Genomic DNA, 72,089 nt, shown 5'->3' on the forward strand with positions numbered 1-72,089 from the left:
AAAATTCATAGAAATTTTCTAAATAAACTAGGTACACCCTAGATCCTACCCAAGCTATTTCATACCATTTTCATTACCCCAATTTCTAGAGTTAATTCCCAAGTCTATATTCCATATACCTTTTCATATTAAAGCTTGAATAAATCATATCTTTTTCATCCTAGCTCCAAATCACTTGATTCCACCACCAAGATTCTTCTAAATTCAAGCTCCATCTATTCATACTCCTTTTCATGTTATTTGGTGCGCATTTAAATTCTAGTTTGATTGCTCCCTCTTTCCTATATTAAAATTAAATACTAACCATAGTGATAACCCATCACTGTAGTAGTAGTTAACCCTATATATTCGTGTAGGTGCATGTACCATGCCACATACCCGACTATATCCATACCCAATCACCTAAAATAGGATACCTATACATACATGGTTACGCTCGATACCCGGCTATACGCCTATGTATGGCTAACTTTATCTTTCGCCCTTTCTCTAACCTGACTAACCCAAGGCACATACATATGCATGTGCGTATGTGCCACTTACCCGGTGGACCTGTAGGAGGCAGACAAGTTATATATGATGACTTGGTCAGGCTTTCTCTTTCAGGTTCACATAATAGTGAAGCCTAATAATAATGTAGTCTGGTTTTCCATCAAACCAACCACCCACCTTAACCTAACCTGTAGAAGCCCTACCTTTTGGATGGAATACCTCTATCCAAACCTTACTTCAGATTGACGTAATAGTGATAACCTAGATAACAACCCATCACCCAATAGGACCAACACATCCAAGATCGTTTCCATCACTTTAATTGCTTATGCTTGCTTTATATGCCTTGCTTGTTATTTCCTTGGTTATGTTTTCTTGCATGTTGACGCTAGACCGCGTAGGATAGAAGACGTGGAGATAACCCGATGGAGTCCAGAAGACAAGAGCAGGAGACATAGGAACCAGAGTCTCAGAATAAGGATATGATCATCAGCGAATGGAGGCAAGTCCTAACACCCACCTATTCCTTCCCTCTACATTACATGCCATCCTTTAACCACCTCCCTTCCACAACCATTACATTTTGCTAGCCTCCACAATAAACCCTCCACTATCCATCTCCACTAACCTATATTACTTGGAACCCCTTATGAATTAATAATTATGAGCTTGATTATGATAATGTGATTAATGATAAGGTAATGGTTAACTACCGTCAACATGCATCTTGGGCATAGACTAGTTAGGTAACGTGGTTTTTCTTTCTTCCTTGTTTCTGTCATGCTTTGGTGGTGGCTTCTTAGTCTTGGAAGACCTAGGCTTGAAAGTATCTTTCTTGGAAGCAAACACATTCTCAAAGTGGGGCTACTCATCATCAAATATGATAGACTCAGAAGCATGATCCTCAAACTAGTCCTCATGATCAAATTGTCTCATTATGAGTTGAGCTACAACTGCACCATTAGCCTTGACTTGCTGTGCTATCAGATGTTGTTCAACTGAATAGGCATCCATTGCTGCTCCCCTGATGTCCATTTGTTGTTTCATTTGTTGCTGTACTTCCCCAATGTCATTGACTCTGGTAAACAAGAGATCAAAATGTTCCATCACTTGATCCATGAACTGCTTCTCATCCATGCTCTTGGACATGTTGTCCAACAGGATTTGAGTCTGCTTGGATGGTTTGACTGGAGCCATGATGACCACTGTATGGTAAGACAACTAAAAAGGTGGATCAAACAGCTGGTTTGGACGACTCCTCCCCGATTGCTGCTTGTCACCAACACCGCCGCCCGAGTGAGGCAGAACCTTGGAATTTTACACGAGAACAAATGTCTCGCAACCCGAGTTCACAGACACTCTCCCGCCAATGCCACTGCACCAAATTGAGTGAATCAACTATGGAATTTTATGCGAAGACAGCTGCCTCGCAACCCTCGTCGTTCACCCAAGTGTGCTAAGAGATGAAGTAAGGAGCAGAATTGGAGATTGCTCACTTTGGTTCTCACCGCTGAACCTAATTTGTCAGTGTAGTCCCCTAGTCGAACACTTGCATCGTAGATGGTGATGAAGATGGTAGGGTTTGGTGGATTTGGTGGAAGGCGCTATTGAATCTGTTTGTTGACCCGATCAACCAAAGGAGGGACCTCTGGGACCTCTGGTCGAACACCGCAAGAGCGTAGACCAAGATCAACCTGCCCACTAGAATTGCGATCGCTATCGAAGCAAGCGAGATTGATGCGGTAAGCCCGGATTTGTGGATTTGGTGAGGGATCGATGGATTGGGATGGAGGCGATGTGGAAGGAGGCTTTGGACCACTAGATCCACCGCCGATAGGTCGTCGAAAGCGTGTGGAGTGCTAGGATAGATGGCGGTGATGAAGAGGGGAGGCTGCTCATCACCCACACCAAGGATAGAATGAATCCGATACCACTTGTCACACCCATAGCCGTCGGTGATCACCGACGACGTGAGCACAAGCAAGATAGGCACGGATACGATGACGCCAGTGAGGCTAACCCCTGCGCCTTGGCGAGTTCACTAAATAGCAAATGTTTGAATGTCCAACATGATACAGGGTTAGGGCTCTTAAGCCACGATACAGATGCTGACCACTTTGGTCCACTAGACAGAAATGAAATCAAGAAACGTAAAATGACAGAATATGACAACTCCTGAATATTGCTTCACGCCCGCCATCTCCTTCTTCAGTCATGAGCGATGCCAGGCACGACATAGGGGGTAGCGATCTGGGCGAAACCGGCTTCTCCTCTCCATGATCTCATCAGGAATTATAAAACAGAAAAAATCGATACGATACGATAAAAGAGGTGGGAGGGGGAACCGGCGCGGGGAGCGCCTGCCTCGGGTCTGAGGTGGGAGCGGGGGGAACCGGTACGGGGAGCGCCCGTGGTTGGCTCGGGTCTGTGATTTGGGCTCGGTAATTTGGACTCAGGATCAGTACCCAGGGTAATACATAGAATATCTAATATAATATATAGGTATAGGTATGTGAAATTAGTTTTGTAATTAGTTTATGTTTAATACTCCAAATTAGTATCTATACATCTGATGTGACAAGGTCTAAAGTTTAGTCACGGGAACCAAACGGGAATGACTCCTGTCAAGACGCCACTAGGATTTCCAATTTCGGTTACCGAGATTCACGAAATGTCATCGCAACTAGCGCCAGGACGTCCGGACAAAAGCGTGTGTCCGGACGCCCGCGCCACCTTCGTCACACGCGCCCACGGAAAAGGCTACGCCTGCCGCTCCTTTCTCCTGGCCCCCTCCTCTCTCTCCGTGATTGCGAGTCCCTTCCCCCTTACCCCCTCCTCTATCTCTAAGCAGGCAGGACTCGAGAGCTAGCATGAGGACAAGCACGCCCCATCTGCAGGATCCTAGGTGCATTGCGCGCCCCGACCGCTGGCCCACGGCTCGCCGTGCCCCATCCCCCGGCGCCCAGGCCATGCCCCTAGGACTCTCTACCTCTGAAACATGAAACACTTGGATGCAACATACGACTGAAGCAGATGAAACATTTGGAACATACAATTGCAACATGTGTGTGAAACATATGCAACATCCAGATAAAACACTTGCAAATTGCAACATGAATACACTTATTGCAACATACGACTGAAATAGCTAAAACATTTCGAACAAACTCTTGCAACATAGGTGTGAAACATATGCAATATCCAGATCAAAAACGATTGCCACATATGTCTAAAATAGATGAAACAATTTGAACAAACGCTTGCAACGTGCCTCTGAAACACTTGCAACTTGTGCAACATCTCGATCTACTTATACAACATTTGTACGAAACACCTGCAACATACTCTGTGAAACATCTGAAATACTTGAAACATACATTTGCAACATGTGGGAGGGGAGGTCAGGGCCGGTTGATTACTGCCTCAGGGCGCGAGAACCACCAGCACGGGCCATGCTCATGGGTGCCCTTGGCTTGGCCGGGGACCGACCTGAGGCGCGCGACGGCACCACGAGCACCAGCAGAGGTGGTGCGGCGCGCCTGACAGTGTAGGAGCGAGCGGCGCGGGTGGGCGCGTGGCGGGTGGGACTGCAGGAGCCAGGAGCCAGGAGCAAGAGGCGTTGGTGGGCGCGCGCAATGGGCAGGAGCGAGAAGCGAACAACACAGGGTGGCCGCGTGCGGGGAGATGGCCACGCCGACAAATGCAGAGTGGGGCGGACGGACGGCCTCACGGCACCGTGAAGCGTGCGATGGGCGAGCAAGTGGTAAATATTTTTTGAGAGAGAGAGCGTGAGAGACGTAAAGAGAAGGAGGCAGGCTTGGTGGGCCGCGTAGGCCAGGAAGATGGCGTCCGATCGGACGGACGCCCGCCCCTTAGCATTACCGTTTAGTTTATGATGTTTTTCTAGAGCAAGTTCAGCATAACGTAAAAATAAAATGTTGTGTTCGTCACAGAGTGCAACCCAAAAATCGTCATAACATATTGTGGTGAATTTTACGACAAGTACTTATTTGTCGTAATATTTAGTATTTTTTTTAGAAAACTGTCTATCTAATCCACGTTGGCATCGGTGGCACTACACCCGTCACGTGTCATTGTTGGCTGTCTTATGTTGTAGTGTGGCTCACAAAAATAAGAGATCGCGCGGGTAGGTACTATGAGTGTATGGATTCATTCTGTTATGTTTATGTTGAACTACACATAGTTCACATTCTTGGTTTCTACATATACTGCATTTTACTCAACTGAGGCCTTACTGAGCACCTAAACAGGTAGAGGTGCAGTAAACATATAGCTATCAAGTATGAAAGATTCAGCAGCATAATACAATACCAGGCAAATAGGGAAATACAATTTTGTAGTTGACATGAGGCAAATACAGAATTTTTTTAATGAAAATATAGCAAAAGTTGCATTGAGGAACACAGAATGTTATTAGTGTTATGAAGGACAGACAGGAGTGGCAGGGAAAATTAATATTGCATATGTATTTACCAAAAGGTTTGTGAAATCAAGTCTCTAGCCTTTGCACCTAAAGAAACTGATAATTGTTATGTAGGTATGGAAAAGAAGGTATAAAAAATCACACAAAAAGTTTTAGGAATTAAGAAACAGAGTTTTGTGTTCATAAACGGTGCCGGAGATATTATGAAGAAATTGTGGGAAAAAAATGACCTTCTAGGAAAGGATTCACGTCATAGGCATGTATTATGGAATATAACAGCCCGTAGATTAAACCTGAAATAGCAAGAGTCGTGTCAGGGAATAAATTAACTGTAGCCCTGTAGGCAGATCTGTTTGAAGGAAAAACTATACAATGGGAGTACCTGCCTAGGCTGAGAACAGCGGTTTGATACATCATCAAAAGATTTGGTATACATGACATTCGAATGTTGACTTGGTTTCATACTCGTGTTAGGGGCTGTACATCATGAACAGTTTAGGCGGCAAAGGCTGTACAAAAGGTTAGCTATCAAGGATGAGTAATAATGGCTGAGGAAGAATATATAACATGGACAATTTATTTTTTTAGTAATATAAGGAAATACAATCAAAATGGACATAAAACAGGTCGAACTAATTGAACAACCACATGCAAATGCTGAAAAGGTAAAAGAAAAAGCAAACAGTTGGTGCCAAGTAGCAGCAAGAAAGAGGGAGCATAAGCTACATCTGTATTTCTTGGGCATAAAAATCATCATACATAGGGTTAAGATATGGAAGCATAACAATGAAGAAGAACATCCAGGTGCTAACATAAGAATCACCGCTATAAGCACTCACCAAACTTTTTTGGTGTGGGTAGAAGTTTAGAACCGTAGAAGGGAGATAGGAGTGATGTAGGTTCCCTTTTTGCAGGAGTTTTAGCTCTAGTTTTCTGGGCGAAGTCCTGCTAGTGCTAAACGCTAACTCATGTAACGACTCTACGAATGTAGTGAGAAAAACTGTTATTTATTAAATTAAAATTAAAAGGATATAAAGACACCTAAACGTGGCTTCTCTGATTTCTCTAACTTCTCAAGTGATTAAAGAACCATAATCAAACTACTCCCTCCGTTCTAAATTAAAAGTCGCTTTGACTTTTTTGGTACATCTATTTTGCTTTGCATCTACATAAATAATGTCTAGATACATAGCAAAATAGATGAACCAAAGAAGTCAAAGTGACTTATTATTTGGAACGGAGGGAGTAGTATATTGTCCATGCTAACACTGCGACATCTAGAAAAACAAATAAAAAACCAAAAGGGGATATGTTTGGTTAATTTTAAAAATTTGTTAAATGTAAAGCATCATAAAAATAAATTTGAGGCAGCCAATTGTATATTAAATATTAGTATTCAAAAGAAATGCTAAATATCACTTGCATATGACACAATTCAGCTATGAGAAGATGTCTTTATGGTAAAAAATAACACAAAAAAGATAATTGAAGCTTCGTCACCCCCCCCCCCCCAAAAACCCCCAAAAAATAATAATAATTCAAGCTTCGCTTGTAGGAATTGGTCTTCCATTCAGTTTCAGTCGCTTGCACACGTCCAATATCAATCCTGCACCAAGAGAGGATTATATATTTGCCAGCATCACAAATAGTGCAGTCGTATATGTAAGCTCAAGGATTAGACTATTTAATTAATTGGCAGTTGACTATGATGGAAATAAGAAGGCAAAGAAAATCATTTGCTTAAGCTAAAGGCCTTTACGGTTGCAGACTTGCAGTACATCACCAGGAAAACTAAAAGGGATGATTATTTCACCAATTCAGAGACAATTGGATCATAGTTCATGTGCTCTGGAAATTCAATCTCTTGTGTACTTAAAACAGAGGGTATCAACTGAATGTTAGTTGATCTCCACCGATACGTCTAACGGCCTATTGGGCCCTTGCCTCTACGCCCTGATCGGGGGCGTCCAACCCTAACTGGTTGGTGGGCCCCTGTCGCACAGCACATATATATAGAGGAGTGGGGAACTGGGCTCAGCTCACGAGGTTCGAAGGAGCCGCCACACCCACCTACAGAAAACCCTAATCCGATCAAAGGTCGTGCTGCCAGCGACGGGATGTGCCCCGCCACCGCCGTCGTTCCCCTGCAGGTCTACACCGGACCGCCGTCTCGCCACCCAGCCGAAGCTGCCCCTACACCGGCGTCTACGCTGCTGCTGTGCCGCAACAGTGAAAGGCGAGAAGGGTCTTCCCCGGATCTACGGGTTACACACACAGAGGTACTAATCATTGATCCTAACAATGGTACCAGAGCTAGGTTGCCTCTATGTAACCCTAACCCTAACCGGGTAAAAGAAAAGCGAAAAGGGACCGGGGGTGGTGGACGTCACTAGAACCCCGGTCATCACCACCACCGCGCGGGGAAGAGATGCCGCACCGCCGTTCTCACCGGCGCACGGCAAGAACAGAAAAGATTCGTGTTCGGATCAGAGAAGAGAAAGGTGAAAAGGATCTCAAGAACCCTAATCCTAACCCGCGCAGAAAGCTCGGAGAAGAAGAAGAGTGGGTTCGGATTTGGCCGAACCCTAAGACCTAACCCCAATTTCATCCCCATCCCAATCGGAATCAAATCTAAAAAGAAAAGAAATCAAAGAAAAGAAAAATCTAAAGAAGAGAAAAAGAACAAGGGTCGGCACACGAACCCTAACCCTAGATCCTAATTCGGATGAACTCCAAAGAGGAAAACCGAATCGGTCGAATCAAAAGAAAGAAAAGGAATCAAAGAAACCCTAACCCTAATCCCCACCTATCAGATTCGGATAAGAGAAGAGAAATCCAAATCACAGAAGGGGAAAAGGGGAAGGTCGGATTTCGAACCCTAGATCTAAACCCTTGTTCGGATAAGAGAAAAGGAGATCCAAATCCGAAGGGGGAGGGGTGGATCTACCTCGTCGTGCGTCGGGATGTCCCTTCGCCGGCGCGGGAGAAGAAGAGCCGAGCCGGCCCTTCGCCGGCGCGGGAGAAGAAGAGCTCGGCCAAGGGGGCGCCGCGGCCAGGCCGCTCGACAGCGGCGTGCTCACCCGTTGGGGAGCACGCGCGCTGGCGAGGGGGCCGGCGATGGCGCCATGGTCGCTCCACCGCCCGCTCGCTCATCGTCTCGCCTTCGAGTCGCTCTCACCTCGCTACTGTGTGAGGAGAGAAGAGAGAGAGAAGAGAGAGAAAGGAAAGAACCAAATGGCCTCTAGGGTTGGAGGATCGCGGCCGGAGAAGGCTTTTATTCGGCCGAAACGAACGGACGACCATCGGATGCGATCCGACGGCGGATCACGATCGGGCCAGCGAAAAGGCCCAGGCGGGCGCGAGCGGGAGGCCGTTTTGCCGGCCCAGGCCCAGGTTGCGGCCTAGGCGTGGGGAGGCACGGCGCGCGTGGCTTCTGGGCCAAAATTTTCACGCTGGGCCGCGCTGTGCGAATGGTTTTGGGCCGAAGGAACAGTACAGAATAAATGGCTCAAAAGAAAAATAGAAAAGTAATTTTTCCCTATGGGAAAAATTCAAGAAATTGAGTATACGTTTTCCGCTGCTAAAGAAAAAGTATATTCTCCCGTGATTTTGAACCGACATGATATTTAATTGGAGAAAAAGAAAGATTTTCCAGTAAAGGTTTATTTCCTGGAAATTGATTAATGGATTAAAGGAAATAGAAAAAGCAATTTTCCATGTGGGTAAAATTCAAAAAAAAGAGAGTTTTTTCACAGCTAAAGAAAATGTTGATTCTCCAGTTATTTTGAACCAATGTGGTATTTAATTGGAGAAAAAGAGATTTGACATGATTATGATGTTGTTATTTTCTGACCAACGTTGTTAATAATAATATCATAATTTTAATGATTTATGCATTAATTCTACTTCTGCCCAACGGTGATGTAGAATTAGTGTATAAGAAAAGTTGATAATTTTAATGATTTATGCATTAATTCTACTTCTGCCCAACGGTGATGTAGAATTAGTGTATGAGAACAGTTATAAAAGTTAATGATTTATGCATTAATTCTATTTCTGCCCAACGGTGATGTAGAATTAGTGTGTAAGAACAATTGTGAAAGTTAATGATTTATGCATTAATTCTATTTCTGTCCAACGGTGATGTAGAATTTGTGTATAAGAATAGTTGTATGTTTTGATTTTGACCAACGTTGGAATCAAGGCATGAAAATGATGTTATTTTTATGTTAAGAAAAGTTTTGATCTGGTTTTCATCTTGTCTAAGGTGGATTGGATAGTCACCTCACCATGTTCCACTGAGTTTGTGGCACCGGTGAGGAAGACAAAAGAGAATGATGCCGGATTAGGCAACTAAAGAAAGGGATTTTAAATCCCAAAAGATGTCATGTGCCCTTAAAATAGGAAGTTTGTCACTGCCAACAAGAAATAGTTGGCTGTGATAAAGAACATGATTGAACCTGCAATTATGGGCTCAATCCCAGAATATGACACGGTCACTGAGCACCTTGATAGAATAAAGAGTCAGTTCACTGGCTCTTCAAAGATATATGCCACTCAGCTGATGAAGCAGCTGGCGACAGATTGTTAATCTGGAAGTGGTGGCATAAGAGAGCTTACGATGCGTTGTCGAAATTATGGCATTGTCATTTAGGCCATATTTCGAGGAGGAGAATAGAAAGACAAGTTAAGAATGATATTCTTCCTCCATTAGAGCTCTCAGATTAAGAACAATGCAGGGAATGCATAAAAGAAAAGTATGTAAAGAAGATTAAGAAAGATGCCAAACGAAATGCAGAAATTTTATAGATTATTCACACAGACATCTGTGGTCAGTTTCCTGTAAAGAGTATGGATGGAAATGATTTGTTCATAACATTCACAGATGATTACTCCTGTTATGTCTACATTTATCCAATCAAAGAAAGAACAGAAGCATTGGATAAATGTAGATATTTAAGGCAAAAGTTGAAATCCAACGCAATTTAAAGAGAAAGATAGTCAGGTCTAACCGTGGGGGAGTACTACGGTCGGCATACCCTAAAAGAATGGCATAGTAGCCCAGTATTCTACACCGGACGAACCTTAGCAGAATAGAGTAACTAAAAGAATTAATCGTACCCTGATGGATATGGTGGGCAGTATGATAAGTTACTCCACCTTACAGTTGAGCCTATGGATGGAGGCGTTAAAAACCCCATTCATATTCTCAAAAGAGCACCAAGTAAGTCGGTGCCCAAAACACCGTATGAGTTGTGGACAGAAAGAGTGCTCTCACTAAACCACTTGCGTGTGTGTGGGGGAGCTCTGCTGAGGCTAAAGTATTTAACCCAAACATTGGGAAGTTAGATTCCAAAACAGTAAGTTGCCATTTCATTGGTTACACAGAAAAGTCAAAAGGTTTTCGTTTTCTACTGTCCAGAGAGACATACAAAGTTTGTGGAAACGAGACACGCAGCCTTCCTAGAGGATAAATTGATGAGGGAGAGCATGGTAGCTCGAGAAATTGACCTTGAAGTGAAGCGGGTGTATGCGCCCACTCTAATGATTCATGAGCCAATTTTCTCACTACCTGTTGTCACTGCACCGACAGTGCTAGATACTGTGGTGTCAACACCTGTTGTTATCCCACCTGTGGCAACAATGAATGACGATGAGGAACCTATTCTTCAGGATTCTATAGAACCTATTGCCACACATGAGGAGCAACAACAGCCTCAAACAGAAGATGTGCCAAAAGTGAAGGCCCCTAGAAGGTCTCAAAGAGTTAGAAAATCAGCTATTCCTATTGATTATAAAGTGTACAACACTAAGAAATTTTAAATGGAGGATGATCCCACTTCATTTCAAGAAGCCATGAGAAGTGATCATTCATCAAAGTGGCTTGAGGCCATGGAAGATGAATTGAATTCAATGAATGCCAATAAAGTTTGGGACTTGGAAATAATTCCTAAAGGAGCCAAAATAGTACGCTGTAAATGGGTCTACAGAACAAAACTTGACTCTCAAGGGAATATAGAGCAATATAAAGCGTGATTTGTGGCAAAAGGCTTTATGCAAAGAGAAGAGATTGATTACAATGAGACCTTTTCTCCAGTTTCATGTAAGGATTCCTTCAGAATCATAATGGTATTAGTGGCACATTACGATTTAGAATTACATCAGATGGATGTAAAGACGTCATTTCTCAATGGAGACTTGGAGGAAAATATTTACATGGCACAACCGAAAGGTTTTGTCATGGAAAGAAAGAACAAATGGAATGCCGCCTAAAGAAATCCATTTATGGATTAAAACAAGCTTCAAGACAGTGGTACTTGAAGTTTGATCAGACAATAAAAAATTTTGGGTTTAAAGAGAATGTAGAGGATAATTGTGTCAATACAAAGTTTAAGAATGGGAAGTTTATCTTCCTTGTCCTGTATGTAGATGATATCTTACTTGCTAGTAGTGATGTCAGTCTACTACTGAAGACAAAGAAATTTGATATGAAAGATCTTGACGAAGCCTCATTCGTTCTAGGGATCGAGATTCACCGAGATAGAAGGAAAAGGGTATAAGGACTGTCACAAAAGGCATACATGGAAAAGATCTTAAAGAAATTCAGTATGCACAAATGTAGTCCCTCACCTGCTCCTATAGTCAAGGGCGACAGATATGGGGATTTTCAATGCCCCATGAACCAATATGAGCTCAATCGATAAAGTGAAAGTGGTTCCATATGCTTCAGCTGTCGGAAGCTTGCAACATGCTCAAGTATGTATGCGCCCTGACTTGACATTTGTTACCGGGTTTTACTTGGTAGATTCCAGAGCAATTCTAGAATAGAACACTGAAATTAGTAAAGAAAGTCTTGCATTATTTGCAAGGAACGAAATGCCTCATGATGACATATAGAAGATCTGATTCACTCCACATGGTGGGATATTCAGATTCTGATTATACGAGAGTGAATGCATATCTAGACGTGGATTTTCTATCATCTCGCAAAGGGGAGCTATTTCATGGAAAAGCTCAAAGCAAACTGTCACTACATCGTCCACAATGTATGACAGTTTGTAGCGTGTTATGAGGCAACGGACAGGTGAACTGACTAAAGAAGTTCATACAGAAGTTCATACCCGGTTTGAAGGTGGTTGACGACATCTATAGACCACTTAAGTGATACTGCGATAATAATCAGGCAGTACAGTATACTCACAACATAAGTCAAGTGGTGCTATCAAACACATTGACATAGAGTATTATGTTGTGAAAGATAAAGTCTGGGATCAAGTCATAAGTCTTGAGCATATAAGTATCGAAAAGATGCTCGCGGATCTGCTTACAAAAGGCTCACCACCCAACATGTTCAGAGAACATGGTGTTCAGAGAACATGTAGCTAGCATGGGTTTAAGGGGAAGCCTAAAATTCTTGGACAAAAGAAGGCCCAAAGATAAGTATCTATTTCAGAACAGAGTAGTGTGTTGTAGCTGTTAAGTCTATCGGCAATGGACCGTGACGATGAGACATGCTCTATGCGCTAATCTGTAATGGAATGAACAAAAGTAAATGATATGAAATTAAAAGATGGAATGAGATCAAGGGGATAATGTTAGTTGATCTCCACCAATAGGCCCAACGGCCTATTGGGCCCTTGCCTCTGCGTCCTGATCGGGGGTGTCCAACCCTAACTGGTTGGTGGGCCCCTGTCGCACAGCACATATATATAGAGGAGTGGGGAACTGGGCTCAGCTCACGAGGTTCGAAGGAGCCGCCACACCCACCTACAGAAAACCCTAATCCGATCAAAGGTCGTGCTGTCAGCGACGGGATGTGCCCCGCCACCGCCGTCGTTCCCCTGCAGGTCTACACCGGACCGCCATCTTGCCACCCAGCCAGAGCTGCCCCTACACCGACGTCTACGCTGCTGCTGTGCCGCAACAGTGAAAGGCGAGAAGGGTCTTCCCCGGATCTACGGGTTACACACACAAAGGTACTAATCATTGAACCTAACACTGAAAACATAAGCTATTTTATTCATTGCTGAATATACACAAACGCTACTGAATCAGATTATCAGTAATCAGATACTCAGTCCAGGCAAGATCACACTTGATATTAGCATCGAACAACCTTGACAGCAGAAGACAAGACATTCACCTGGACAGAAGTTTCATACTAGTCGAAAGGAGTCACAAGACTTGCGAACACCTCTATGCCATCTGATACATTTAATCTCAGACTTAAAGTGCGACTTGGACCTTTATGACCTTTCCGCGTGTGCAATATACCAACCTGTAAATTGAAAATTTTCAAATGATAAAGACGGTGGTAAAAAGGGAACACAGGAATTTCACATGAATTTCATAGTTCAGTTCACAAGAAAAAGAAGCAGGAAATAGGAAAAGAATCCCGCATTACAAAGGGGGCCTTGCTGAAAGACTAACAGACTAGTTCTAGAAAAGCTAGATCTATGGGTGCTAATATAAGAGATGACTGTGAGATCTCACCAAGTCATTGAAATGGTATAAAAAGCTTGTAGACAAGCGTATTCCTTTTGAGTTCACAGAAAAAGTGCTCTAGGGAAAAAATATAATATGAAGTTTCAAAAAGGAATATACCCCTAAATCACAAAGTCTAAAGGGTAAAAAACAAAGCAATAGGTTCTTTCTGGGATTGAAAGCGTGCATGCAGAAATGAAAAAAGAATGATACACCTCAGTTAGAACACCCCACCTAAATTCAAATCTGAGCTGCATTTGCTCCAACATCCTGATTTTGACTTAGTTAAGAGAAATTGGCACAAGCTATTCAGGTTAAGATAATATTGATATTGATAAAATACCAATAAAAGACAAAAATTCAAAGTACTTTCAACTATCAAGGATGGGGTTGTTTAAAAAAAAAACTCCAGTGGGCTAAGACGACATGCGACATTGTAACTAAGTCTAGAAAACCTCAAGACTGTGGTGCACAACCTGCGGCTCAATCCATGTGGGGACCATGCACTACCAGTGCCTGTGGGTTTAGCTAGGAAAATTAGTAGAGTAATAGTTATTTAAACATGAGCCAATTCAATTTTATGCTGGTTTATAACAAAAGCAAATTCAAGTTGAGTGCCAAAAACTTCATTCTGAGGAAGAATACTGGTACCAAAAAACTCTTGGCTGTTTGAACGTGGATAACAGCGCAGAATACTTTCAATAGAAGAAAGAGAGAATATTAAATCTGAAAATGGTGAAGAAATCATTAATGGGGCAGAATTCACATAAAAATGCTACAGACTACTGACTTCTATGAAGGATGGTTAGAACTAACGCAGGTTTCTAGCAGGTCAGAGAGACAGAGACTATCAAACATTGATTATGTTGAATTAGATAGGCCTCTTATCGAAGAAACTAAGAAGAAGGCTTTTTTCAAATGAAATCTAATAAAACTGCTGGTCTTGATGGACTTACCGGTATGTCTATCCAGGAACCGATGGTTCCTCCTTGATCAAGATGATTCTCGCATATGCTCATATTTAAGCTTTCCAACTAATAGCAGTAATAAGAATTGTAAATGTGAGTTATTAAGAAGATCATAAACATGAGATATATATTTTTTCTCTCAACATAACACATTTACTACTATTACTCAAATACCTCAACAGTGGTAGCAATGCACTTTCCATTTACGGAGTTGATGATATCACCACGTCTAACTCCTAGCTCCTCTGCAACTGATCCATTAGACACCTACAGTTCAATTTGTCATGCACTACTCAATATTATAATGAAAAAGCATAAAGTGTATAAGATAACAAGAAACAGTGCACAGCATATACCTCTTCAATTATTAGACCTGAATCAACATTGCACTTACGAAAGATCCTCTCCACATGAATCGGATCTAGAAATTTAATGGGTGAAAACTTCATCCCAAAATGCAGCCGAGGGATACACCTTGCAAAATTATCATTTATCAGATTCCAGAAACTAGGAATAGTATATTTACTAAACGGAGTCTCCGAAGCCATGTTTTTTTTGGCATGCAAAACCAAATCAAGACAGGCTCATAGAACTACTGTAGTGGTGAGGTAGTACGTGTAAAAGGACCCCAATTTGTTGACTGGTAGGGAAGAAAACAGGGAGGGAGAACCCAAAAAAAAACGCAAGCACTGTAGATGTACATGCGATTTGTTACATGGCAGGGAAAGAAGCAAGAGTAGAAAGCAGGGAAAAAACAAAAGGCAAAAAAGTGTAGTTGAATAGTACGAACACTGTTGAGCTACAGCAAATGTGCACGAAAACAAAAAGTTTTATAACAAAAGCAATTTTCGTGAATGTGTGTCTAAAATAGACAAGACAACAGAAATGAGACTTATCAGTCTAAGAACTAATATATTAATTAACACAAGTACACAACAAAATCTATCATGTTTCCTCAAGATATTTGTTCATCACTAAAATCATACAGTTAGAGTAGCAAAACAAGAACTTACTGATATTTCTTCCACATAGCCAAGCACCTCGATATAATAGAGGAAGGAATAAAAGCTGATCCTGGAAAGTTAGCCATCCCCAAAACTTCCCCACTGAAGTCAATTACTGGCCCTCCAATGCTAGACTAAAATATTTAAACTCAACATTTAGAAATATAAACAAGATAATAAATCAATAATAATTTATGAGAAAGTCAGGATAAATATCATTTATACCTTTCTAATTGCACCACCAGTGAACATATAGTGAGGACGTTCATGTAGATTTGGGCCATGAAATCCAACAAACTCATAATCAACAGTCAAATTTAGATTTTCATCTCTACCCATCACAAATGTTTCCTGACCATATTTCACATCCCTATTGAATTCAGGAATTTTAGCACATGACTCTATACCAACTGTAAATAGAGCCATATTGATGTGCTTGTCATAATGAAGCAATTGTGCAGGCACAGTAGTCTCATCTTCATCTAACAAATGAGCAACAACCTGAATACAGATACAAAAGATAGACATTACAGCTTTTTTAAGAAACATGATACAATCACAACAATAATACTAGTATTCATCCAACAAATGAGTAACAACCTAATTGCAGATACAAAAGACGAGTATTACACTTATTTAGAATATAAACAGGATAAAGTGATAGCGGCATAAGCTGTGTGTCTATATCAAAATGGCAATTGTTTCTGAACTCACCTTAGCATTAGGTGAATACTCATCTGTACCTGACCACTGGCTCGTATATTTTGAGCAGATTATATGTGCTGATGTTAAAACAGTGCCTTCTCTACTCTTCTCATCCCAACCAATAAGAAAACCAGATGAACGTGCCATCAGTTTACCATCTGTAAATGCAATAATAGATTAGTGAAAAAAAAAACAAAGGATAGAGAGAAACTAAATAGAGGCAATATGTTACATACCGATATAGGATGAGAGACTAAGAATAACTTTAGCTACTTGGAGAACCGCTTTTGTTGCGGATTCACGAACACTCCTCAATTGACCTTCTGTTACCAACGACGAGAAAGGAATAGAAGTATCAAGTGTGACAAGCTCACATTGGCGCTCTGCACGTTATCATATATAAATACATGCTGAATCAGTCTATTGTGTTCAAATACATAGTATGCAAAATAAATATGGAGTATGTTTCATTCATTACTGAAATTGTTTTTTTTTTGCTAGATGGGATGAAAGCAAAAAAAAAAAAAGTGAGTACAAGAGAATTCTACACACGAAAGCAGTTTCCTAGTTCCGGCCAAACTTTCAACAATTAATACGACTCTCAACCATATCTTCTCTTAATATCTAATTCTACCATATCTAAGTTTGTATAACAGCATTGAACCATACATGCTCACTGAGGTGTTCGCTACCATAGATAAAAAGACAGGACCATAACCTTCTTGCATATCCGGTTATTACCATAGATAAAATGACAATAACATAGTCTTCTTGCATATTCAGATTTCTATCATGACCCTGTTTGTCAAGGGCGTTGGTGCCCAAGACAGCAGGTCCCCAACTCCGGAGTTCGTAGCTTGATTGGGTAATGGCGCTAGGAGGGTACCCTAGACGCCCTATGGTGAATGGGGTGAGGTTAAGAGTAGCAGAGGTAGATTAGGAGATAACTTGTTTCTTGATTGATTCATCATAAGCTGATTACAGAGTATATATAGAGCAGCCCAACCCCTAGGCGCCTAGCTCTGGTCTCCTCGTTTCTCTCCCCATTAATCATTCTCTCATTACTCTACTCCCTTCCCCATAATGCTTAATTGCTACTGATTACAGCTGGTACTTCCTTGGATGCCGCTCTGGCCCTTCTGGCCACATCTCGAGCCCTGGGACGCCTTTGATATTGGCGCCCCCACATCACATCTCTCTCTCCCTCGACGAACAGCTCGTCCTCGAGCTGGAAGCTTGTATAGCGGTCGATAAACTTGTCGAGGTCTTCCTAGGTGGCCGATGCTGCAGGCTCGTCTTGCCAATGCACCAGCACCTACCGCACACCTCTGGCCAGGCAAGTGTGGGTGGCGCGCTCTGGAACAGGCTGCGTTGCGCCGTGGTGAGTGGGGGGCAACGTTGGAGGCATGGTTGGTGGAATCCCCACAAACTTCTTGAGCAGCCCGACATGGAAGACATCATGCAGCCCGACGTGAGGAGGAAGCTCGAGGCGGTAGGCGACGTCGTTGATGATGGCGGCGACGCGGTACAGCCCGTAGAAATGGGGTCGTAACTTCCCTTTGGTGACCACGTTCCGGGAGGCTAGGGCTCGGTGGCGAAGGCGGAGCCAGACCCAGTCCTCAACAGCAAAGCGAACGTCATGGTGGTGCTTGTCGTAGAAGCGCTTGAGACCGCCTGGGCTTGCTCCAGGCGAGCATGGGCACCTGCGAGGAGCTCATCACGTTCAGCCATGCTTTTGGCCACGGTAGCCACCCTTGTCTCGCCTGGTTCATAGGAGCGAAAGGAGGGAGGCGCGCCCGTAGACGATCTGGAACGACGTCATCTTGAGGGCGGACTGGAAGGCAGTGTTGTAGATGAATTCCGTCCATGGCAACCAGCGCAGCCACTGTCGAGGACGATCACCTGTGAGGCAGCGAAGGTACATGACGATGACCTTATTGGCTACCTCAGTCTGGCTGTCTAACTAAGGATGGAACGCCGTTGTCATGTGGAGCTTGACCCCAGCGAGGCGCATAAGCAGGGATACCATGCAGGCGCACGATGTCGGTGAAGAACACCTGCGCCACAGACTCCACCGAGTATGGATGCGCCAATGGGATAAAATGGCAATACTTACTAAATCTGTTGATCTGTTGACAATAGTGAGGATGACAGACTTGCCGCCAACCCGGGGCAGCGCCTCGATGAAGTCCATCCTGATGTCGGTCCAAACCGACGACGGCACCGGGAGGGGAAGGAGCAGGCCTACTAGATGCAGGTGTTCTGATTTGTAGCATTGGCATGTGGCACATGCTCAGACGTAGTCCTGGACCACCTTGCGCAGGTTGGGTGAGTGAAAGTCACGGCGCAGGCGGTGCAGGGTGCGTTGGACGCCTTCATGGCTGTCGTCGTGCACTACGCTGAGAAGTTCTTGGAGCAGAGGGGCACCAAGCAGGATGTAGAGGCGCCCCTGGAAGGCCACCAGCCCATGAACGAGGGACCAAGGGGCTGTGCGCTGATCATTGGTGAGCTCCTCCCTAAGCATGATCAGCACAGGGTCCTGGTCATGTGTCTGATGAAGACGATCGATGAAGTCGAGGCGTGGCCCGGAGATGGCGAGGACTGTAGCTTCCTTGGTGTCGCGGTGGGATAGCGCGTCTACCACCGTGTTGGTGCTGCCCGCCTTGTATTCGACCGAGAAATCGAAGCCCAGCAGTTTGCCCACCCAGTGTGCTGCGGAATGGTTGCTAGGCGCTGGTCTAACAGAAATTTGAGGCTAAAATGATCAGTTCGTACCAGGAAACGGCGGCCCCAAAGATAGGGCCACTAGTGGTGGATGGTGAGCACCAGGCCTATCAGTTCCTGCTCATAAGCTACAAGGGACTGATGCCGTGGCGCGAAGGGCCTACTGAAGAACGCCACTGGGTGCTGATCTTGAAGGAGGACAACCCTGAAGCCATAGGTGGAGGCATTACACTCCACGATGAACGGTCGTGCGAAGTCGGGCAAGACCAGCACTAGCGCGGTGGTGAGGGCGTGCTTGAGGGCGATGAAGGCCGCGCCGGCTGCCTCGGTCCAGCCGAACCCCTCCTTCTTGAGGAGGGCCTTCAAGGGCGCTGCGATCACGCCGAAGTCCTTGACGAACTTCCGATAGTAGCCTACGAGCCCGAGGAAGCCACGTACTGCACACGCTGAGCGAGGTTGGGACTAGTCCGTGATAGCCTGAACCTTGTTGGGGTCCATGGCCACCCCTTCAGCGGAGATGATGTGCCCCAAATAGGGGATGGAGGTGACGTCGAAGGCACATTTGGACCGCTTGACGAAGAGGCGATGTTGGTGGAGCACAGTAAGGACCGCACGCAAATGCTAAAGGTGCTCCACCCATGAGCGGCTGTAGATGAGGATGTCATCGAAGAAGACGAGGATGAAACGGCATAAGAATAGTTGTAGCACGTTATTCATCAGTGCTTAGAATGTTGTCGGAGCGTTGCACAGACCGAACGGCATGACAAGGAATTCGTAGAGGCCATCATGAGTCTAGAACGCTGTCTTCTCAACATCTGCAACACTCATGCGGACTTGATGGTAGCTGGAACGGAGGTCCAGCTTGGTGAAGTAGCGGGCGCCGTGCAACTCATCGAGGAGCTCATCGACCACTGGAATGGGGTAAGCATCCTAGATAGTAATGGTGTTGAGGGCTTGTAGTCGACACAGAACCGCCACGTACTGTCCGGCTTCTTGACCAGCAACACAGGTTACGAGAACGTTGAGGTGCAGCGCTGGATCAGCCCATGTGCTAGCATAGTGGAGCATTGGCGTTCCAGTTCATCCTTGTGGGAGGCGGGCTAGCGATAGGGTCAGATGGCCACTAGTGAGGACCTCGGGACTAGGTTGATGCAGTGGTCCTAGGATCGTGACAGCGGCATGCCACTAGGCTCGGCGAAGACGGAGCTGAACTCGTCCAGCAAGGCCGAAAGGAGGTCGGCATCGCTGCACGCCCGTAGAGCGGGGCTGGCTGGCCTGGTCACGCCTTGCCAGCAGACATAGTGGTCCCGATGCCAAAAATACATGGTTAGCGCGTCGAAGTCCCAGAGAATCGACCCAAGGGAGGCCAGCCAATCTGTGCCGAGGATGATGTCATAGCCGGCCAGCGGCAATGCGAAGAAATCGGTGGAGAAGGTCTCGCCGTCGATGGAGAAGGTTGTGGCACGGTACATGCCAGGGCACGGCACGCGCTCCTCGTTGGCCACCATCACCTTCATGTTGCTACGGGGGAGGAGCTGGAGTGAAGTGCGAGCCACGGCTTCCTCGGAGACGAAGTTGTGGGTCGAGCCAGAGTCGATGAGCGTGAGGAGGGAGGCACCGCCTAGCTGGATGCGCACTTGCATGGTTTCACTGGTGTGGACACTAGCCATGGCGAGCAACGAGATGTGCGAATTGAGCACCTCAATTGCCGCCACAAGCTCCGCATCCTGGACGTTGTGGGCTTCATCATCTTCTGCCAAGTCGAGGAGGAAGATGCGCTATTAGACGTGGTTGTGGCCCTAGCCAAACTTTTCACTATAGTTGAAGCATAGGCCGAGGCGACGACACTCCTCCATCTTAGTCTGCGAAAGACGTTTTACCTGTCGGCCCTCGACGGAGACCATGGATGGTCCAGCCCTGGCTGGGGGAGTCGGAAGCGCCAATTGAGGAGGCGGCCCTAGAAGGAGGCCGCACGTCGGCGCTCTTGGTGGCGCAGGCGGAGGTGCAGCCACTGCAACACACTGCTCACGTTGCTCTAGCTTGCGGGCGAGGCTCATGGCGACGATGAGATTGGGGGTTGTGAATCTCGACGTCGAGGCTGAGTGGTGGCTGGAGCCTAGCCATGAAGGCTTGTACCCGCTGCGCCTCCGTCAGCATGCCCACGCAAGGCAGCAGGGCCTCAAACCGGTCCTGATACTCCGTTATAGAGTCAGTTCACTTGCACGCCATGAGTTCGCCCAGCGGATTGGAACGGATCGGCGGCCCGAAGCGGAGGTTCAGAAGCTTGCTGAAGCGACGCCAAGAGGGGGTGCCCTCGTCTTGCTGCACCTGGATGAACCACATTTGGGCACCGGCCTCCAGGTTGTATGACGCCATCTAGACTTGCTCCTCCACGGCGATCCGCTGTTGATGAAAGTATGACTCACAGCGGTTGATGAACGCGAGTGGATCGGACTTGCCGTCGTACTTCGGGAAGTTGAGCTTCTAGAACCGATGTGGGCGATCGCCGTGGTTCTCACCGTGGCCTGAGCCCCTCAATCCAGAGAAGGAGCCTGCTGCTAGCCGCTCCTGCTGCAGCACGGTGACCTAGCCCTGGAGTTCGCTGATGGAGGCGGTCAGGGTTTGGATGAGCTTTGCTAAGTCTGCTGTGGTTGGCTCGGCCATGGGTGATGATATGGAGGTGGTGGAAGATGAAGGTGAGGTAGGAACAGATGGAGTGGTGGCGGCTGGGTGGGCTGGTGGTGGTGTAGTGGAGGAAGAAGAACGCCTTTAAGCCGATACCAGATTGTCAAGGGCGTTGGTGCCCAAGACAGCAGATCCCCGACTCCGGAGTTCGTAGCTTGATTGGGTAATAGGAGGGTTCCCTAGACGCCCTATGGTGAAGGGGGTGAGATTGAGTAGCAGAGGTAGATTAGGAGATAACTTGTTTCTTGATTGATTCATTATAAGCTGATTACATAGTATATATAGAGCAGCCTAGCCCCTAGGCGCCCAGCTCTGTCTCCTCATTTCTCTCCCCATTAATCATTCTCTCATTATTCTAATCCCTTCCCCATAATACTTAATTGCTACTGATTACAGCTGGTACCTCCTTGGATGCTGCTCTGGCCCTTCTGGCCACATCTCGAGTCTCGAGCCCTGGGACACCTTTGATATTGGCGCGCCCCCAACATCACACTATTCTCTAGGTCATGCATGCCTACTTAAATGTTATAGATGTGGCCAATAACATACCCTCAGTTCATATCCAATTCTTTACCATATCTATTTCTCTAGCAGCATCGAGTAAGATACGCCTATAGGAGTATTGCAGATAGTACACAAAAGGACAAACAAGTTTCCCAAACCCATTCAGTAATGCATGCCTTCGGAAGTATTGCAGATTGAACACAAAAGGGCAAAGAAGTTTCCCAAACTTACTCATTTTCTCATGGTACTTCCCCACCAAGTCAAAATAGACATCATTCGCAGCATGATAGCCAGGTGCATCCCGTCCACCGAAGTCATCGGGATTGGGCATACGAGGAAAACGCAGAGGAGGGCTGACCGTAGAGGAGGCCTCAGAGTCAGAGGCATGCGCGCCTGTTGACGCTGAGGCAGCGGCTTTCTTTCTGTGGCTCTTCTGGGTTCTCTTACGCTTCTTCTTCCGCCCCTCGCCTTCGGACTGCTCAAGGGCGGCTTTCCTCTTGCCTCACTGCGATGACGGCTCAGCTTCCGGTTGGATGGCCCCTGACAGGTGATCGGTCACCGCGGGCTCGTGGCGGTGCCGCCGCCGCTGCTTTCAGGATCTCGTCAACCAATCCTTTCCCACCGCCGCTACTTTCAGGATCCTAACACGATCCTAACACGATCCCACCGCCGCCGCTGCTTTCAGGATCTCGCCGCCGCTGCTTCCCGGGCCCGCTCGTTAGCCCCTCAAGCCAGACGCCTTCGCCACCAAGGAAGCCTCCACAAGATGCACCTAGTGGAGGCCGGTCCAAGCCAACAAAGCCTGACAGTCAGAGCATCAAAACAGAGTAGTCGGATGACGCCATAGCTTCTCTGGCTCCACGACAATGCCAAGGTCCATCCGCGCCGCTGCAAGGCCCTTCTGGACTCCGGCGCATGTAGACCATAGAGTAGACTCTCCCAATTGCCATGTATCCGACCTACCTCGATCTATAAAGGGAGGTCGGATCGTACAGAGGGAAGGGGATGAACAGAGGACGAACCCAGGAACCAGAGAACAAATCATTCGAGTCCTCAAGACCAAACTAATAGCAAAGCCACTCTAAGAGGAGTACCGAGAGCTCCTCCACCCTTTCTATCGTCTTCCTCCTCTTCGACAAGGAGGAGACCTCACCGCCGATGAGCCTAGGATCAGCACCGAGCGATTCCCTGCCAAATCTCTTACACTTTGTTGTAACCTCTCGATTTGGGTGCTCTTGAATACAAGGATCATCAAACTGCTGGATGTAGGGCTCCTATAAGGATGGACGAAAAACTCAAAGCTCGTTATCTCGCTCGGCTCGGCTCGACTCGTTATGATAACGAGACAAGACGAGCCAAGATTTTAGCTCGTTAGCTATAATGAGCCAACTCGCCAGCCACTCGCGAGTGAAACGAGCCAGAAAAAGTAGCATAACTTATATTAGTTTTGTATTACTTCATGTCTTGCACTTTACAATTGGTTGATGACTGGTCTAGACTCTATAAACTTGAGATTATTATGAATCTATCATTTTGTTTTTAATGGATGCATGGATTCTTATGGACACATTTGTATGGTATGGAGCGTGGACCATGGACGTATGGTTTAATAATACTATAGTATATTATTATACTTGCATATATGTTAGCACATGAATATTTTATTCGATTTAAAGCTGTTGGATAGTTAATTTTATATTATTACTATTCTCGAGCTTTAGATAAATATAAATATTATATTTGTGTATTTTTTTATACACAGCTCGTGAGCTTAACGACCCAACTCAAGCTCGTAAACGAGCCGAGCCGAGCTGGCCTTCTGGCTCGTTATCTTGGCTTGTTATCTTAATGAGCCAGAACGAGCCGAGCCGAGCTGGCTCATTATCTAGCCCTAGGCCCTGATAGGGCGAACCAGTGTCTCCTGTGTGATCTTTGAGTTCTTCGTGTTCTTGAGTCCACCCGAGCCACCGGAGACCTCACAGTCAGTGACACCCAACGAACAACAATGCTTGCCACAGTTTTGACCCCGCGGCGTGATAGCTAGCGCACCAGGTAGAGAAGCGCGTCAAGTGTGATTCATGCTCTACGGTGGCTGGAGCCACCCGCCTCGTCGCCGGAGCAGGAGGCGTGACCCTAGACAGCGGCGTCCTCCTCCCTGGCAGATTGAATCGTGGACAAAGTTGGTACAAATGCACAAAGTTGGTCAAGTGATTGAACTGTGCAGGGAATGAGGGTTGTGCAGAGTTAGAGGGTAAGAATGTGTGGAGTTGATTGGGAGATTATAAGTGTAGGGAGTTGTTGGATGTTTTTGGAAATAGATTCAGAGAGCTCTTAGAGATACTCCATTCGTTCCAAATTATAAGACACTCTAAACATTTAAGATACATAAATTTATTATGTATCTAGACATAACATATATATCTAGGTGCATAGAAAAACCCTCCAATGTCGGTTTGATGTGTAACGAAATTAATATTTAATAAAGGAGTTCTACAAATTTATGCCAACAAGTCCATACAGTATACTAGTAATTCTAATAAAGTTCATAAGCTTGAACGTACTTCTCAGTCGTAGTCATAGTCCTGCTACCTTAGTCTACAGGGTACTCCAGTGTTGAAGGACTTTCATCAAACAAACAGGTCGAGGCCATAACATTTATGTATGCTGACATTAGAATGATGGGCGCCCCTTCGAGTCCGACGACGAACTGAAGTGGCTTGACCTTCTTCTTCCAAGGGTATCTTTATAGTATGAATCCTGGGTCCAAAAGCTGGCCGGCGAGAGTGACCACGTCGCGGGCCGTTCTCGGCCGTCGGATCGGGCGCACGGACGGCCCACAGCGGGCGAGGCGTTTTTTTTGCAAAAAAACCCTCGAACTTTAGTCGAATCAACCCGCAGTCCAGGCCTCCTCTCAGTTTGTTTTCCAAAAAAGGCCTCGAACTTTACCGAAATTATTCTGACGTGTTCGAGACTTGATTCATTTTTGCAGACAGACCCCTCCACCCGCCCGAAGCCCCCAACCCTAACCCCCCCATTCTCCACTCTCCTCTTCTCCCTGCTCGCCGCCATCCCCGATTCCGGACCCCCTCCCTCCACCCCCACCCCGGATCTGTGAAGGGAGGAGTGTGGTGTGGCAGAGCCGGAGCCCTCGACGGCTCCACCTCGCTTCATGAGCTCGGACATAGTCCAGGCACATGAAGATCAGTAGCTTCGTTGCTTCCACCGGATCTGCGAGCTCCCTGGCCATCATGTGGTAGCGTTCCTGCTTGCACCAGATCTGCGAGCTCTCCATCATGTGGGAGCGTTCCTCGTCAGGAGCTACTAGATCTGGAAGGAGGGAGATAAGACACCCGTCACCTGCAGAGAACCTGCCGCACGACAGCTCGTCCGCAGCCGCGTGCGTGCGCAGGGAGCATGGCGGTGCTGCTCCGTCCGGCTCCAATGCAGGCGCATGTGAAGCCAGTAGGTCTGGTCAGCTACGCACCGCATCCTTCCCGGTGAGTTCTAGCTGCCCTCTGTTCCAATCGCCTATTCATCTACATAGGTATGCCGGCAGCCTGTTTATTTCCTGAGCACAAGAATGCGTCCAGGTTCAGTAGAACACCTACCACTAGCAAGTAGCCATACTATGCAAGTGTTTATGCTTACTTGAATGCCTTGTGTTCATCTCCTTTCAATGGTTTCGTTTTAGCGGCTTCCTTCAGCAGTTGTCTTTTCAAAACCACATAGGAATGAAATTTAGTGCTTATATTGATGACCGTTTCTTAATTTGGTGTTGCTACTAATGTCACTTTGTATTAACTTGGGCATATTGTGGCAGGAATAAGCTAGATACTAAGGATTGGAAATTAAAAAAAAAAAGAGATCAAGTTTAAATTTGATCCATCCGTATATGCTTGCTTATTCAGCATTTTTGTTTTCCCCTCATGATTATCACAGTTTGGTGACACCTGGTATTGGATTGAGCTTAGTCCAACATCCATTTGAACTTTAGCACTTGGATATCACTGGATTTGGACTGACTTGGATGTGGACATCCATCACATTTACATCCAACAACGTTGGATTCTACTGGACAAAAAAATCAGAATATAATCCATTTGTTAGTCAATGCTTCGAATACTCTCTTACTGCTACCTCAAATGATACTTTGTCCATTTTATTTATGCTGTGTATCTGCCAATGTGTTCCTTTGTCACAGTTCGCTTCTTGCAATGTTTTTTATTGTAATGCTTCTTTCTATGGCTTCTTGCAATGTTTTTTCTGTGGCAGTTTTCCTATTTCCAGTGTGTTTGCTATCTCTTGGTGCTTACTATTTCCCCTCCTTCATTGGCAGTAAATTCAGCTATGAAATGCAAGCACACACATAGCTCTGTTGCTGGATTTTATAAAGCGGTGAATGGAACAATTGATCTTTTTGGGCAGTTCGTCTAGATGCTTTGATCGGTTGTCCTACGGATTCTAAGAGTAAGAGGACATATCAATCAGCGGGTTTTACGCCATTCTTGCTGTTGTCTTGGCTTCTTTTACTGAAGCTTTGATTTTGTTTTGCTTTCTATTGCTGGATTTTGGAAAGCAATGAACACAGAGTTTGACACAATATTTCTTTTATATTTTAAATTGGATCTCTCTACTCTACCTGCTATATCTTGCATAACCTAAGACATTGTGCATGTTATGAACCCTACATCATGGATGACAAGGTAGTGTTTTTATTGCATTAAGTAGCCCTCCTTTTTCTGTTGCTCCTCTTCATATGCCTACTATTGAAAATTGTGAAAGTTCTTTTCAGCTACGACACTCGATGGAAGACATATTCTGGCTTTTCAAAAATCTTGATCTAAGACCGATGTTATAAGAAGGATCCTGAACCTAACTGTAACTATTAGTTGTGTAATGCATGTTTGAGAGCAGAAGTACGACGGCTCATAATTTGTGCTATGTACTCATTGAAATAATGTCGGCCATTATATGTACTGACGCTAATTGTGATAATGGCAATGACTGTATCTTAGCTATATTTGATAGTCAGATTGGTATGCCCTGAAATCATCGCCCAAACCGCGGCCAGCTAGCGTGCCACGTCACGGGCTTTTCGCGGCCGTTCGATCGGGCGCGCGGACGGTCCAGATCGGGCGATCCGCGGTCATTTTACGAAAAACCCCTTCTATTTTTCAGAAATCAACCCGCACTCCAGGGGCCCTCTCAGAATATTTTGCAAGAAACACCTCAGACTATTTCCAAATCAAGCCGCAGTCCAGAACGGATGGGCTCCGGGTTGGCTTGTCCGTCGAGCGAATGGCGACGCGGGTGCCAGCCACCAGCGAGGCGGCGCAGCCCACGCGCGAGAGCCGAGCGCGGCCACCACCGCGCACCAGCCACCAGCGAGGCGGCGCAGCACACGCGGGTGAGCTGAGCATGGCCACCACCGCGCACCACAAGATCGGGCGCCGCCCACAGACGAGGCTGCGCAGCGACCCGAGCACACCTGGATCTCCGCCGCGCGCCCAGCCGCACCTCGCCGCCGGCCGCATCCGGCACCGGAGAGCTGGCTGCTCTTGAGCGATGGCGCGACCGAAGCTCGTGGTGGAGGCGAGGCTGCTCGCCATCGTCCTCCAACCTCCTCCCCCGGGCGTTGCGCCGCGGCCGCCCCTGCTCCAACCCGCGGCTCGATGACGGCTTGGCCTGGCTGTGCCGCCGGAGATCCAAGGAGTGGGGCCCAGGCGGAGCCCGACCCAGCCGCGACCTAGCATAGCCCGTGCCTGCACCCACGCGGAAAGGGCCGGGGCCCGAGCACGAGGGCATCTGCAGCCTCCATGCCCCTTGCTGCTCCCGTGTCCTCCCCATTGCCGCCGGCCATCGAACTCAATGCCGGCGTTGGCGCTTCCATCGATGATGCAATCAATGTGTTCGATAAAATGGGCACAAGGTATATATTGTTTTCTTTCATTTTTTTTCTTTTATTTTTTGGTTCCTGATTTTCTTTAGTTCCACAGTACCATTCGCTGAATGCTGTGAAAATTTTGCAGGTCACATTGTGAAGATGGACTGGCAGGATATAATTGCCTATTGATGGAGTATGAAATGTTAGTAGCATTCCTTTTGTACGTCGACCCGGTGGAGGAAGGCTCTTGCATCAAAATAATTGTCATGTAAAGGAGCAGGATGCTCAGTTACAAGTAAGCTCATATTTTACAACACGTGAACTTGCAATTTTCACATGCCAAAGTGACATAAGTATCAATAGCATTGTTATAAGTTTTCTGTAATTGAATACCTTTGGAAGCACTCGAAGATGAATAAATAACGAGTTGATATTTGTCATAATATGTTCTGTTTAGTGTTTTCATTTGAAAATTGCTCTGACCTTGTACCCAAGTAAACAATGTTAGTGGTTATCTCCCTGGTCGGATTACTTTTTTAAGGTTTTGAAAATTGCTCTGACCTTGTACCCAAGTAATACTCTGTAAGGTTTTGAGTTTTCACACTGGTGTAGTAACTGATGAAAGTCAATAATGGCCCATTTGGACAACAGAGATCCATGCGTCTGTTTTGCTCCAACGGGACGCATGTGGATCCAACACCGGCAGGCGTGCGGCAACGCTGCGTGTAGTTTCTAGTTCCATGTGAAACTGTTTCCCTTCTGTAAGCCGCTAGTAATGACTTCTGTCTTCGCCATCATCTCCAGTCTCGTCCTTGCTGTATGATGAAACTCCAGCCCTTTTTTTGTCAGGTGTCCACGTTGGGTTACTCGCACCATCTGCGTTGTTTTCTACAGACCTAGGCGTTTTCTCACTAAACTCAACCTGGATGTCAGATGAGTAAGCAGTCCTCTTCGGCCTTGGAGTCGCCTTTGGAATGTCTTCAAATCCCTCATCAGATTTCATCCACTGATCACCAAAAGAGTCCGAATAGACACCCTCTTTTCTACGTCGCTTCGCACCAACCATTATATTCTGGAATTCATCTGCCACGGTTCTCTTGGGTAAATCATTATTGTTGGCAAACACCCAGTCTGGAACCTCATTCCCATCCATAAGTCTAGATTTGTAGTTTTCTCGAAGCCTCCTTTCTTCATCCATCTTCTCAAACAACCAGAATTTTTCATCAGTTCGTGCAGCCAAACGATTTATCTCACGCTCACTGGGGATATCTGTTCCCAACGAGCTTGTCCCCCTCCTGAGGATCTCCTGCAGCAATGCTCGTCTGTCCTGTGCTGTAGTGGGAATGAACATGAAAATATGTCATGTGAGTTCCAGTACAAAGTCTACATGTAGTAGACAAAAATTAAAAAAATAGGAATTAAAGCATTCAAACTCACCAGTGGAAGTTGGGTTAAACAACCCAGCCTGGATAACTTTTGCATCAATACCCATCTTTTGTTTTACACAGTCCAGGATCTCTTCTTCAATTGAGCCAACACTAACAAGAACAAATACACGCACTTCATTCTTCTGCCCTATACGATGGGCACGGTCTTCAGCTTGTTGGGCCATTTGAGGGTTCCAGTCACTATCAAAGATAATGACACTGTCCGCCGTCTGCAAGTTCAACGCAAGGCCTCCAGCACGTGTGCTGAGGAGAAACATGAAATATTCTGAATCCTTCTTATTAAAATCTGCCAGTAACCTCCCTCGTTCTTCGGTCTTCGTGGATCCATCCAGGGTTCAATTTATCGGTAGCAAAAAAAAAAATAACAGAGGTCACCAATAAACGGGTTTATCGGATTTATCAAAAAATTTCTCAGTCAAAAATAAAACAAAAAAAATACCTAATTTCACTAAAAAATTACATAAGTTGTCCCTAAAGCATTTAACATCAAGAACTAGCACATAATAGTATTAATATAATAGAGTATCACACTTTCATATAGGTGGACTAGCGAACTGATCATAGCTCAGCTGGTTGGGTTTCTTGTGATAGAACCTGCCCACCCGGGTTCAAGTCCTCGACTTGGCACGGGTGCTCGCATTTTCCTAGATTTATTCCAGGATTTAACGGCGCTATACTTTCAGTGGTAGGCGACGTCCTCGTCGAGAGCGAGGCGCCTGTGGTGACTTTGTGAATCTCGTGATCCGCCGGCTCATAGTCCTTCGGAGGTGCTCATAGGGGTAGGGTTTACGTACCTATGTTCATAGGGGTGAGTGTGCGTGCGTCGTGAGTGTCTGCGTTATACTGTGTAATTCTAAAAAATATATAGGTGGACTAGTGAAAATTGGAATCTCAGAAACAGGATCCATTTTGCTCGGGCGTGGCCTTGCTGCGCCAATTGTTTGGGCTCCACCAGCTGTCTGAATTCCCAAAATTGACGCCAGGTGATCCCAGTAAGTTCCTGCTGCTCCCTTCCACTATCACCCTCCCTCACCTTATTTCTTTCCCACCATAAATTATTCAACAAAATAGCTACCAACGCACTCTTCTCAGGTTTCAGACGGAGAACGGCTTCTATGCACTGTTTGGCGTCCGGCAAGGTGCACAGCTGCAGTCTGACATCCTCCAAACCCAACTCCTGCCACAATTTCTTAGACCATTTGCATTTGAAAAAGAGATGGCCTCCATCCTCATCAAACCTCTGGCAAACAAAACAAATTGTATCAAGTTCCATCCCCCTTCTCTTCAGGTTACATTTCAGAGCCAGAGAGTTATTGGCAAGCCTCCAAATGAAATGTTTTACTCTGTTAGGACACTGAAGATTCCAGATTTCCTTCCATAAACTCCCCATTACAACTCCATTACTAGAAGAGGCCACCCCCTGTATACTCTCTCTCTGCTCCCTTTCACACTGCACCCAATAGGCAGACTTTACAGAGAACATGCCCTTTTGATCATAGTGCCAAGCCACGATGTCATCCATTTCAGTATGGACAGGAAGAGACAATACGATTCTAGCATCCTCTCCACAGAAAGTGTCCAATACCAGATCTTCATCCCACTCGCCATAAACTGGATCGATCAGGTACTGAACTTTTGTCAGCAGTGATTGTCCTCTGGTCGTCATGGGCCTGCGAGTGGACCCTGTTGGCAACCACACTACTGGACTCAGGTTCTTTGCCGAGTGCCTGAGGCACTCGGCAAAGGCCCAATTGCACTCGGCAAAGCCTTTGCCGAGTGCGGCACTCGGCAAAGAACACACGCAAAAAATTGATCGGCAAAGCCCTCTTTGCCGTTCGTTGGTTAGAATGGATTCGAAAAAAAATCGTACTTTTCTTATTTTTTTTGAGTTCTTTCTTTCTTTTAGGTAAAAGAAAGAATGCTATAAGTAAAAGCAAAGACCTTAATTTTACTTTACAAAAAAAATTTCTTTCTTTTGTTATTCGAGTCGAAGAAGTATGAGAATTTTATAACTACCCAAAAACGACCAATCTTTTCATTGGCATAGCTTATTTGTTTAATAGCTTATTTGTTTAATAGTTAATTGTTTTTGTTACAGAAAAATATATTAATTCATTAAATTAATTCCAGAGTGTCTTTTATCGGGCACTCGGCAAAGAAAAGCGGCCGTCACGGCGCCGGCCCCGTTGACGGTGGCTTTGCCGAGTGCCAACCTGTAGACACTCGGCAAAGATTTTTTTATTTTTATTTTTTTAAAATTCTTTGCCGAGTGTCAACCCTGCAGGCACTCGGCAAAGATTTTTTTATTTCTTTTTAAAAAAAATTCTTTGCGGAGTGCCCACTGGCCGGCACTCGACAAAGTTTTTTTTAATTCTTTGCCGAGTGCCCTCTTTCCGGCACTCGGCAAAGTTTGAATTTTTTTTAAAAAAAATTCTTTGTCGAGTGCCCTCTGGGCCGGCACTCGGCAAAGTTTGAATTTTTTTTTAAAAATTCTTTGCCGAGTGTCCTCTGGCCGACACTCGGCAAAGTTGGAATTTTTTTAAAAAAATTCTTTGCCGAGTGCTATGATCATGGCACTCGGCAAAGCTGGAAAAATGGTTTTCCATCAGCCCATTTTCCTAGCTTTGCCGAGTGCTGTGACCATGGCACTCGGCAAAACGGTCCTTTGTCGAGTGCAACACTCGGCAAAGTGACCCAAAACGGCCATTTTTAATTTTTTTTGCATTCCATCATGACAAATAAATTCATACAATCATATATCTCATCCATCACATATATATCCCATCCATCACATATATATCTCATCCATCACATATATATCTCATCCATCCACACATCCATCCGCACATATCACATCCATCACAATATATATCACATATATAATAATAAGTGCTCAAGTTCATCCAAATAAATCCACAAGTCCATCAAAGTCCACAAGTGCATCACAAGTATATCAAAGTCCATCACCAAATGAACAACAAATGAAAAAAATACAACGTGCACTCATCTCGGCACTACGACTGTAGTGAAGGCCCAGTTGCATCATTCGGAGGTGCATGAGGTGGATTATTCGAACCACCGTCAAATGAAGACTGCACAAAGGAGTAAAGATTGCATGTGAGACAAGATTATTTAGATAGCTAATCTAGGAAGATAGAGGCCATACAAGCAAAGCACAAGCCAAAGAAAAAAACTTTCATACTCACAGGAGTAGCTGCAGCTGCAGGACGCGAAGGCGGAGGTGGAACCAACAGCCCAGGTGGTAGAGACAAGCCCACACGTTGCCCAAGCCCTTGTAGGAACTCCGTAATGTCCGTCAGCCTCTGCGTCTGGGCCTGCCGCTCGGTCCACTCGGCGTTCGGCTGGGCCGCCAGCTCCTAACGTTGCCTCATTTCTTGTTCCAGCCGAGCCTGTAATATTCCACTCCAATGTTTCAGTAATGCAAAGCTAATTAAGGTGTGTAAAGATCAATGTATGACGAGTAAAACAGGAATAACCTCGAGTGCATTGACTCGGTGCTGTGCAGCGATCGGCCGTGTGCGAATGGCCGGGCTCTCGCTCGTGCTCCGTGCTCGGATCTGGGAGAGAGAGGGAGTAGAGGCCGTGTCGATGACGCCGTCGCCAAGCCAGAACCGCCCATGCTTCTTGCCTTGCCCCGCCCTCATGATGGCCTCTCCATCGAAGTCCTGGGTGCTCGGATCATGGTCTGACCCATGGAGCGACCTCGCCACCTCAGTGTACTCACTAATGCGGGAGTGGACGCTCGGGTTCGTGTATGCCTCGGGCGAGTCCTCCAGGTTGAAGGAGACATCGGACGTCGCCTTGCCCTTGTGGGCCATACACCATGCCTGGAAGTCCGAGCAAGCCTGACCACTATGTGACGCCGACTGCAAGAAAGACAGCATGATGATTACAAATCAGGCAGAACTGAGCGTCACAATAGATAAATGAATTTGCGTACCCATGCTTGTTTGTATCCGGTGAGGCTGCGGCTGCCTTGATGGTGTGCTGGACTTTGCATCTGCAAACGATGGTCCCAGGCATCCCTGTGCATCTTGAGGTATTCCTCCGCGAACCACCTCTCCACCATCATCGCCTAGCACTCGGGATACGCTTGGCACCACCAGAGAATCATCTACTCGTCATCAAGTATTGGACATATAAGATCAAATTAAACCAACTTAATCTCAAAACGAATCAATATTGATGTTCTTCATTTACCTCAAGGTACTGCTCCCGGGTCAGCTGCATCTCTCTTGTGTCTTTCTTGGTTTTCCTCTCTCCAAGCTTCGACCCGTAGTAGGTTACGATGGCCTGGATGCGTGCCTAGTGATGCATGTCAATGACGAGTTTTTTACAGGCTTTGTTAGTCACCTGCTCCGCCCTGGCCTCAAATCCCTCCTCGCATCTGTAATAAGTCTGCATACAAAAGCGATGTATCCATTCATTATTTCAAGAAAAGTCCAATGAATACGACGTATTGAGCAATGTTGTGCGAGGGAGACTTACCCAAAGCTCTGCCTTCACCCGCGCCGCCTTGTTGGGGTACTCCACATCGGTGGCGATGGCGTAGTGGTCAAACGGGTAGGCCGGCTCCGTCTTCAATGCGTATGTGACAATGCCGGGGAAGTGTTGCCTGCACAGAAGACCTAGGATGCCGTTGACTAGCCGTGCGTTACCACCCGACACAACCACCCAGTTCCTGCACAAGTGATTAAGAAAAATTATTAGTTTTTTTTCATCATATCATATGAAGTGGTGGTGATAACATATAAAGTTACTTACTTTTGCCCTTCGGGGCGAATCACTGGGCGTTGGTGAGGAAGCGGAGCCTATGGTAGGCTCGCGGGACCTCGCAAGTAGACACTCAAAGAGGAGTCGAAGGAAGCGGAACCCGTGCCTGCCGCCTCCTCCTCCCGCGGCTCCTCACACGGCCCCTCCTCCTCGTCCGTCTAGCGAACCAGCTCATCGTCCAACTCATCCACGGGCGCCACCTCCTCCTCTAGCTCCTCACACGGTGTGGGAGCAGACGATCCCCTCCTGCGGTTGGCGGTCCTCTTCCTCGTCCTCCTGACCGATCCCTCCGCTGCCTCCTCCGCCTCCTCCTGCAGCCGGCGTGGTCTTTAGTAAATCGAGTTCACGGATCTATGACGGTCGCCCACCATCTTTGTTCAATCACCTGCAACAAAAAAGAAAAACAAGACGTAATTAGAAATAGGTGCAAAAATGAACAAAACATAATTACAAAAAACATAGTATTACATGTATTAGAAATAATCTTCATGATTGAGATTAGCTGGATCATAGGTCTCGTCATCACTATCAACATTGTCCAACTCATCAACACTATCCGAAGGAGGAATGTTGTCTTCATTGTCATTGCCTAAACATAATCGCTCAAGCATTTGTATGTCCTTCAGATTTTGCACCTCGTCTCTAGCGTCCTCATCATCATCCCTTTCATTGTCTACTTCCATTCCTATCTCTTTGGTTAAGTCTATGTCAAACCTCCCTTGTAGTCCCTCTTCTTGATAGAACTCTCCATCATATGTGTTTGGGTTGAAGTTGTAATCTTCATCGTTTGGGACAGGTAGTTTACCATGTGGCGATACCTTGTGCACAATAGACCAACCCTTAAGATGCTTGGCGTCTTTGTACGTGTATGACGTATAATAAACCTGGACGGCCTGTTGAGCCACAATGTAGACATCTTTTCCTAGATAGATGGAATCCTGTCGAATTTCGACTAGCCCAAGCTTAGGGGTCCGTCTCGTTACTCCAGGAAAAAACCAATGGCATTTGAATATGACAGGAGTAAGAGGTTTGGAACCATTGAATGATAGTTCGTAGATTTTTTCAATTCTTCCATAATAGTCGAGTCCATCAGTGCCGGGCGTAACAACTCTGATGTTTGTTGTTTTTCGATTGGGCCGACTCTGCTCGTAGCTTACTGTGTGAAAACGATATCCATTCACGTCATAACCGGTAAATGACTTGACCCTAACGGCATAGCTGTTTGCAACCTGTCTCAGCTCGTCACTTATAGATGCATCAGTTTGGGCTTTCTGTTTGAACCAACAAATGAAATCGGGGCTCCCTGGTCCCGCACCTTGTGAAAGAAGGGTATCATTTTCTTGCGGGGTAGGTTGCCTTGATCCATGCCAGGATTGATGAAGAAATTCCCTATACCAACGAGAAACAAGGGGGTTGGACGAAGAAACAAGGCCATACGGCGAAATGAAACAAGTTCGTTCAGAACTTACCCAATGAACGGCTGTACCTCGACAAGGTTGGTCAACACATATAGCATGATACTGCACCACTCTTCATTTTTCAATTGCTTAGTGGTCGATGCACTTGCGCTTCCGAGTTGCCCTTGGAAAAGGCTGAGGTTCGATTCATTTTTGCCAGCATTGTAACGAGGGGGTGGATTATAAACGCTAGGAAGTTTCTCAATGTAGTATTTCTCTGTGAAGTTCGACACCTCCTCTAGAATATATGCCTCTGTAATGGAAGCCTCAATTTTGGCTTTATTTCTACATTTTTTGCGAAGAGTCTTCAGACATTTCTCGATTGGATAGCACCAATGGTTCTGCACGCCCCCCCATCCATGCCTCATACGGGAGGTGCACAATCAAATGCTGCATCGGCAAGAAGAAGCTGGGTGGAAAGATCTTCTCCAACTTACAAAGCAACATGGGTGCCACTTTTTCCAAGTCATCAATGACGGTCCGAGAGAGCTCCTTGGCACAAAGCTAGCGGAATAAGTAGCTCAACTCTACCAGCACTTGCCAGACATGCTCCGAGACATAGCCTCGAACCATCACCGGAAGAAGCCGCTCAAGCCATATGTGGTAGTCATGACTCTTTATCCCGTTTACTCAAAGAGTGCCTAAGTTCACTCCCCTCTTTAGATTCGTTGCATACCCATCAGGGAACATTAGCGTCTTGATCCATTCAAGTACTTCCCTCCTTTGGTTCTTTTTTAAGATGAAATCGGCCTTAGGCCTTCTCTAGGTCTTACCACGACTAGGAGGCTGTATCTCTTGATTTGGTCTATTGCATAATGTTGCCAGGTCCACTCTAGCCTTAGGGTTGTCCTTAGACTTTTTAGTGTCCATAAGTGTTGCCCAAAGTGCCTCGGCGATATTCTTTTCAGTGTGCATTACATCAATGTTATGTGGCAGGAGAAGGTCATCGAAATAGGGGAGCCTCGTCATGCCCGAGATATGAGTCCACATATGTTGCTCACCATATCCCACAAAATCACCTTCTTCATTAGGCACGAGAGCATCTATCTGAGCATGAACCTCGGCACCAGTCATCATCCAGGGTGCATCAGATATCACTTTGACACCTTTCATAAAGTTCTTAATGTCTTGTCTAAATGGATGGTCAAGAGGTAGGAATTGACGATGTCTGTCGAACGATGAATACTTGCCACCCTTCTGCAACCAAATGAACCTCACACCTTCCTTGCATATTGGGCAAGGGAACTTCCCGTGAACACACCAGGCACAGAATATCCCATACGCCAGGAAGTCATGCAGAGAGTAGTGGTACCAAACGTGCATTTTGAAGGTTGTCTTTGTAGCTCGATCGTATGTCCATACCCCTTCGTCCCAAGCATGGACTAATTCATCAAACACGGGCTCCATGAACACACCCATATTACTCCCTAGGTGTCTAGGAATTATCAACGACAAGAATGCGTTATGTCATTGAAAGGAGACACCGGGGGGAGATTAAGGGGGATAACAAAGATGGGCCAACATGTGTATGGGGCAGCCATCATTCCATAAGGATTGAACCCATCTGTTGCTAGCGCGACACGTACATTACGAGCCTCATCTGCTTTGTCATGATGTTTGTCATTAAAGCGGATCCAAGCTTCACCATCGGATGGATGTACCATCTTGTCAGCATTGTACCGTTTGCCATTTTTGTGCTATGTCATCTGTTTCGTGGATTCCTCGATCATGTATAGCCGTTGGATCCTCGGTAGGAACATAAGGTACCGTAGGATTTTCACGGGGATCGTAAGTTGCCTCTTCTGGCCATCATCAGAGTCTACCTCTAGGTACCTGGAGGATTTACACTTTAGACAGAACTTTGCATGCTCTTGTTCTTTCCTAAATAGGACGCACCCCTTCGGACAAGCATGTATCTGCTCATATGGCATCTTAAGTGCTTAAGGAGTTTCTGTGACTCGTACATGCTCTTTGGCAGAATGTGGCCCTCCAGAAGCAGGGTGCCAATCACGGTCAACATCTTATCGAAGCCATGTTGACTCAAGTTTAACTCGGACTTCAACCCCATTAAGCGTCCAATGGCATCTAGTTGAGACACCATTGATTGGTCATGAAGGGGTTTCTGTGCTGAGTCCATCATGTCGTAGAACGCCTATGCGGCTGCCTCCATCTCCTCCTTCTCATGTCCCTCATTGAACTATCCTTGGTGAAAGTCATCTAACATGTCTGGTACCCCGGCATCAGCATCAAAAGCCTCCACTCGTGGTCTCACCACCTCCTCTCTCATACGATGGGCTTCACCATGGTGGATCCACCGGGTGTAGTCCGACGTAAATCCATTCTTCACCAGATGTTTACCCATTTCCACCTTGTTTACCCTCCTCTTGTTTCCACATTTGTTGCAGGGACACAAAACTAGGCAATGTCCTTTAGCAGCCTTGCCAAATGCACTATTTAAGAAAGCATCGGTCTTGTTCATCCATTCTGTGGTGTAATCACTCTGACTTCTCTAGCCCGTGTACATCCACTGACGGTCATCCATCCTCTAACATATGTATCAGCGAGTAATGTAACCATCAATTGCATCTACATGGTGTTCCTACTATCTAATAGGTGAGGATAGGTCCTAATCCCACCCGCAGATGCGTAGATGAGGTTAGTTTCCATGCTCTACTCCTATCTGAGATAGAATTTCGGCAGCACCTCCCCACTGTTCTTCAGATACACGTCTTGCCAAAGAAGAGTGCGTATCCAGAGAACAACAGGGAGGTGATGCCGAAACTCTGTCTCGGACCGGAGCAGACCATGGAAACTAACCCATCTACGCATCCGTGGGCTGTCCAAAAAATGTGGATAATCCAAAACAGATACGGTCATAAATATGCAAAGATCTACATACCTCCAACCGTATCTTTTTTGAATGGGAGACGCCTAACTAGGTTACTTGATCTACGACCATGATACGGAAAGAGGGGTTATACCTAGGGTGGCGGCGGAGTCAGGCTAGCGGGGCCATGGCGGGTCGGTGCAGTGGCGAGGCGGCGCGGTGCAGGCAGATCAGCACGGCGACGGGAACTCCAACTCGGCTCCGACGGGCTCTTTTCTACAAAAATGGAACAAAATACTGTCATTTAAAAAAATTGGTAGACCCTCCCCTGCACGGTGAGGTTTCCAAAACCTATAAAAAATAGCGGCACGATGGCCGATAAGCACATATGTCTCAAGAGAAGCCATGTAATTTGGATATCAATCAATGCAGAAGAATATATCCAAGTAATACCACTACTTCTACTACTACTTCCACTATTGCTACTACTACTACCACTAGTTCTACTACTACCACCACTATTGCTACAACTACTACCACTACTTCTACTACTACTACCACTAATTCTACTACTACTACTACTACCACTAGATGTACTACTACTACCACTACTTCTAATACTACTACTACCACTAGCACTACTAGTACAACTAATACTACTACAACTATCACTACCATGACAACAAAAAGAGAGAAGGCATACCTGACGGGCGCCAGGGGTAGGGGCGGGCGGCGTTGGGGTCGGGTGGCATCGGGGTCGAAGTCGGGAATGGGGTCGGGCATGGGTGCGGCCGGGGGCAGGGCCGGCCTGGGGCGGCCGAGGGCACGGCGCGGGCAGCGCGGGTGCGCGGGCACGTGGGTAGGCCGGCCTGGGGCGACCGGGAGCAGGGCACGGCCGGGGGCATGGCGCGGGCGGCCGGGCAGCGCGAGCAGCGCGGGCACGTGGGCAGCGCGCAAGCGCTGGCGGCGTGGGCGCGGCGTGCGGCGCGGGGGAAGAGGCGGCGCGGGCGTGGGCGCGGGGGCTGGCTTTTTGGCTATCTGTCTGACTTGCCGGCCGGTCGAATTCGCTTAAGTCTAGAATGGCTCTTTGCCGAGTGCCGGATCAGGGAGGCACTCAGCAAAGATTTATTTTTTTTAAAAAAAATTCTTTGCCGAGTGTCCTAGATCTGGCACTCGGCAAAGATTTAATTTTTTTAATTTCTTTGCCGAGTGTCCCAGATCTGGCACTCGGCAAAAAAAAATTCATACTTTGCCGAGTGCCCCTAGCACGGCACTCGGCAAAGATTTTTTTTAAAAAAATGTCTTTTTTTCGAAAAACAATACTTTGCCGAGTGCCCCTGGCCCGGCACTCGACAAAGATTTAATTTTTTTTAAATGTCTTTGCCGAGTGCCCTGTGAAGACACTCGGCAAAGAGGAATTTTTTTTTAAAAATCCAAACCCTCTTTGCCGAGTGCCTTATCCGTGGCACTCGGCAAAGACCCCCTTTGCCGAGTGCCATCCCCGGCACTCGGCAAAGTTTTTTTTTTGCCTCCAAATTTTTTGTGCAGCCCTTTAAAAGCACCAGGAACTCCTAGTTAGAATTTGAGGATTTTTTATGGCTTTTTGATATATTTAGTTACTTTATTTCATTTACTTGAATTTTTTTGAAAAATATAATTTTGAACTGCACGTGGTACGAATAATGGAATTTAATAATTCAAAAAATGATAGTCATGTTACTGAGTGTAGTGTGAGGCCGTATCCAGGAACGTACCCGAAATTTCGGACATCTTGTTCACGAAACATGACTGCGAACTTGCGTGTGAAGTGTTTTTAAATTCTATAAAAAGCAAACGAAGTCCAATAATCATGAAACTTGTTGAGATGTCGTGATATCATATGTGGAGGCTATGATAAAAATTTCAGAAGATTTCGTACATGTTGTCATGTACGATGCTTACAAACTAGGATATCTCTACATCACGTACGATGTTTACAAACCAGCATATCTCTACATGTGATATCACATGTAGAGATGTCCTGGTTTGTAAGCATCGTACATGACAACGTGTATGAAATCTTCTGAAATTTTTATCATAGCCTCCACATATGATATCACGACATCTCAACAAGTTTCATGATTTTTGAACTTTGTTTGCTTTTTATAGAATTTAAAAACACTTTGCACGCAAGTTCGCGGTCATGTTTCGTGAATAAGATGTCCGAAATTTCGGGTACGTTCCTGGATACGGCCTCATACTACACTCAGTAACATGACTATCATTTTTTGAATCATTAAATTCCATTATTCGTACCACGTGCAGTTCAAAATTATATTTTTTCAAAAAAAAATCAAGTAAATGAAATAAAGTAACTAAATATATCAAAAAGCCATAAAATCCGCAAATTCTAACTAGGAGTTCCTGGTGCTTTTAAAGGGCTGCACAAAAAATTTGGAGGCCAAAAACAAAAAAAAACTTTGCCGAGTGTCGGGGCATGGCACTTGGCAAAGGGGGTCTTTGCCGAGTGCCACGGATAAGGCACTCGGCAAAGAGGGTTTGGATTTTTTTAAAAAATTTCCTCTTTGCCGACATTTAAAAAAATTTAAATCTTTGCTGAGTGTCGGGCCAGGGGCACTCGGCAAAGTTTTTTTTTCCAAAAAAAGACATTTTTTTAAAAAAAATCTTTGTCGAGTGCCGTGCCAGGGGCACTCGGTAAAGTATTAAAAAAATAATTTGCCGAGTGCCAGATCTGGGACACTCGGCAAAGAAATTAAAAAAAATAAATCTTTGCCGAGTGCCAGATCTAGGACCACTACTACAGAATGGACTTGTTGTCCCGGGTGGTAACGGCCTTTAGTCCCGGTTACCGCGCCGGGACAACGATCCCGGGACTAAAGGTGCCACCTTTAGTCCCGGGTCATCGAGTCAGGACTAAAAAGGTACCTTTAGTCCCGGTTGGGTTACCAACCGGGACTAAAGGCCCTCCAGCCGAGCAAACGTGGCCGCACCCTTTAGTCCCGGTTGGTAACCCCAACCGGGACTAAAGGTTCCTTTTCTTTTTCTTTTTTTTTTTAAATTTGTTTTCAGTTCAGTTACACGTATTTGTTTAATATATAATATGTTTTTATGTACGTATTCTATGCTGCTAATATAAATACACGCACGCATATAATTACATCTAATTCTCATCTCGAGCATTATTATATTCGAATAAAGTATGAACCTATATATATATATGTATATATACAACACTTTCATAATCTTGTTCTCGAAAATAACGATATCAATAAACATTTAATTTACATCATTTATTCCTTAGTATCAAAGTAGAACTCGCCGTTGGGATTTAGCACTTTTTCTAGAAGATATCTTGCTATTGACTCTTGAACTGCTTTCAGATGGTCTTTTTGCATGACCCTTCGTTTCAACCATTCAGTCTTGCATTTGAAATAAAAGAAAAAGTATTAATACATATATATATATATTCATTTAAAAATAAATAAAAAATTAATATATACGTACTCTGAGGACATCTTTAGGAGTTCTTCTTATGTACGCAGTGATAAATTCACAAACATAGTATCCACACAAGTTATTACTTGGTTCCTGCCGCAAACGCCACTGTACGAGAAGAAGATTATTCTTATCGTCTCACATGTAAATTGAAGTACGATATAGTAATTAAACACGTGGGGAAGTGTATATAGTACAACTTACTGGTATTTCAACTACATTAAGTGGTGCCTTGCAATCCTTGCGATGTTGCTGAATAAACTCTTTCCAAACCCTGTGCGATCAATAATGTACAATCGTTAATAAATTATGGCAAAGTCTATTCAATAATAGTTATGCGCGAGAGATCGAAATTACCCCTGGATAATGTCTATCATATCTTGGTATAGTGCCCGCTCTTTTCTCAACGAGTCAAAGATTACTAACCGACTTGAGTTTAACTCAATAACAATGAGTATCCAGTGAAACCTGCATTGGTTTATACACACACGTGCATGCATATAAGTTGTATTGATAATACATAAAATGTGTAGACTACATTATTATTAACACTTACTCAAAGTTATACGGGAAAAGTATTGTTGTCTTGTCATGCTGCTTCACGAAGAACATCATGATATTCTCCTGTGCTTCAGATACCCACCGCTCCTTGACAATAATACCGGTTTTGAATACGATATAAGGATCAATGAAGCCAACACTAGTGTCTTGTATTCTTTGGAGCTCTGATATCTGGAATCTATATATAAATATAAGTTACATGTGAGGATAATTATATACACGTACGCATGGAAGTGAGTTTATTAAATAAAAGTAAAAATCACTTACAAACAAAAGGAGCTAATGATTGATTTGTCCAGAGCGTCCAAGTGGAATAGTTGATGCAATTCTTCAAAACTAATATGTAAGATGTCATCGCCACGGAAGTAATGATGGTCTCTAAATCTGACAAAGATCCACTGCTCACCCCTGCCACACGCCTGCATGTACCACTTGTTGAGCAAGTACATTTGCGTACCCAATTCATTCAGAGCCGCAGGGTTGTACAGACTTTTGCCATATTTATAAGTCTTCCAGGTATCAACTTCCAGGTTCTGGATTGGAGCTTTGCCCGTCAATTGATCTAAGGTTAAACCAGTATCTTTAAAAAAAGCATTAAGGGCTTGAACCGACACTTCTCCAGAGTTGTCTGGTCGATAGACTTCTATGTTGGAACCATATTCATTAGCAACAATAAGATTTTGCATTGGTTGCTTCTGTTGTCCGAGCTGTGGGACATCCTTCCCTGATGCTCTTTTCCTTTTCTTATCTGCATCATGTGACTTCACGAGGGAACGGTCATAGTCTGATAGTGGCGAAGGCTTATGAAGTTCAATCATCTTTTTCTTGTGAGCATCGACCTTCTACCTCAGCACCTCTCATGGTAGGTAAAAGTACGGCTTCTCCTTAAGCTTCGCTTGACTCTTGTTTTTGGTATCTATAAAAAAATCTTTCACTTTTTTGTCTTCTTCAGCTGCTATTTGCTCATCAGTCTTTTCAAGAAGTATTTCTTGAGAAATAACTCTTTTTCTCGGGGTCTTCTTTGCCGCCGGGACCTTAGACGTCTTTGTAGTGCGTCACTGTGGAGGGGGTGGGGGCGGTGTTGGAGATCGGTGTAGAGGCGATGTGGCCGGTGTTGGTGGAGACCGGCGTGGAGGCGTTGGAGATCGTTGTAGAGGCGGTGGGGCCGGTGTAGGAGTTGGAGATCGTTGTGGAGGCGATGGGGCCGGTGTAGGAGTTAGCGATCGCCGTGGGGATGAAGTCGTCTCGCCCCCCACGACGCTGTGATGAGATGGGGAATGAATGATTAGGCTAGGCTGGGGGGAGACCCTGCTACAAAAACAAGTTGTGTGTCAATTATTTTTGAAGCCAATAGAAAATTAATGGAAAATAATATTTCATTCACTTTCATTCGTACCTAGGGTGAGGTAGGGGAAGCGGTGGCACCCCAGGAATGATGATGAAGCATTTGCGCCATTGAATAAATGTCTTCTCTGCTTCTCCTAGTGTCTTCTCCCCATCACCGCCTTCAATGTCAAGAGGAACATTGCTGTAACCTTTGAGCACTCTATCGACCGAGACGCTAGCATATCTAGGTTGAATAACTGACCCATGGATTCTTGGTGTCTTCGTTCGGTCTATTGGAGATACAACCCCGATAGCCACCATGATTGATGCATTATTACCATCTGGAATGTGCAGCTCACATGTTAGAGGCTCGGTAATGTCATCAACAGGGAAGCGCAACCCAGCGTCGTCTTGAATAACTGGCAGCTCCGTAGAAGCACAACTGCTTTTCATCTGACCAACGGGGCTAATGGTGACTCCCGGCATTGATTGCGATTGCATTTGACTCATTGCTAGCTGCACTTGCCTCTTGATCTCCTCCTGCATTCTTACCTCAAGAGATTTTTCTCGTTCACGTGATTCAAGCAATGCTTGTCGTGACTCATTAACAAATTGCTCCAATGCACGGATTCGTTCTGCCTCCTCATCCTTCTTTCTCTGGCGGCTTCTGTAGGTATCCTTGTCTGCTGGGAATACGTGTAGCCACGGAACTGCCCCATAGCCTCTTGTTCGACCACCGTGTTCGGGATTCTCTAGGGCATATGTCAATTTATCCTTCTCTCTGTTGGGCTTGAAAACACCACTATCAGCTTCTTCCCTAGCACGAGCTAGTCTCTGTGTTGCTCTCTCAATTTTTTGGCCGAAAATTAGCTTGCTAGTGTCTGGGTCTAGGCTTCCCCCATGAGCATAGAACCAATTCTTCGTGCGTTGAGGCCAGTTCTTCTCTATTGTTTCAGGTATGATTCCCTTGGCAGTAATCTCTGCTTCTAGGTTCTGCCACTTGGGAATAGCACTCCTATAACCACCTGATCCCATGCGATGATGGTATTGCTTCTGTCGGGCATTTTGCCGATTCCACATCACACGTTCCTCACTGTCTTGAGATGTCTTGTATTCTACGAAGGCATCCCAATGGAACTCCAACTTGACAAACGCCTTAGCATTGAAATTCGGCGTAGCATTCTTCAAGATAAACTTTTTATACAATGTCTTCTTCCAACTCTGGAATAATGTTGCCATCTTCTTCATTGTCCAATCCCTCACTAGCTCCTTCAAAGCATCATCTGCTTGTAATGTGAAATGCTGAGTGATATCTCTCCAAGCTAGGTTCTTGTCACGATCAGATACAAAACTAACATTAGGAGCGGATATCTTCTGCTTCCATTCACGAGCACTAACCAGGATCCTATCCTTTACAATGAACCCACATTGATTGACATATGTCTGAGCATGTGGTCCCAATGGTTTGCTGGTGTCGGTGTCGAATTCTGATATTATGAAACGGCCCTCTAATGGCTTTTTTGGCCCTCGTACTTTTCTACTTTTGTCGGTGGTTGATGTAGATCCAGAGACCGGCTACATGAGTAGAAATACAACGATTAACAACAAATATACGTACACATGCATCTATAAGAGATGATAGATAATCGAATATACCTCGCTAGTATTTTCTTACGCGACAATTTGTTGATCTTCAACCACCGGCATATTCAGGATATCCTCATAATCAGCAAAGTACTGACTCGTGTCATCTACATCCACATTGGTGCCGACGTTGATAATATCCGCCATTATGTCATCACTTAAGTTATCATCCAGAGCAGCCATTTGTATCTTCAAGATAACACATAAATAGAATTACTATGGTACATAACATAAGTACATGTGATAACACATATAGAATTACTAAATCCAATTAAATATAATAACACATAATATTTCATAAGGATAAACAATAATAAGGTATAGGCTTTGGAATCGAATCAAAAACACTTTCGATCCAAAAACATGGAAATAAGTACATGTATATATATACACAGAATGATACAATATATTTTCTCTCTCTCAACACATAGAAATAAGTGCATATGTCTATATCTCTAGATATGCATGTGATACACATAGAATGTCTCTCTAGATACAATTTTCTCTCTCTCTCAACACATGAAAATAAGTACATGTATATATACATATAGAAATAATTAAGTACATATGTATACATATAGAATCTCTCTCTAGATATAATATATATAGAGAGATAGAATATATAATTACTAAATCCAATTAAATAAATCTAACATGAAATTAGATAAACTAGTAATATATAATACATTTTAATCTAACATATATCAAAAACTATAATAAAAACTATCTAAAAAACTATCTAAATAAAATACTAATTAAATTTTAATACATTTAATCTAATATATCAAAAACTATCTAAAAAATAACTAAAAAACTAACAATAAACTACTAATTAAAATTTAATACATTTTAATCTAACATACAGCCGAGACTTTATAAAAAAAATCTAAAAAACATGGCCGATCGAGAGCATGCAGCAGATCAAGAGTACTCGACGGAGGCCGTACGGTGGGCGCGTGAGAAGCGTCGTCGACGGAGGGTGGGGTCGGGTGCGGCGGCGGAGACGGGATGCGGCGTTGCGGGCCGGGAGAATGGCGCGGCCGGGCGGGGCTAGATCGACGACGGCAGCGCGGCAGAGACGAGCTCGACGACGGCGGATGGCGCGGCCGGGCGGGGCTGAGCGACGGAGGCGAGATCGAAGATGAACAGAACAGACGTTCGATATATATAGGCCGGGACCCTTTAGTCCCGGCTGGTAACACCAGCCGGGACTAAAGGACATTTAGTCCCGGCTGGTAAGACCAACCGGGACTAAAGGGTTGGACCTTTAGTCCCGGTTGGTCCCTTTAGTCCCGGCTGGTGTAACCAGCCGGGACTAAATGTCCTTTAGTCCCGGCTGGTGTTATCAGCCGGGACTAAAGGTATTTTTGGGCGGGCACCGAAATTGCCGCCCACCCTTTGGTCCCGGTTCTTGGTCTGGGCCGGGACTGAAGGCCTGAAAATTTTGGCAACCCGCCAACGTAATTGAAAAGGCCTAGGATTTTGATTTTGTTTAATACTAGGTTAATCAATTAATTCCATAGCAACTTCAATACTTTGCAATATTTATTTTAAAAAATACTATTGATTAACTAATTATTTATTATAAATAGGAAAATTTTGTAACCTAAAGTTTTTAATTTCTTTTATGAATATAGAATATAAATGTTACTAATACTAAGTATTTTGTTAATGCAAAAATATATTTGTAACTTAAAATTAATAAAACTAATATTATTCGATAGGAAATTTATTATCACATTATTATAACGTCAATGTTTCAATTTTGTCTCGGTTTTTGACCAAAATTGACAGGAAATTTTTGTTGAACCTATAAAAATAAAGAAAATGTAGTATTTTTTGTTTTACAACTTTTTCAAATGAAAAAATGGCCTATATAAGGATTGTAGATATTGATGAGCTTAACAAACTCGGTATTCAAAACTTTTCAATTTGAGACAATCTAGGGTTTCGAAAACTAGTTTGTAGGCGTCGAAATTTAAAAATCACAAATATGAACCGTCCAAACTTTCTCAAATGGAAAGTTGACCAAAACAACAATTGTAGATATTTTTGAGTTTAACAAACTTGGTATTCAAAACTTTTCAATTTGAAGTCATTTAGAGTTCATAATACTAGAGTCAAAGTGTTGTTTTTTCATTTGACCAAATTTGACTTGGTCAAACTTGCTCCAATGAGACACTAAATGACCTCAGATGAAAAAACTCTGAATACCAAGTTTGATCATCTCAGCAAGATCTACAATTGTTACATAGCTCATTTTCCCATTTGAGAAATGTTTATCAAACACTAGTCACAACTTCTTGAATCTCATATAGACTTTCTAAAACTATGTCACACACTTGTGAAATTTGAACTACATTTTGTTCAAGCTTTCTCAAATGAAAAAATGGCCTATATAAGGATTGTAGATATTGATGAGCTTAACAAACTTGGTATTCAAAACTTTTCAATTTGAGACAATCTAGGGTTCCGAAAACTAGTTTGTAGGCGTTGAAATTTAAAAATCACAAATTTGAACCATCCAAACTTTCTCAAATGGAAAGTTGACCAAAACAACAATTGTAGATCTTTTTGAGTTTAACAAACTTGGTATTCAAAACTTTTCAATTTGAATACATTTAGAGTTCATAATACTAGAGTCAAAGTGTTGTTTTTTTATTTGACCAAATTTGACTTGGTCAAACTTGCTCAAATGAGACACTAAATGACCTCAGATGAAAAAACAATTGTGAAGTCATAACATATTACATAATATCCGTCTCTAAAACATAATATATTAAACATGCATCGTTGTATCATGCGGGCACAACAGTGAATTTCTTCTTGACGTATGACCCTTGGTTATGATCTTGTCGTAACTATGGAGTGTCTTCATCATTTAACATGATGCTTGGATCTTTCTTCACTATGAAGGGTGGAATTTGGACATTTCTTTCATAATCTTCTGACATATCTGACTTGTCTTCAATTTCCACTATATTTATTTTCCCAGAAAGAACTATGTGGCGCTTTGGCTCATTGATCATTGAGTTGATGTCTTCGTTTTTTCCTCTCTTTGATTTTGTAGACATGTCTTTCACATAGAACACCTGACTCACATCGGCAGCAAGGACAAATGATTCGTCTTTGTACCTAATATTGTTGAGGTCCACTATTGTCATTCCATACTCTTTGTCAACTGTTATCCCTCCTCCGGTCAGCTTCACCCATTGGCACCGGAATAAAGGGACTTTAAAATTAGGTGCGTAGTCTAGTTCCCATATATCTTCTATGCGGCCATAATATGTTTGTATATTCCCATTTGGATCTGTGCCATCTATGCGAACACCACTATTTTAATTGGTGCTCCTTTTATCTTGGGCAACTGTGTAAAATGTATTCCCATTTATCTCATACCCTTGGTACATGAGGATATGCCATGATGGTTGCCTAGCCAACAAATACAGTTGCTCATCAATATTGTCATCGCCTTGACATTCTTTTCGCAACCAACCACTGAAACTTTCTATGTGCTGACGCCTAATCCAAGCTTCAGTCTTCCCTGGAAACTTGGATCGTAAGAACTCCTTATGTATCTCGATGTACGGATGCACCAATGATGAGTTCTGAAGAACTATGTAGTGTGCTTTATTGAAATAATCGTCTTCCATGCCAATATATGTTTTCTTCCCTAAAGTTCCTTTACCACTGAGTCTCCCCTCGTGTCGCGATTCAGGAACGCCAATCGGGGCAAGGTCAGGAATAAAGTCAACACAGAACTCAATGACCTCCTCTGTTCCATAGCCCTGGGCAATTCTTCCTTCAGGCTTAGAACGGACTTTCACATATTTCTTCAAGACTCCCATAAACCTCTCGAAGGGGAACATGTTATGTAAGAACACAGGTCCAAGAATACTAATCTCCTTCACCAAATGAACTAGGAGGTGTGTCATGATATTAAAGAAGGATGGAGGGAACACCAACTCAAAGCTGACAAGACATTGAACCACATCATTCTATAGAGTAGCTAGTTCCACTGGATTGATTGCCTTTTGAGAAATTGCATTGAGGAATGCACATAGCTTCACGGTGGCTAGACATACATATGGAGGTAGAATTCCTCTTAAAGCAACTGGAAGCAATTACGTCATAAGCACGTGATAGTCGTGGGACTTTAAGTTTAGGAATTTCTTATCTGGCATATTTATTATACCCTTTATATTGGAGGAGAATCTCGATGGGACCTTGATGCTGCTTCGACATTCGAACATGTTGTCCCTCTCTTCTTTGCTAAGCGTGTAGCTAGCAGGACTTAAGTAATGACGTCCATCATCTGTCTTCTCTGGATGAAGGTTGTCTCATTCTTTCATGCCCTACAAGTCCTGGCGTGCTTCAAGTGAATCCTTTGGCTTCCCGTACACACCTATAAATCCTAACAGGTTCACACAAAGATTCTTTGTCAGGTGCATCACGTCGATTGCGTTGCGGACCTCTAGGACTTGCCAATAGGGTAGCTCCCAAAAGATGGACTTCTTCCACATGGATGCGTGCCCCTTAGCATCTTTGGGAACAGATTCGCTGCCTTGTCCCTTTCCAAATACTACTTTCACATCCTTGACCATTGCGAGTACATCTTCCCCGGTTCGGTTATGAGGCTTCTTCCGGTGGTCTGGCTTACCTTTAAAATGCTTACCTTTCTTTCTTACTTGGTGATTCAAAGGAAGGAATCGACGATGGCCAAGGTACACGACCTTTCAACATCTTTTCAAACATATACTATCAAGGTCATCAAAACAATGTGTACATGCATTATATCCTTTGTTTGTTTGACCTAAAAGATTACTTAAAGCAGGCCAATCATTGATTGTTACGAACAACATTGCTCGTAGGTCAAAGTGTTCTTATTTGTACTCATCCCAGACACGTACACCTGGTTTGTTCCATAAAACTAGAAGTTCTTCAACTAATGGCTTCAGATAGACATCAATGTCGTTGCCAGGTTGCCTCGAACCTTGGATGAGGATCGGCATCATAATGAACTTCCGCTTCATGCATATCCATGGAGAAAGGTTGTAGATACATAGAGTAACTGGCCAAGTGCTATGACTAGTGCTCTGCTCCCCAAAAGGATTCATACCATCTGTACTTAAGGCGAACCTTAAGTTTCTAGCCTCATTTGCAAACTCTGGAAATTCCCTGTCTATCGCTCTCCACTGGGACCCATCAGCTGGGTGTCTCAGCATATTGTCTACCTTACGGTATTTTTTATGCCACCGCAACAACTTTGCATGGTCTTTATTTCTGAACAAACGTTTTAAGCGTGGTATTATAGGAGCATACCACATAACCTTGGTAGGGATTTTCTTTCTAGGACGTTGTTCACCCTCAACGTCACCAGGATCATCGCGCCTGATCTTATACCGCGATGCTTTACATACCGGGCATTCATCCAAATTCTCGTATTCATTGCCATGGTAGAGGATGCAGTCATTAGGACATGCATGTATCTTCTGGATTTTTAATCCTAATGGGTAGACAACCTTTTTTGCTTCGTACGTAGTGGTGGGCAATTCATTTGGCTTCGGAAGCATCTTCTTTATGAGGTTCAATAAATTCCCAAATGCCTTATTGGATATACCATTCTTTGCCTTTCACTGTAGCAATTCTAGTGTTGTACCTAGCTTTTTTTGCCCCTCTTCGGCCGTCGGGTATAGCAACTTCCTATGATCCTCAAGCATGCGTTCGAACTTAACTTTCTCTTTTTCACTTTCCAATTCTTGTTATGCATCACGAATGGCATCGCCAAGAGCATCACCGAGATCATCTTCTACGCTACCTCTTCTTCATCTCCCTCCATTGTAGTATCATCAAAGGCACCATACTGAGCAATAATGTCATCAATGTCTAAATCTTCTCCTTCACCTTCTTCCATCATGACCCCGCTTTCTCCATGCTTAGTCCAACATATATAGTTTGACATGAAACCTGACTTAAGCAAATGTGAATAAAGACTCATTGAGCTTGAATATTCCTTTAAATTCTTACATAGGGCACATGGACAGCACATGAAACCATCCCGCTTATTTGCCTCGGCCACACCTAAGAAATAGTGCAAGCCCTCAATAAAGTCTTGGGAGCGGCGATCGGCATTGTACATCCAATGGCGTGACATAATCTGTATTACACGACAAATTATGAAAACCTTGAACATAATTAAATATTTTATTACACAACATAAATGACACACACACGGTTGATTAATTAACTAAGTCTGGCTACAACGTAAGCAATCCCAACTATCACTAAACAAACTAAAACTACAATGCACTTCAGTAACATAATTATTTTGTGATCGTACGCAACTAAAACAGACAAATCATTCTTCTGTTGAATATCAATAAGCTTCTCCAGCTGGCTCACTGACTCATCAGCAGCAGCCGCTACCTCAAGCGCACCCAAATTCTACATGTATGTAGCATAATCTTCCTCCCAGTACCAACCATCGCATCCATTGCCCTCCCACTGAAATTAAAGCCAAAAAATATTTAAGAAAAGCAGGTCAATTAGCCATAATTATAAAATGCGTAAGAAACTCACATCGTGATCCGGGCACTTGTAGAAAACACGACCCTTGTTGGGTCCCTGTCTCTTGACTCGGTACTCCATCAAAATCTTCTGCTTACACTTGCCACAGATAATGAGAGGGAGTTCTGGCCTCAGTCGTTTCGCAACCGAACGAGAGGCCAAGGATCCGGTACCAGTTGTCATCTACTTTCTATACTTATTTTTGCAAACTAGTATAAATTTCATATTTTCTAAAATGATATATTTAAATAAAACTAGTACGGATTTCACATGTTTCAATAAATAACCATCCGTACTAGTTGACCTTACTTACGTGATCATCTCGGCCAGCATTTCTCCACCGGACGGCACCGTACTTGGCCAAGAAAGAGCTCCGATTCTACGAGAAAGGGAACACGGCCTTCCACGACCGTTGCCGCTCTCCCTCGTAGAATCAAAGTTCCTCCTTGATGTCCGTTACCGCTCGGCAGAGAACATGTTGGCCGAGCTGAACACGGTCCGCAAGTTCAACTAGTACGGATTTTCTATAATTTTCTAACTATTTACTAAGTTTTTCATTTCATGGAAAATTTAATTCTAAAAAAAGGCATGATTTCTAAGTAGTTCATTTCATGGAAAAAATAATTCTAAGTGACCAGCTCGATATCGGCGAGCTCACGGACGTTTAGGTTGCCGAGGATAGTAACATTTGTAGATGACATTTATAGGTCTGAAGTTATCAAATATCTATCAAATTATAGCTCAAAAACATGTTTCAATAAATAACCATCCGTACTAGTTGACCTTGCTTACGTGATCAACTCGGCGAGCATTTCTCCACCGGACGGCACCGTACTTGGCCAAGGAAGAGCTCCAATTCTACGAGAAAGGGAACACGGTCTTCCACGACCGTTGCCGCTCTCCCTCGTAGAATCAAAGCTCCTCCTTGATGTCCGTTACCGCTCGGCAGAGAACATGCTCGCCGACCTGAACACGGTCCGCAAGTTCAACTAGTACGGATTTTCTATAATTTTCTAACTATTTTCTAAGTTTTTCATTTCATGGAAAATTTAATTCTAAAAAATAAAAGGCATGATTTCTAAGTATTTCATTTCATGGAAAAAATAATTCTAAGTGACCTGCTCGATATCGGCGAGCTCGTGGGCGTTTAGGTTGCCGATGATAGTAACATTTGTAGATGACATTTGTAGGTCTGAAGTTATCAAATATCCATCAAATTATATAGCTCAAAAACATATTTCAATAAATAACCATCCGTACTAGTTGACCTTGCTTACGTGATCATCTCGGCGAGCATTTCTCTACCGGACGGCACCGTACTTGACCAAGGAAGAGCTCCGATTCTACGAGAAAGGGAACACGGTCTTCCACGACCGTTGCCGCTCTCCCTCGTAGAATCAAAGCTCCTCCTTGACGTCCGTTACCGCTCGGCAGAGAACATGCTCGCCGAGATGAACACGGTCCGCAAGTTCAACTAGTACGGATTTTCTACAATTTTCTAACTATTTTCTAAGTTTTTCATTTCATGGAAAATTTAATTCTAAGATCACGTAAGCCACCGGGGACGAGGATGGCGCGTGCTCCAGCGAGGACGAGCGAGGCGTGATTTTGATGAACTAATTTAACTTTTGTTTATCCAAACGTATATGCAAATCATCATGTGATTTTGAGCTAAAAATGACATATAAAATCATAATAAAGTCCAACATATAAAGTTACACATGCATCTACATCGCAAAATGAGATAAGCTACTGATAAAACATAAGAGGATTAAGTTTGTTACCTCCAAAATCGAAGAGCAACACCAATGGAGGGGGAGAGAGCAAGAACAACAGCAAGCTGAAGAACAGAGGCAGTGAGTTTGAATGGAATGGCTCGGGCTCGGGGAGGAAGAAATGAGCTGAATTATAGGCCGGGATGATTAGTCCCGGTTAGGGGTCCAAACCGGGACTAAAGATTAATCTTTATTCCCGGGGCATCATCCAAACCGGGACTAAAAGCTTTAGTCCCGGTTGGTAATACCAGCCCGGACTAAAGATCCCTGCCCCGCGGACGACCGTTGGGCAGGGACCTTTAGTCCCGGTTGGTATTACCAACCGGGACTAAAGGGTCCTTTAGTCCCGGAGGCAAAAAATGTCGAGGCTAATGCCAAATTGGGACATCGTTCTAAATTCTGTTCTCTAGTAGTGGACACTCGGCAAAAGAATTTTTTTTTTAAAAAATAAATCTTTGCCGAGTACCTAACAACATGCACTCAGCAAAAAAGGACGTGGCCGAACACCGTTATGCGGGTCAGCCTATGCCAAGTGCCGCTCTTTTGCCGAGAGTCTGGCACTCGGCGAAGAAGTCCTTTGCCGAGTACATTTTTTTTGCCGAGTGTAGCACTCGGCAAAGAAGGTCTTTGCTGAGTGTCCGATTTTTGACACTCGGCAAAGAATTTTGCACTCTGCAAAGTCTCTGTTTCCAGTAGCAAGGATCTTGCCATATTCTTATATTTTCTCCATTGCCCACTCTCCATATGATGCCCTCTTTGAGCAGATCTATACCCCGTGATATACTTCTCCACGCGTAGGACATACCCCTTTACTGCTAGCCTGTAACACATCACAATCTGGAAAATACTTGGCTTTTAAAACTTGAGCACATAAAGATGATGGGTCCTGCAGTAGGCGCCAGCCTTGCTTAGCAAGCATGGCCAAATTGAAACAATGGATATCTCTAAAACCCATTCCTCCTTCTTTCTTAGGTTTCTTCATCTTATCCCAGCTAACCCAATGCATCTTCCTTTCTTTATCATGTTGGCTCCACCAGAATTTACATATGAGCGCACTGATTTGATCGCACAAATTTTTTGTAAGATCAAAACAGCCCATCGCATATGTTGGGACCGCTTGAGCCACAGCCTTTATCAACACTTCTTTGCCGGCATTTGACAATAATCGTTCCTTCCATCCCTGAATCCTTTGCCACACCTTATCTTTTAAATATTCAAAGGTCCTACTCCGTGAGCTGCCAACATGGATCGGAAGGCCTAAATATTTATCATTGAAAGATTCCTGTGTCAACTGCAGCTCTCCCATCACCTCTTGCTTGCACTGATCAGTAGTGTTTCGACTAAAGAAAATAGCCGACTTATCCTTATTTATCATTTGACCTGAACAAACTTCATATATGTGGAGCACTTCCTGCAGTTTTGCTGCATCTTCCTTGGTAGCCCGAATCACAATAAGCGATTCATCCGCAAAAAAGAGATGAGAGATACTTGGCGCCCTACGACATACCTTCACTCCTCTGATCATACCATCATCTTCGGCCTTTTGCAGCAATGCCGAGAAGCCCTCAGCACATAAAAGAAAGAGATAAGGTGATAATGGATCACCTTGCCGCAACACTCTTTCAGGATTGATCTCATCCGTTAGAACACCATTAACCTTGACTTTATATTTAACGGACGATACACAGTTCATAATAAGATTTATCCATCTACCATCAAAACCCATTCTCTCCATCATGGCCTGCAAGAAAGCCCATTCTACCCTGTCATATGCTTTACTCATATCAAGTTTAATAGCAGCATAACCTTGCACCCCCCCCCCCCCCCCCCCCCCCCCCCCCTTCTTTTTCCTTCTCATGTAATGCAAAACTTCATAACCAATCAGGGTATTATCAGATATCAGTCTACCAGGGACAAAGGCACTCTGTGGAGGAGAGATAATCCCTGGGAGTATGGCTTTCAATCTATTTGCTAGCACCTTTGAGACAATCTTATATAAGACATTGCAAAGACTTAATTATAGGCCTTAGATCTTTTACCTGCTCTGGCTTTCTCACTTTCGGTATTAGCGTGATATTTGTATTATTCCACTCTGTCGGCAATAAACCCCCATTAAGAACAGCCAGCACCTCTGATGTCACCTTCTCACCAACTAAATGTCAAATGGTACGTCATCGATCCTAGCAATCGGTCAATGATCGATGGATACCGTCGCTCCCGCCTTAACCCAGAAGGGATGGCAGGCTGGGTCACAAGTGGGCCATTATCGGGCTGCTTGCGTGCTCATTAGATGAACATGATTTTGCTCCGCTGGTGGGCCACACAGTTCTAAGGGCAAACAAATGTTTTTCTTTGTTGAATTTATTATGCTAGGGCAAAAAAATGTTTTTTATTGTATTTACTGTTTTGTTAGTTTTCTTCAGTGAATTAGTTTTTTTAAAGTATAGACAAATAAGTTTATTGCCTAAGAACAATGTTTACTTCCCAGTTTTGATAATTTAATCCCCAAGATATTTCAGTAGACAATTAAATGTGACCTTTGGAATATCTTTGTTCAGAATGTTTAAGTCTTTGAGCTATTAGTTTAATTCCTAATAATTTTTAATTCACAAGATAATGTAATTGTTCTGATTTCCACGGAAAACACAATGCACGAAGGTTTTAGTGCCAAAAGTTTAATTGGGAGTTATTGAAGAGGGTTTTTTTCCGATCTTGCAAAAAAAAGGCAAGGATTGGGAGAAGATTTAGGATACTCTTGGAGACGATGGTTTTATCACGTTTAGCAATGTGCACTAGACTTCATAGTTGCTTTCAGTCTAGCCTTGACACTATCGTTTCAGCATAGGCGCCTAAGGTCCCATTTGGATCAAGTTTGCTGCTAATAATTAGCTCCTTTGAATCCAAACAAATCCAGCTAATTCTTAGCCAATACGTAACTAACAACTATTTTACTGGTCGGGTCAAACCAGCTAATATTAGGTAGCAAACTTTTTTTTTCTAATGTTACTAACTTACTATGATGATAGTAGGAGCTGATATAAATGAAGATAAGAATTTCCAGGAAAGTGTCTCTGACTGATGTGAGAAACGCTTGGGCCCCGTTTAGTTCTCCCCAAAATCTAAAATTTTTTGCGCAGTATCCGTCACATCGAATCTTGCGGCACATGCATGAAGTACTAAATGTAGACGAAAAAAAAAACTAATTACACAGTTGGGTGAGAAATCGCGAGACGAAACTTTCGAACCTAATTAGTCCATAATTAGACACTAATTACCAAATACAAACGAAAGTGCTACAGTACCCAAAACCCAAAAATTTTCGGATATAAACGGGGCCTTGTTAGCTGCTGCTCAGTGCACTCACGCGTTTGCCTGCCAGCGGGCTCGCACTTAATCCCTAGCCGCCTACGTAAGCAACGACGTCACGCGTTCACCCTCCCGTTGACCAAAATACTAATTCACTTCTTCCTCTCCCCCAAGCAGCAGCGCCAGCGTCATCTCTCATCTCTCTTCCTCCTCTCTCGCTCCTGTATAAGTAGCGGCCTGCAGCAGGCAGAAGGTGCACATCCATCAACCATTTCTAGCTGCTGAGCTCTCGATCTCGCGCGCACTCAAGGAGCTAGAGCTAGTCGTAGCACTCGCGAGAGTAGAGAGGAAGCCATGGCTACGCCGGCGGTGAAGGTGTACGGGTGGGCTATCTCGCCGTTCGTGTCGCGGGCTCTGCTGGCGCTCGAGGAGGCCGGCGTCGACTACGAGCTCGTCCCCATGAGCCGCCAGGCCGGCGACCACCGCCGCCCGGAGCACCTCGCCAGGAACGTACGTACCTCTCGACCCACCATGAATTTGTTTGTTGGTTTCACTTTCACTCCGCTCATCGGCCATCCCTCGCTTCGCCGCCGACGCCGACTGACACGCGCTCCTGTGCTTAATTACTGCAGCCTTTCGAGAAGGTGCCGGTGCTCGAGGACGGCGACCTCACGCTCTTCGGTAAGTTCATCATCATCCATCGGGCGTGTCATAGATTCGTTATGAAAATATATTTCATGATTAATCTAATAATATTAATTTTAATATATATTTAATCAAATTTAAGATTATTTAACTCTTTTTCTAGGATTATTTAAATCTTTGAGATGTGAGGTGTACATTTTTAGACGGATGGTGTAATTCACGGTTTTATCCTAAGTCAACCTTTTCGACGGTAGGTAAGTTTATAAAAAAATATGCCAGCATCTGCAACATCCGCTTGGAACGTCCTCTTGCAACGTTCGCTTGAAGTACCTGAAATGCTCGAAACATGCAGATGAAACACCCGCAACATCGGCTTGGAACACAATCTTGCAACATCCACTTGAAACACTACGTACAGATGAAACACTTGCAACATCCGCTTTGAAACACCTAAACACTTGAAACATGCACTTATTATTGTTGAAACATGATAGGATTGCTATTGAAACATAGGGTGCGTAGCACGCCAATATTTCCGATGCATGGTCACATTAGTTCTATTGATTTTTTTCATCAATATTTTAATAATACACTTATTTTTGAACCTATAGGAGCAGATTGTTATATTAAAAGTGAATTACAATTTAGAATGGAGGGGTAGTATTTTGCTGAGTTCTAAGCGTGTCATATGTATATTTTGCAGAATCTCGTGCGATCGCGAGGCACGTTCTCCGCAAGCACAAGCCAGAGCTGCTAGGCACCGCCGGCAACCTGGAGCAGGCGGCACTGGTGGACGTGTGGCTTGAGGTGGAGGCCCACCAGCTGAGCCCGTTGGCGATCGCCATCGTGGTAGAGTGCATCTTCACGCCCTTCCTCGGCCGCGAACGCAACCAGGCCGTCGTCGACGAGAATGTGGAGAAGCTCAAGAAGGTGCTGGAGGTGTATGAGGCACGGTTGAGCCAAAGCAAGTATCTCGCCGGCGACTTCCTTAGCCTCGCGGACCTCAGCCACTTCACCATCATGCACTGCTTCATGGCCACAGAGTATGCCACCCTAGTTGAGGCGCTCCCGCACGTCAGCGCCTGGTGGGAGAGCCTCGCCGCGCGCCCGGCGACCAAGAAGGTGGCCGAGTTCATGCCAGTTGGCACGGCCGGGGCACCCCAGAAATAGGAGTGACGATGAAAAGTGATGTGTGTTTTGTGTTTAATTACTTTTCCATATGTATTGTAGTTTGTGTGTGTGTGTGTGTTTATATATTTGTCTTTTGCTGCATCCTCCACAGAATAATATATGATATTTGGAAATTTAATGTATTTCATCACATTGAGTAAAAAATTTTCATTGGATTTCATATCGCTGTGTAACAGATATCGTCATCGAATTAGGCAGATGGCCGCTACTACACACGGTTAAGCATTTTTTTCTTGACTAGAGGTGGTTTTCACGACAGCCTCAACCAACTCCAGAAGTCATCTGTCTTTACTTCTCTAGAAAAAGAAGTCATCTGCCAACTATGTTTAGAAATTAAGTTATAGAGGTGGTTGGAGACCTGACTCATTACTAGAATTTGATTTAAAGAAACAAAAAACAACATTATTGCTCCAGCGCCCAAGGGCCGCGACACATACCAATGCAATGGCACTTATTATTGATTTTAAGTTATATTAAAACTCTATTACAAGAAACTGGTTAGTTGTTACTTTGCATAAGTGTATACAATTTAACTGAAATATTATGATATATCAATACTAATAGTTTAAATGCCGCAATATCTTTTTTATAAAATAGTACTACTATGCATATTATTTTTTTAATAGAAGAAATTTAACATTTTGAGTGTCATGGTGCCGACATGAAATGATTATTAATAAATGCCATTGAAGTAACAGGACCTTGAACCTAAAATATAAATAAAAAATTAAGTCGAAATACAACAAGCATTAGAGTTTAAACTTAATAACTGAATGAAAAATCAAGAACTAACAAGATCAAAAGTCAAATAGGACCCATGATGCCATAGAATGGATTCAATGAAAGCTGATTACAACTAAATACACATTAGAAACCAGTAGGGATAAAGCAAATACATATAGAGTATTGATAACTTTATGACAAAGCTAGATAGAGAATATAGATTATCTAAATAGGCATTGTAGTACGAAATGAATAGAGAGACTAAAGATTTAAATTTTTATTAGTTTAAAGTACTAATAAAATTAATACTTATGTAACATAACATTCTAGATTGCATTTGACCATTTGTGTTGGTTTGAAAAGAAAGTCCAATGGCGTAAGGCATTTATGTTGAACCTGGCCAACTGATAACGATACGCATTGACCGTACCAACCTCAGACATCACGGCGCTTCTTTTCTTTTTGGTACTTCTAGATTGATTTTCTGCCTGCTGCGGTCCACTTTGGCGATAGGCTGTGACATCCCGCCCAGTTTAGGATTTGGCCCATAGTGACCCATATGCAAGTTAATGAGATATTATAGAGAGTTTAGTCCCATCTTAGTTGTTAAAGGTGGGATAGACCAACATATAAGGCTTCTAGAGTCTATCCCACCATCCCCGGGTTGATCCTTTTACGCGAAGCGAGGACGAAAGCGTAAGTGGGATGCTGGTAGGTGTGGTTCGCTCAACGTGTAGAATGAATCTGAGCCGTTGGATTCTGGGGCGTTACAAATGGTATCAGAGCCGACCTTCGTGGCCACGGGCGCGTGCGGGTCAGGTGTGCGGACATGGGGTTCATTGCGCGTGTAGGCCCTGCGGGGTGCACGGCATGGCACATGTGTCGGCACTGGACGTACGGTCGTGTGTGCTAAGAGGGAACGTTCCTGGTCATCGTTTGCCCGGTTGTGGGTGTGTTGGGCCGATGAGGATGTCGGTTCCTTTGAGGGGGGGGTTGTATGTGACATCCGGCCCAGTTTGGAATTTGGCCCATAGTGGCCCATATGCAGGTTAATGAGATATTGTAGAGAGTTTAGTCACACCTTGGTTGTTAAAGGTGTTATATACCAACATATAAGGCTTCTAGAGTCCATCCCATCATCCCCGGGTTAATCCTTTTACGTGAAGCGAGGACGAAAGCGTAAGTGGGATGGTGGTAGGTGTGGTTCGCTCAATGTGCAGAGTGGATCTGAGCCGTTTGGACTCTGGGACGTTACATAGGCTATCGCTCTTTAGTACTCCCTTCGTGTCGGTAAAAGAAGTCGCTTTAGACGATGATACGGTTTCCAAAGCATAACTTTGACTTCATTTTTTTATAAAAATATTTATTTAAAAGTGATATATGTATACTTTTATGAAAATATATTTCAAGACAAATCTATTCATATAATTTCACAATTCCAAACTCAACAACTTAAAAGTTATTTATAATTTATATCCTTAATGCTTGAGACAAACCTGGTCTAAAACGACTTCTTTTACCAACTTGAAGGGAGTAATTTGTTTGTGAAAAAAATATTTAATGATTAATTATAGATCTGGGCTGTCGGTGGCCGAAGGACGACTACTCAGGTGTGGACAAGCTGAAGTGGCAGCCGACCACCATTGATGGGCCCTAGCCGACTGGACCGTTGTTGGGCGATGGAGCTTCGATATGCTTGTCAAGGTGAAAAAAAGTACGGATATTTTTCGATCGTATTGAAGATCGAATTCGTTTAGAGAGATTTAAATCTGTCCATTTTCGAGTCTAGATATTCAACATTCGATATCGTATCCGTATTCAAATACTTAAATCGTATATTTATGATGTCGATATCCAATCGTATCCTGTCTAGCACGGTTAACACTATCCATATTCGAATACAAATCCTGATAAAAATATAAAAACAAATATAATACCAATTATCCAATCCGTTTTCATCCTACAGTTAGTAGGCCGCTGTTTTTTTTTTTTTGAGGGGATCAGTAGGCCCCTATCAGTACCTGATCGTGATTGGCGATAGAAATATCGGACCATTCGCCGATAAAAGGCCTATCAGAAGTGGGACTGCTGATTAGAATTTTTACACCTTTATATTGCTTAAGAATATGACGTGCATTACATCTTTTGTTATGCGTATTGTTCTTGACAATATGATCATTATGCGTGGCATTACATTATCTTCTAGCGGAACATCTGGTCATACCGGATAAAGGCTATAAAAGATACTAGGTCGGGTTTTTATTACTGAGGTGGAGAGAAGAGAAGAAAGAAAGAAAAGCATCAAGCTATAAAGTAACAACTAGCTAATACACGGGCTCCAAAAATCTCTATGAGAGAACGTAAGGGGTTAGATATTTCAATTGAAAAGTACTATTATATGAATGAGCTATTAGAGAATGTCTAGTAACAAGAGAGGATGTTGTTATATTATTATAATCATTGGTATAAAGTTACTACTACAATAATGAAACGGAAATACTATGCACAGGGTACGGACACCCCTTCGTGTCCATGTATACTAGCCCAATAAACCTCTGCTCTGAGCCCGCTCGTTTTTTACGGTATCCGCGTCCGTCTTTTATGCTACGCCGGTTGGATAAGGAAAGGAGATGGAGAACCTACTCTGCACGTCAACGGTTACCCAGCCTGCTCATGCTCTGTCGGCTGCCTCGCTGCTCCTGCTCTACAGCTCGTTCTGCCAACGACGGTCACTTCGCGCTGCTGCTTCCCCTGCTCCACCGCGCCGCCCCGCTGCTTCTGCTCTGCGGCCCACTTTGCCTGATGGTGCGGGCACCGCCGCGCCCACACGTGGTGACCGCTCCCTCGGTCGCCAGCTAGCCACTAAGGCCGCTGCGCAAGGAGAAGCGTCGAGCCCTGGTGCGGAAACCCTCCGGCCTCGCCTCCTACTACGGCTGCAACGCCTGATGCAGACGGCGAAGGTGGCCGCACCGAGATACGATGCATGTTGCAAGTATGTATTTTAAATGTTTCAGATGTTTATGAGGAATGTTGCAAATGTTTCATAAAGATGTTGCAAAAGTAGATTGGGATGTGGTGTAGATGTTGCAATGGGCTATATACGTATATTCCAAGTGTATGTTCCAAATATTTCATCTGTTTTAGAAGTATGTTGCAAAAACTAGATCAGGATGTTGCATATATATGCAAGTGTTTCAGGTGTTTTCATACGTATATTGCAAGTGTTTCATCTTGATGTTTGCAATGACTTCACACATGTTTCAAGTTTTTTCTGGTGTTTTGCAAGTGTTTCAGACGTATGTTGCAAGTGTTTCAGCTGTTTCAGACGTATATTGCAAGTGTTTCGTCTGGATGTTGCAAAAGTAGATCGGGTGTTGTACATGTTGGAATGCGCGTGAAAAAGCGGAGGAGATGGGAGTGGTCCCTGCGTGCGGTCTGGCGGCGCGGGCATCATCCCGGGCGGCGTGAACCCCATGTGGGTGCGCGAAATGCAAGCTCGGGTAGGGGCGTGCTGGGCCGAGCGCGTGGAACGGGAGTGCAGCGCGGCCGTCCGTCCGGACGTTCGGGCGCTAGCACTGCCTATAAGTTGAGCATCTTAAGTTGAGCCGTTCGGCTAATAGTTTCCGCGGCTGATAAGTGAAAGCTCTAGTTTGATTTTGGTAAATTGATGAAACCCTATGTGCTAACCTAGATTATCAAGTGATCATGAGATAGGTAGCACATTCCAAGTGGTGAAGCAAATGAAGATCATAAAGATGGTGACGCCATGGTGATGATCAAGTGCTTGGACTTGGAAAGAAGAAAGAGAAAAACAAAAGGCTCAAGGCAAAGGTATAAACCATAGGAGCTATTTTGTTTTGGTGATCAAGACACTTAGAGAGTGTGATCACATTTAGGTTCGATAGCCGTACTATTAAGAGGGGTGAAACTAGTATCGGAATGCGGTTATCAAAGTGCCACTAGATGCTCTAACTCATTGCATATGCATTTATGATCTAGTGGAGTGCTAACACCCTTGAAAATGTTTGTGAAAATATGCTAACACATGTGCACAAGGTGATACACTTGGTGGTTGGCATATTTGAGCAAGGGTGAAGAAGATAGAGTTGAAAAGGAGCTAGTCGCGCTGGTTACAGAGTGACCGGACGCGTCCGGTATGGTGACCGGACACGTCCGGTATTTGGCGACAAACTCAGCGATCGGACACGTCCGGTCGCCACACCGGACACGTCCGGTGTGAATCAGCTAACGTAGTATTCGGCAGAACAGTTGATCGGATGCTGGCAGCGTCCGGTCCGGTGTGACCGAACACGTCCGGTCGAGCGTAGATGCTTACTGTAGTCGACCGGACGCTGAGGCTCAGCATCCGGTCAGTTTCTAACAAACACGTCCGGTCGGCCCTAGGGCTTACTGGACTCGACCGAACGCAGCGGCTCAGCGTCTGGTCATTTGTGTTTAAGCGTCCGGTCGTCGGTAGAAAGGGCAGCAACGGCTATGTTGGTTTGGACTGGACACGTGGCAGTCCGGGAGCTACCGAACACGTCCGGTTGGCTGACTGGACACGTCCGGTATTCACGAATGGAGCGTCCGGTGCTGCGTCCAGTCACCCCGTGCTGTACCCAATGAAGGGGTACAACGGCTCTATTTCGTGGGGGCTTCTATTTAAGCCCCATGGCTGGTTGAAGCTCATACTTTTGGCCATTTTCATTAACATAGCAACCTTGTGAGCTTACCCAAAGCCCTCCCACTCATCTCCATCATTGATTCATCATCTTTGTGAGATTGGGAGAGAATCCAAGTGCATTGCTTGAGTGTTTGCATCTAGAGGCACTTGGTGTTCGTGTTTTGCTGTGAATTTCACTTGTTACTCTTGGTAGTTGCCGCCACCTAGACGGCTTGGAGCAGCGTGGATCGTTGAGCGGAGGGTGGTGATTGTCTCCGGCTCCGATCGTGGTGATTGTGAGGGGTTCTTGACCTTTCCCCGGCGGAGAGCCAAAAGGTACTCTAGTGGATTACTCGTGGCTTGTGTGATCCTCATCTTATGTTGGTTGTGTGGCACCCTATTGAGGGTTTGGCGTGTGAAACCAATTAGCGCGTGAACCTCCAAGTGAGTGAATCGCCACAACGAGGACTAGCTTGCCGGCAAGCAAGTGAACCTCGGTAAAAATGATTGTGTTCATCATTGATTCCGAGGTGATTGGTCTTCATTGTTGTTCATCCTTATGATTGATTGATTTCTTCATCTATACGGCGGTATAACCTTCTTGATCACTCTTTTTATTTTACCGCAAACTAGTTGACAAGCTCTTTAGTGTAGCTAGTTGTGAGAACTTGCTTGGTTGGTTGGTGTGGCTCTTTAGTTAGCCTTTGAGAGCACACTAACATAGGGTCTTGTCATAGCTATTGTGTGAATAGACACTATCTAAACTAGAATTGTGGTAGGTGACTTGCATTTTGAGTAGGCTAGCGCAACACTTGCTTCGCCTCATAATTGTCTAACCATTTTGTTAAGTGTTGTTATAGAAATTTTTATTAGGCTATTCAACCCCCCTCTAGCCATTAGGACCTTTCAAGTGGTATCGGAGCCGAGGTCATCATTATTTGAGGCTTAACAACCTTCGGTGTTAAAATGGCTCAAATCAACAACACCAAGAAACCACCCCAATTTAATGGCTCAAATTACTCTTATTGAAAGTCAAAGATGACCACACATATCAAGTCAATCAATAGAAAGGTGTGGAAGGTGGTAGAAACCAAAATTGAGATTGAGGATCCAGAAAATCCCACCGCGGCCGAAGAAGTGCTTCTCCAAAATAATGACATTGCTCTAAGTGCCATTCATAATGTAATTGATGTGAGAACATTTGAGCAAATCAAGAATATTGAGATGGCTCATGAAGCTTGGAAGAAATTGGAAGAATCATTTGAGGGCACTCAAGCCGTGAAGGGTGCAAAGGCATATATTCTCAAAGAGAAGTTTGCAAGCTTTAAGATGAAGGAAGATGAGAGTGTGCCGGACATGTTCCATCGGATGAAAGTGATTATCAATTATCTCAAAGCACTTGGTGAGAAGATAGAGGATAAGGACTTCTCCAATAAATTCTTGAGATGTTTGCCCGCAAGATTTGGCATGTTGGTCACCTTACAAGTGAGGACCGGTTTGAACACAATGACACCAAACCAAATCTTAGGAGATATCATGACCGATGATGCTTATAGAGATGATGATGAGAAGGAAGAAAAGAGGGAGAAGAAAGATGAGAAAAAGGATGACAAGAAGAAGAGTGTGGCATTCAAGGCCACATCATCCAAGGGTAAAGCTAAACAAGAAACATCAAGTGAAGAGGATGATTCATGGGATGATGATGATGATGAGAAGATGGCTCTCTTTGTCAAAAGATTTGGCAAGTTCATGGTGAAGAAGGGCTACCATGCAAGAAGAAAGAAATCTTCATCCAAGAACAAAGAAGAGTCAAGAAGGTGCTTCAAGTGTGGAAGCAAAGATCATCTTGTCGCCCAATGCCCATACAATAGCGACAATGATGATGACAACAAGAAGAACAAGAAGAAGGACAAAAAGAAAAAGAAAGAGAAGAAGGATAAGATGGCCTTCAAGAAGAAGAAGGGTGATTCATATGTAGTCACTTGGGATAGTGATGCTTCATCAAGTGATGATGATGATGATGATAGTGATGACAACAAAATCACCAAGAAGAAGATTCATGCAAGCATTGCTATAAATGAGAAGCCTTCTCTCTTCGAATCTTCATGGCTAAGGCCACTAAGGTACAATCTTGTGATGATGGAAGTGATGAAGAATATGATGATGATAATGAACATGAAAATGAAAATGATAGTGATAGTGATGATGATGAACCAACTAAGGATGAATTATTTGATATGCTAGAAGATGCTAAAGAATACTTTGACATTAAGAGAAGGGAATGCAAGAGCTTGAATAAGGAGGTAAAGGCCCTTAAGCCAGCCCTTGATGAGCTCAAAGCAACTCATGAGAAGCTAGAGGAAGCCCATGAGAAGCTTGGCAAGGCTCACAAAAAGCTTGAAAAGGCTCATTCCATTTTGCTTAATGAACAAGATAAAAAAAAGCATGTTGAAACTTATGATATAGGTATAACTTGTGATTTAATTGATACATCACTATCTCTACCTATCATTGTTGCTCCTACTAATCCTTCTTGTAGTACATCTACTTCCACCTCATCTAGTAGTGATGGTCTCACTTGTGATGCCTCACTAATGGTTGAGAATGAGAACCTCAAGAAGGAGATCACTAAGCTCACTCACACTTTGGCTAAGGCCTATGGTGGTGAGGACCGCTTGCTTATGTGCTTGGGTAGCCAAAGAGCTTCTCTTTACAAAGAGGGATTGGGCTATACTCCCAAGAAAGGCAAGGCGGCCTTTGCTCCTCATAAGACTAGTTTTGTGAAGAACAATGGTCAATTTTGCACTAGTTGCAAGCAAGTTGGTCATAAAGAGTAATAGTGCAAAAATAAGAGCAAAAATGCTAATGTATCCTCCCTTAAGCTTGATTCATGCTATATGCTTACTAAGGGTACAAATGGTGTGAAAGCTAAGTTCATTAATAAACCATGGATGGGCTCAAAGAAGAAAGCCATTTGGGTACCAAAGAGCTTAGTGACTAACCTTCAAGGACCCAAGTAAGTTTGGGTACCTAAAAAGAATTGATCTTCTTTTGTAGGTCAATTACAAAGCCGGAGGAAGGCATTGGGTTCTTGATAGTGGATGTACTCAACACATGACCAGTGATGCAAGAATATTCAACTCAATCAACACCAATGACAATGATGGTTATGATAGTATCACATTTGGTGCTAATGGCAAAGGCAAGGTCAAAGGGCTTGGTAAGATTGCAATATCCAATGACATGAGCATATCCAATGTGTTGCTAGTTGAGAGCTTGAATTTCAATTTGCTATCTGTGGCTCAATTGTGTGATCTTGGATTCAAATGCATATTTGGAGTAGATGATGTAGAGATCATAAGTGTAGATGGATCCAACTTGATCTTTAATGGCTTTAGATATGAGAATCTATACTTAGTTGATTTCAATGCTAGTGAAGCTAAATTATCTACATACTTGTTCACTAAGTCTAGCATGGGTTGGTTATGGCATAGAAGGCTTGGTCATGTTGGAATAAAACAATTGAATAGATTGGTTAAGCATGACTTGGTTAGAGGCTTGAAAGATGTTGTGTTTGAAAAGGATAAGCTTTGTAGCTCTTGTCAAGCCGGCAAATAAGTTGGAAACACCCATTCTAAGAAAAGCATGATGAGCACTAATAAAGCATTTGAGTTATTGCACATAGATTTGTTTGGGCCAACACAATACACTAGTATCGGTGGTAACAAATATGGCTTTGTAATAGTAGATGACTACACTAGATACACATGGGTATTTTTTCTAGTGGACAAATGTGATGTATTTGCAACATTCAAATCATTTGTCAAAGGCATTCACAATGAATTTGAAACAACCATCAAGAGAGTTAGAAGTGACAATGGTAGTGAGTTCAAGAACACTAAAATTGATGAGTTATGTGATGAATTTGGAATTAGACATCAATTCTCAGCCAAGTACACTCCTCAATCAAATGACCTTGTTGAGAGGAAGAATAGAACACTCATTGATATGGCAAGGTCTATGCTTAGTGAGTACAATGTGAGTCAATCCTTTTGGGCCGAAGCTATCAACACGGCTTGCTATTGTAGCAACCGCCTCTATTGTCACCGATTGAAAGAAAAGACACCATATGAGCTCTTAAATGGTAGAAAGCCCAACATTGCATATTTTGGGTCTTTGGTTGCAAATGCTATATCTTGAAGAAAGGCACAAGATTGGGCAAGTTCGACAAGAAATGTGATGAAGGATTTCTACTTGGCTATTCCACTACAAGCAAAGCATATAGAGTTTGGAATTTGGATAGTGGTACTCTTGAGGAAGTTCATGATATTGAATTTGATGAAACCAAGGGTTCACAAGTAGAGAATGAGAATTTAGAAGATGTTAGAGGCACTCAACTTTCAAATGCCATGAAGAACATGGATATTAGTGAATTGAGGCCTAGTCAAGTGAATGATGGTGAAGATGATCAAGTGCAAGTGCTCTCCAACTCAAATGTGCAAGATGATACAAATCAAGTTAGTGCAAGTGGCTCTTATGACAATGAACAAGATCAAGTGGCTAGTACATCATCTCAACCAAATGATCAAGCAAGTGCAAGCAATCAAGTTCCAATGCTCCAACCAATAAATATTGTAAGAGATCATCCATTGGACACTATCATTGGTAATATTTCAAGAGGTGTACAAACAAGATCAAGATTGGCATCATTTTATGAACACTTCTCGTTTGTGTCATCCATTGAACCAAAGAAGATATATGAGGCATTGAAGGATGTTGATTAGGTAAATGCTATGCATAAAGAGTTGAATAACTTCACAAGAAATCAAGTATGGGAGATGGTAGAAAGACCAAAGGGACACAATGTGATTGGAACCAAATGGGTCTTTAGAAACAAGCAAGATCAAGATAGGATAGTAGTAAGGAACAAAGCAAGATTGGTAGCACAAGGCTATACTCAAGTTGAAGGTCTTGACTTTGGAGAAACATATGCCCCGGTTGCTAGATTGGAAGCAATTAGAATCTTGCTAGCCTATGCTTGTGCCCACAACATCAAGCTCTATCAAATGAATGTTAAGAGTGCATTTCTAAATGGCTACATCAATAAAGAAGTATATGTAGAGCAACCTCCCGGTTTTGAAGATGATAAGAAGCCCAACAATGTATACAAGTTGAAGAAGGCATTGTATGGCTTGAAGCAAGCACCTAGAGCATGGTATGAGAGATTAAGGGACTTCCTCCTCTCTAAAAGGTTCATGATGGGCAAGGTTGACACCACTCTTTTCATCAAGAAGATTGAAAAAGATCTATTTGTATTGCAAATCTATGTTGATGACATCATATTTGGATCAACCAATCAAGACTTTTGTGATGAATTTGAAAAGATGATGGCTAATGAGTTTGAGATGTCCATGATTGAAGAATTGAGTTACTTCCTTGGTCTTCAAATTAAGCAATTAAAGAATGGTACATTTGTGAGTCAAGGCAAGTACATCAAGGACATGGTCAAGAAGTTTGGCATGATTGATAGCAAAGTCATTAGCACACCAATGGGAACCAATGGCAACTTGGATAGTGATGCAAGTGGCAATATGGTGGATCAAAAATTATATCGGTCTATGATTGAAAGCCTACTCTATGTGACCGCATCAAGGTAAAGTTTAGTGTATGCATGTGTGCAAGATTTCAAGCCTCACCAAGAGAAAGTCATTTAAAGGCTACAAAGAGAATTTTGAGGTACTTGAAGCATACACCAAATATTGGTTTGTGGTATCCCAAAGGAGCAAAGTTTGAGCTAGTTGGTTACTCCGACTCGAATTATGCGGGATGCAAGGTTGAAAGGAAGAGCACCTCGGGCATATGTCAATTGTTGGGAAGATCACTTATTTCATGGTCATCAAAGAAGCAAAATAATATGGCATTATCAACCGCCGAAGCTAAATACATATTCGCTGGTAGTTGTTGTGCCCAAGTACTTTGGATGAAAGCCACTTTGAGTGATTTTGGAATTAAGTTTAAGAAAGTGCCATTGCTATGTGACAATGAGAGTGAAATCAAGCTAACCAACAATCCGGTTCAACATGCAAGAACTAAGCACATTGATGTCTGCCATCATTTCATAAGAGATCACCAACAAAAAGGGGACATTTGCATTGAGAGTGTAGGCACCGAAGATCAACTTACCGATATATTCACCAAGCCATTGGATGAGAAAAGGTTTTACAAGCTAAGGAATGAGTTGAACATATTGGATTTCTTAAATATGTGTTGATGCACCCCCCACTTATATGACATGCCTCTCCTTCGAGCAATCCAAGGTAAAAGTTGATTGGCATGTCATACATCCTTGCTAAGGACATATTTAGTGCATCTTGTCATTTCTCCATTCTATTAGGCTCATTCATGAAAATCAAATGAATTTGATGTTTATATGGTATCACCATTGCTTCTATGCTTATTTTGATCTAGTGGTAGCATATGACATGTTTGTGGGCTTGTAAACCTAGTGTTTAATCTAGAAAATGAGTTATAAGTGTTTAACTCAACATGGTATAAGATAACTCTTATTTGGAGGTGTGAAGAAGCTTGTCCTTGGATCAAACCGAGTTAAATATCTTTGGCATATATTCTAGTTTGAACCAAATTCAAAACTTTGATCCTCCTCTCATTGATTGACATTAATAATCTCGACCCTACAAGTAATACTATCTATATTTTGAATCTTTATGGTCATTGATGACAAAGGGGGGGAGAAACAAAGATAGTAGTAAAAAAGATAGCAGTAAAAATAGTGAAAAAGGGGGAGAAATATCATAAATATCATAAAGGGAGAAAAACATAAAGATATGACAAAGGAAAGGGATCAACTAAAAACTTTTGAGCACACAAGTAGGGGGAGCAAGCTCATGAACTTGTATGGTGCATTTGAATGTACATTTCATATGTTTGCTTGCATAACACAAGTTTTAAAATTTAATATCTATGCTTGTGTGGTGTATGCTAGTTGTCGGTTTGAATGATAAAATGAAAAACTAGCATGCATAGGATATCTAGTGATTTCACTTCTAAATATTTTCAAGTGGTATTGAGCTAACCATGGTGCTAAGGATGGTATATTGGTGCACTCCGATTGATATCACGCTTCAAAGGTCCATCTTTTATACCTTAGCATCATTTGGTAGATATTGTCTCCTATATTTCCTATCTAAGCATATGTGCAAGCTACTATCCAAACTCTTAGCACATATGTAGGGGGAGCAATTGCTACTATTTAGGGTTCATGAAACTTGTCCATATTCTTTTACACGACAAATATGTTTGGACAAGCAACATTGATTCAATTGATTTTTAATTCATATCTTTGTATAAGGGTTGTCATCAATTACCAAAAAGGGGGAGATTGAAAGTTTTAGTTTGATTTTGGTAAATTGATGAAACCCTATGTGCTAACCTAGTTTATCAAGTGATCATGAGATAGGTAGCACATTCCAAGTGGTGAAGCAAATGAAGATCATAAAGATGGTGATGCCATGATGATGATCAAGTGCTTGGACATAGAAAGAAGAAAGAGAAAAACAAAAGGCTCAAGGCAAATGTATAAACCATAGAAGCTATTTTATTTTGGTGATCAAGACACTTAGAGAGTGTGATCACATTTAGGTTCGATAGGCATACTATTAAGAGGGGTGAAACTAGTATCGGAATGCGGTTATCAAAGTGCCACTAGATGCTCTAACTCATTGCATATACATTTAGAATCTAGTGGAGTGCTAA

The 72,089-nt window shown here is 43.8% G+C and overlaps 2 protein-coding genes, 1 long non-coding RNA gene and 1 pseudogene across 3 annotated transcripts; 2 read left to right on the forward strand and 2 right to left on the reverse strand.

Annotated features, from left to right (window-relative positions):
- Positions 1-13,088: 13,088 nt before the first annotated feature.
- On the reverse strand, positions 13,089-22,498 carry LOC136510025 (uncharacterized). The gene is made up of 9 exons (XM_066504597.1): positions 22,242-22,498; positions 16,334-16,480; positions 16,107-16,255; positions 15,618-15,893; positions 15,402-15,526; positions 14,745-14,862; positions 14,563-14,655; positions 14,377-14,454; positions 13,089-13,214 (listed from the first exon to the last, which is right to left on the reverse strand). Exons 1-9 carry the CDS (start codon positions 22,339-22,341, stop codon positions 13,098-13,100), a joined length of 1,203 nt encoding a protein of 400 aa, XP_066360694.1. The 5' UTR covers positions 22,342-22,498; the 3' UTR covers positions 13,089-13,097.
- Positions 22,499-24,680: 2,182 nt separating this feature from the next.
- On the reverse strand, positions 24,681-31,008 carry LOC136510464 (probable ATP-dependent DNA helicase CHR719; annotated as a pseudogene).
- Positions 25,080-28,398, forward strand: LOC136512977 (uncharacterized). The gene is made up of 4 exons (XR_010773268.1): positions 25,080-25,507; positions 26,347-26,713; positions 26,803-27,939; positions 28,040-28,398. It is a non-coding gene; the product is annotated as an uncharacterized lncRNA (long non-coding RNA).
- A 26,269-nt stretch (positions 31,009-57,277) lies between the features above and the next one.
- Positions 57,278-59,045, forward strand: LOC136512971 (glutathione S-transferase 4-like). The gene is made up of 3 exons (XM_066506970.1): positions 57,278-57,604; positions 57,727-57,775; positions 58,443-59,045. The coding sequence occupies exons 1-3, from the start codon at positions 57,449-57,451 to the stop codon at positions 58,907-58,909; spliced, it is 672 nt and encodes a 223-aa protein (XP_066363067.1). The 5' UTR covers positions 57,278-57,448; the 3' UTR covers positions 58,910-59,045.
- The last annotated feature ends 13,044 nt before the right edge of the window (positions 59,046-72,089 follow it).

This window comes from Miscanthus floridulus, chromosome 16, assembly GCF_019320115.1.
Source record: "Miscanthus floridulus cultivar M001 chromosome 16, ASM1932011v1, whole genome shotgun sequence".
NCBI lineage: Eukaryota > Viridiplantae > Streptophyta > Magnoliopsida > Poales > Poaceae > Miscanthus > Miscanthus floridulus.

Excerpts from the sequence above, each read along its gene's own strand:
- LOC136510025 (XM_066504597.1), bottom strand. The coding sequence starts at position 22,341 with ATGCCCAATCCCGATGACTTCGGTGGACGGGATGCACCTGGCTATCAT. Across the intron at positions 16,256-16,333 it reads TAGTCTCTCATCCTATATCG|ATGGTAAACTGATGGCACGT; the intron begins GTATGTAACATA and ends TTGCATTTACAG. Across the intron at positions 15,894-16,106 it reads AGTATTCACCTAATGCTAAG|GTTGTTGCTCATTTGTTAGA; the intron begins GTGAGTTCAGAA and ends ATCTGTATTCAG.
- LOC136512971 (XM_066506970.1), top strand. The coding sequence starts at position 57,449 with ATGGCTACGCCGGCGGTGAAGGTGTACGGGTGGGCTATCTCGCCGTTC. Across the intron at positions 57,605-57,726 it reads CGGAGCACCTCGCCAGGAAC|CCTTTCGAGAAGGTGCCGGT; the intron begins GTACGTACCTCT and ends TAATTACTGCAG. Across the intron at positions 57,776-58,442 it reads CGGCGACCTCACGCTCTTCG|AATCTCGTGCGATCGCGAGG; the intron begins GTAAGTTCATCA and ends TATATTTTGCAG.